Consider the following 72089-nt stretch of genomic DNA (forward strand, 5'->3'; position numbering starts at 1 on the left):
ACAACCTAGTTCCAAGCTAGTGCCAGGCGAATACGCCAAAGCTGCTAACAGAGGACCAGGCAGAGCCCTGCCTGCCTGAGGATGGACTTGCTTTTAAACCACCACCCCCCCCCCCTCCCCCGCATGCTTGTCTCCACCAGTAAGTACAAAGGAGAAGGAGGAAAATAGAGAGTGATGAGCGTACAGTATGGGCTCTGAGTAACACCAGATAAGCTGCTGTATGTTTTCACTGACAAAGCTTACTGTACATTTACTGTACAATTGTGAGTGGTTGTTCTGAAGAAATAGCAGAACTGAGGTATATACACTACTCCCTACACCCCCACCCCCCATGATTCATATTATAATGGATTTGGAGGGTTTCATAGAATAATCTCAGTTAGCTCAACAAGGCTTATCTTATAAACAATATGTAATTGTTGAAGGTATTACATCTAGCTTACGGCAGTCAGATAATGATTACTGAAGTATAAGAAGATGGCGAGACGGAAGGGGGGCAGGATATCAAAGGGATAACTAGAGATTTAACATACTTGTCATGGGATAAGGGCACACAGAATGTTCAAGTCATTCCAGAAATTATACTGTCAAACTGAAATCTTATAACTAATGGTAACGATTGTGACCTCACAATGTACAGCAACGTACATACAAGAGGATGTGTGTGTGTGTGTGTGTGTGTGTGTGTGTGTGTGTGTGTGTGTGTGTGTGTGTGTGAGAGGGGGGGTTGCACAGGAAAACATGTTATTATTATTTAATGAGGATATGAAAGGGATAAACAAGAAAAAGAAACAGGGAAGAGAGGAGAGAGAGTGTTTTGGGACAAAAGTCACAAATGCAGAAGCAATATTGACTGTCACTCTGGTAGTGTAGAGGGATTTGAGGGATGCGTGTCCCAGAAATTCAGTGACAGGCAGCATGTCAAGAAAGTTGGGGGAACCTCAGGAAGTCCACACACACCATTGGTGTGAAAACACCAGCAAAGTGACAAAATCCAGAGTGTGAAAACATGGCATCAAGGAGGAAATAGCAGCCAGCCAACTGGGTGAGAGAGAAAAGATGGCCTCCATCAGGGGTTCTCTAAAAGTGTGACTGCTGTTCTTTTAGTACATATGACATGGGACAGCTTATTCACACCACACTGCATACTTCATTTGCACACAGTATGGTGTTAAAGGGGTGTCTACAGTATACAACAGTTTACAGTATGTAGTATATACAGCCAGGAAACCCTATCACACATTTTCACAATCAATAAAAAGCTATATTAATGGTCAGTTGATTTACCTTGTCGGGTGGAAAGAGAATAGAGCATGCAAGGGGCTGACTTACAGACATTTTGTCAGAATTGCATTTCATGAAGGTAAAAGGTACTGTAGAATAAATGTAACAAAACAAAAAGGTTGACAAACTAATTCACTACGGTCAAGGGAAGGCTTGCACTCTGTTTCCAATCACACAGCCATCACAAGTACAAATCTAAAAGCTTATGAATGTGTTTTCAGTTGCATGCTAATAGGAAATATACCCAGGGTTCCTGAGCTTTGCCTCTGCTTAAAAACACATCATATAAAATCCATAAAATCCATCATATAAGACAAAGAGTCACATTGACTCTTGCAAATATATGTTAGTTAGAGCAGATTAATTGGTTAGTAACACTTCACACACATTTATTGTGTGGGCCACCTCAAAACTCGGAAAGAATGAACTACTTATCTTTTTTTCCCTATTAGCGATAATAATGCATATAGTTTACTAATAGGTTTCCAATGCCGTGCTTCTGCCTTCTGGAGATAAACCAAATAGTGTTAATAATGTGTTATCACCTCATGCAGGCCTGATATTCATTTAGTACAGCTGAGCTTATATTTACACATGCTCTCCTCTCCGCCAGGCCGAAGGCATGGCCGAGACTATGTTTGGCACCCTGTCCGTCCGTCCATGTGTCTGTGTCCGTGTGTGTGTGTCCGTCTGTCTGCGAGCAGCTAATCTCCAGCACCGTTGGCCCGATCACAGCAAAACTGTGCACTCACTCCCTGGATGCCAGAGCAGAACCTCTTCCCCGAATTCTTCAGATCGGCCTGTTATAGCGCCACCGGGAGGCCACAATAACCGACCTGACCTGGTGGAGACCTGTGCTCTGTCTAGTCTATGTATGGTCTGATCTCTGCTTTTGGCTATACTTGACCATTGACCTGTGTGTTTCATGTACTTCTCCCAGGAGCTTGTGTAATAAATGTCTATCTTGGAATTACTCAACTGTCTCTGACTCTGCTTGCCTCAACATCATGATTGATCCAGAATTCCATGACATCACTGAACCCCTCATTAAAAAACCCCAGGAGCCTGAACAGGTATTTCATCAGCTTAAACCAAGCACTACAGAGGTTTCATGATGTGTTAACTCATATAATCAATCCTATAATCAAATTTAATCAGTAGGGGCATTGTAACGAGGACAAACAGATGGGACTAAATGAGCGGGACATTTAAGACCTCAGACAATCGCCATCTCCATGGAAACCGTCATACTCTTTCGGGTTTCTAATGACCATGATTAGAGACGCAAGGAACAACAAACTGGGTTTGTTCAGAGAGATTACCAGATGTTCAGATAACATTTGAACTGTGGTAGAATGCTTGATACGCTCTCTAGATTAATCTCAATCAAACCGTTAAAAACCTTGATAGAGCGTGATGATTATGATGACAGGAGCAGTGATGGTGCTTTTGCTGGCAGAGAGGTCATAGAAGAGATTCTACCTACAAACAAAAACACGGAGAAAGTAAATATAGACAAAACAGCAGGGGCTGTTATATATATGTCAATGCATCACATTCACAACCTGTAAAACTGGGAGTGAACAAGTTTAACTCCTAGAATGGAGACTTCAGCTAAGATTTGAATCTATACAAAAGTCACATAGCAAGGTAGGGGGGATCTTTTTGATGGTACAGAAAGGAATGACATACTGCTCATATACAGTATATGGCAGCTGCTATGATCAGTCAAAGGATGGAACGATCTTTCAAGTAAAACAAAGGAAATTCACATTACAGTACGTGAGGTACATGCACTCTCTTGATCAGCACATATGCACAGCACATGCCTAAGCACAGTTTCTCATTCAAACGTGCACATTCTCTTTCTCTCTCATCACACTGTAATCCAAGCCTAGACCAAAGGCGGTGGTATGAAATGTTGCTGACTGACATTCTGTGCTGTACATAGACTCTGGCATAACTGGATGAGATGATAAGCACCTGTTTCAGGTGTCCAGCCACGGCTGCTGATCCGAAGGGGGCTGTAGGGGCGAACTGAAGGAGACGTTTCAGTACAAAAGTCATAACACATTACCCAGTGGCTATCCCGAGCCCACGCACACTCACCGGCTTTCAGTCATCTGGGAGGGAGTGAATTCTGCACACATGCTGAGTGACAAAGGTCTACTGGTGACTGAGTGTGACTCATCTGCCACCAAGGGCGCTGTGAGTGTCTCAATAGTGGGTGAGCATGCATTGGTCAGATTGTTTGGAAGTAAACTTACAATATATTCTGAGCATCCGTGTTGACCTTCTTAACAGTGTGTTTGTATGTGTGACTGTGTACCTGTGTGCTGACTAGCCTATATGAGTATATCCTTCAGCGTCACGGGGGTCACTTTGTATTGCTATAATAAGAGTAGACTTTCGAGTGGTCGTATATTCCATAGACAGGTAGCTAGCTCTCTTTGTGCTATGATTTATTATTCACAGGCATATTCGGCTGTGGAACTGTGATTGCACCATGAAGCAGCAGTGCTTGATGAAGCACAAATGAATAAATAAATCTGGACGGCAGAGCCATTTGAACGTTTGACATTTACTGATGAGGCAATTAAGAGAGCAACGCGCAAACACACAGTCCTCATTGCATTGACGGATCACTGTACAGCACAAAACCGCATGCTGGAGGCAGAGCAGAGGCTAAACATTTGTACATTAGTGAGCTTAGACAAATAGGGCCAACACAAACTATCTACCCCCCCCCCCCTCACTCACTCACTCACTCACTCACTCACTCACTCACAAGCATACTGTACAGTAGGCCTATATACCTTCACTGCAAACTATGCCACAGTATGACTTCCAAGCACACATATCCTAGTGGGATATGTCAGTCCAGTCGATGGATTTCACAGACTCAGAAATAAATGCTATTCTTACACAAACTAAATCTGCGTTACAGTGGTTATATGTCCTGTACCTCTGAGATACACATGACCAAACACTGCAATGTATTGAAGTGTTTTACCAAATCATGTTTATGCTCCTCTATCTATAAAATAAAAAATTTAACACATTTCAGTTTTACACCTGCAATAAATAGGAATAATTGCCAAACACACATACTGTACTGTGGCTTTCGAAAGTTGTGAAATGTAAACAAGAATTATTTTAGTCTTTGAAAATGCCCTGGGAAAGTATACTGCAGTGATTTAACACACCATATTTAAACCAAAGATGTCTCCATGGTCTTGAGGCATTCCTCAACAAGATAATGCCACCAATTTTTGGTGTTATTGTCATTATAACCCCCCCCCCCCCCCTCATGAGCCCCACACACACACACACACACACACACACACACACACAATTTGAATCCTTCAACCAATATAGCCTAACTAGCACATCAGCAATAGCTGTAGGTGGATTCAAATAAAATAAAGCATTCAAATTGTATTATGTGCCTGTGTGTGTGTGTGTGTGTGTGTGTGTGTGTGTGTGTGTGTGTGTGTGTGTGTGTGTGTGTGTGCGTGTGTGCGCGCGCGCGACACACACACACACACACACACACACACACACACACACACACACACACACACGCCTACCAAGTACAACCTGATCATATGACTTTAGCTAAAAAAAATATCCAGTCCATCATAAGCCAATCTGAATCAAACAAACTTGTGCTGATGTCGGTGAAAATTGTTATCCACCATTTTATTTGCAGAAGTTTTTACAAAGTGTAGTGTAGGATGGCTACTTGACTTTGACTGTCACCTCGGCCGGCTTCTCACGAGCAAGAAGAAAGCCCTCGTAGCTCCACCCCCTCATCTCAGATGTGGAGGCAAGAAGAAAAGGCTGGCAACAATGTGACAGACAGACGACACAGAGACGTGCTGCTGAATGGTGTGCGCTTTGAATTGCGAACGGAGGCGTGCATCTCGCACGCCGTTTCTACACCGAGGAGAATCATAATAAAGAGATGACCATGGACTACCGAATAGCGTGCGATCATGGAGACGGGAACATCTTTTAGGTAAGGCGTTGTTCGCCTTTTCTGCAGGATTTTCCCAAGCAGATCTCAGTGTTGCCATGTCCGCTTATTATAAGCGACTTTGGGCTTGTTTTCTGTGAAGTTGCTTGTTAAATATTGGTTGTGTTGCGGGTTGCGTTTTTTTGGGGCTTGTTTCTAAAGTGTTAGTTGCTTATTTGGGCTTGTTTCCTAATGTTGTTTAAACCATTGTTTCTCTAAACATTTTCAAGTCAAGGACCCCCAAAAAATGATGTATTTGTCTGCGGACCCCATCTGAAATTATGTTCTGCCAGGAACCCCCATACAAGATTTGTGTTGTTAAAATGTTTAAAAAATATTCAGAATTCTCCCAATTTTTGGAAAATAGCAGATCTACAAGCTCAGATTGGCTATTTTCAAAGGGATGTAGCCTAGACGCTTCTTTTGGGCTTGTTTTTAAAGACCTGGTTGCTTGGTTCTCTCTCAAAAGCTGGCAACACTGAACCTCACGCTTCAGTTGGGCGCTTTGCTTTGTGCGAACAGAACAGAACAGCGTCCAGGACATAATATAGGAGCAAATGAGATGATGCGTATATGGTAGCCTATATAGATTACCACTGCTGACGATGTATTTGTTCATATATAAATACGGGTTGAAATGAATTATAGGTTTCATACTATTAATACAAAAACATATATTAACCTTAATAATATTACTTCAAGATTACATGTAATGTATTGTGATTGTCGATGTCAATTTGAATTTCGATTGGCCATCTCGCTGCGGTAGAGCGAGGTTCAGAGCCATCAGTTATATTGGTGGAAATTGGAAAAGGCAGCCAGTAAATAAGTAATTTAATTGCTGTAAGTGAAACAGACGTGCAATTTAAAGCAGACAGTTTAACACATTTGAATTAGCCTAATCCTGCCTCCTCTATGGTCAAAGCTAGACCACGTTCAAGGCCGTTGTATGTAGCCTATCTTGGAAATCTGTGCTTTTTTAATAGGTTGCCTTTTAAATCAGTTCAACCAATAGCGCATGGTCACTGGGACAGGGGAGCTATATAGGCTACTACAGTTCTACAATTTAGGAAAGTATGTTCAGTCATCGTCATTTTTTCCATTTACATCTTATACCCAAATCCCACACTGCTGCCTCACACTGTGCCTGGCAATCACACACAGCCAGCAAGAGTGGAATGGAGTGTGGGTGAGATTAGACATAAATCCATAGAGCAGGCCAGGGGTCTTCAACAGGGGGTCCTCAGAGTAACTCCAGGGGGTCCACCAAATCTTTGTGTGATGGGGAACATTAGCCGAAAATCAGATCTATAAGCTCGGCTATTTTCGGAGAGTTGTGTAGAGGGGAAAAGAGCAGACCAAGTACAGCCAACGGTCTAAAGTTTAGTCAACTTGACCTCAGTATTTAATACTGAGGGTTTAAAGGGTTAACTGTCTGAAAATACACATTAACATTAAACAACATATTAATAGAAAAGATCATACGTCAAAGTTATATGAAATCTATGAAAAAGTTTAATCTGCAACACTATTTGAAACAATATGTAATAATAATAAACTTTATTTGTATAGCACCTTTCATGACATGAAATGCAGCTCAAAGTGCTTTACAGAGCAAGAATACAATTACAGAAAAAGTACTACTAATTTAACAATAAAGCAAAAGCATGAAACAACATTAAAATAAAAGCAAAAAAGGTTATGAATCAGGCGACACTGTGAGGACATGAATAACAACACAGAGATTTAAAAATCAACTAAAAGCAAGAGTGAAGAAATAGGTATTTAGCTGTGCTTTAAAGCCGAGAGAAAACAAAAGCGTGGATCAGGGTTTTTGCATCGTCCAACGACAGATAGGCTCTAATTTGTACAATACTTCTAAGATCAAAGCAGGCAATCTTGGTAACAAGATTAATGTGTGTAATACTGTGTATTAAAATTCAATACAGAATCAACAATAACCCCCAGGTTCTATACTGTAACTTCAAACTTTACTGTTACTTTCTACAGTCAGGTTACAGTCTACTTATTATTGATTCTCTCTGCTCACTAGAACCAATTATGAGAACTTCTGTCTTATCCTCATTTAGCTTAAGAAAGTTCTCACTTATCCAGTAGCCTATTTGATGCTGGACAGACAGGTCAACAACAGATCTAGAGCATAGGGGTCGTCTGGAGCTACAGAAAGATATAGCTGGGTATCATCAGCATAGAAATTGAAATTGATTCCGAGATCGGTAATACGTTCTCCCAGCGGCAGTATATGCAGGGAGAACAATAAAGCTTGATTGACAAAATGGCTTCTGCCTGTTAGGTAAGAGTAAAACGAAGACAGGGCCATGCCTGACAAACCTATCCAGTGCTCCAGACGTTGTATACAATATGTAGTGGGGGGTCCTCTCTCAGCTAGAGGGTCCTTGGGCTGAAAAATGTTGAAGACCCCTGCCATAGACTGTAGTGGTCAGTGGTGTGTTCTGTTGTTATCAAACGATGATTTGTGGCGACTCTTGCAACCAGAAAGCGTTTCTTTTTTTGTGAGTTTATTTGCAGGTAATGTGAGACTGCGTAAAACAAATTCACCCCACTACATTCATACGCTGTTACTTTTAGAACTGGAATCGACTCTATTTCTGGAGACATTAATTAGATACAATCAATCACCATAATAGGGAAGCAGGTGAATTAAACACTTGCGATCCCGATCTTCACCACGCATTTGAGGAAGACTGTTTTAAGAAAAGACAAGAATGTTTTTTTCTTTTCTTGGAGGAGTTAGAACCGAGTGTTCTTCAAGACAGCAGCACCAGTTATCACATGGAGCAGTTAACGCAACAACAAAGCAATAAAGACATGTTAAAATAATAACTTAAACCTTCAAGAGGAGTAGGTTAGGAGGATAGGAACTGACACTCACACTGTGTGTGTGTGTGTGTGTGTGTGTGTGTGTGTGTGTGTGTGTGTGTGTGTGTGTGTGTGTGTGCGTGTGCGCGCACGCGTACTAAAACAGGCCATTAGTACACAATGGTACCCTATTTTGCATTGTATGTGTCTTTCTTTATGTAGCCTATTTGTGAGGCCACGTGGAGACTGTTCCCTGTTTTTGGAAGAGGATTGTATTTGAATGTAGTTATTATGACACATATATGCAGATATGGTTATAGTATAATGTGTATGTGTACTATTTCCCTGCAGTGTTGCAAAATGTTTTTTCAACATAATATACAATGTTAATAACCAAAGCATGTAGGATTACTGATCATGGCATAGTGGCTACCATTAAAGTAACAACAAAAACGTTTAGCTTTAATTGTTAAATGTCTTCCAGTGTAGCTGAGTCATTGCCAGTATTGTCCACATGGATAGGTGTCAGGATGTGGTAGGCTAATCAATTCATGGGACTTATCCACGTGCAAGTTCACACACACACACACACACACACACACACACACACACACACACACACACACACACACACACACACACACACACACACACACACACACACACACACACACACACACACACACACACACTCTCCACACATCTAAATGATTGTTTTTGCACATTGTGTTTTTACCTAATCGCTGCCACACTCGGACTGGCACTTCTGTGTCTCTGCACCTGTGGTTTTATTGGAGTGAATCCAGCCTACTCTGGCTGTGTAGAATGGCTACAGGAGTGTGGTGGTTGTGGGGGCTGCATTGTTATATGTGCACAATCACATGCAATATTCCTTCACAATGACATCCCCTAGCCCTGCTGCAATGGCCACTTTCTCCCATGACCCCAGTTAGACTACTCTGCCCTACAAGTGCGGATACCGAGTTTGTGTTCTGTGAAGGACAGATGTGACATAACGGTTGCATTCCGTACTCCGTAGCAGCACTTCTAAAGCATTACCATCTCTGCCTCCTTGAGAGATTGTAGGGTTGGTTACCTATCATGTTCAGCTAAACTCATCATTGCCATTATGTCTTTCTTTTAATCATTTAAAAAAAGCTGACTTAAATTTTACTGTTGGTTAATGTTAGAGCTAGAATTTCATTTTTATCTGTTTGGGTATGGACAGATAGAAAGTAATGAAAGATCGCATGGGCAGGGCACTCTGGGAAGGTGAAGGTGTAATTTCAGATGCAGGCTAACAGAGCAGAGCAGCAGTTATATGAGCTCAGCCTTCAAGAGCAGCACTGGAGTCATCAAGACCAGCTGTGCTCCTCACTCCTGGCTGTGTCTGCGGGCACAGCAGAGGACGGGACGCTGCATGAGAAACACATGGAAGTCAGAGGTAATTAGCCTGCTACACCAGGTTTAGGTTATAAACTTCCTGAGAATGTCACTTAGACACTCCAGGGGGATGTCGTTTGGCTGACTTATTGTGCTGCGCTCCTTATGTTAGGTGTTTGACCGGCGTATGAGATGTTAAAGAGGTTCAGTGTGGTGTAGGTTGTGTAGTAGTCTGTCATGTTGGCAGATTTCAAGCTTAGGAGTAGGTGTCACTGTCCATAGATCAGACAGATCACAGGGAGGTTAAGCCATCTGAAAATGTCTCTAGAGCTTAAGTCTTGCTCTCTGGCCAGTCAAAGGCGGCTTTATCCCATTTAGATTATCATGTTTTGACCAGATGCATGAAACATAAAAAAAAAAAAAAAAAAAAAAGGTTTAGGTATTTTGGCACACATGTTAGCATGTATGAGTGTTTGTATTGACTGCATTTTCCTTTTTAAAGGTCGGTTGCCTTCAACCCCTTGCTTATTTGTCGCACCTTAAAGCTGCAATCCAGGACATTCTTTTAAATTAATAAATATGGTAGATGTAGAATAAAATCTGCACATCTGCAGTGTTTGAATTGAAGGTGGTCTTCCTTTTTAGAATTTAGACCCTGGGGTCAGGTAGCACACCAAATGTCAATGATGTAATTTGGTGTCCTTGTGTCTTCTTAAATCTTAATGGGGCAACTTACCCCCCCCCCCCCCCACCCCACACTTTACCAGGTAGCTCTAGCCACTACTGCTGAAACATGATATGTGAAGTACGTATTAAAGTACCAGATTGCAGCTTTAAGACTCTTCCCCATTTCTTGTGCTACACACAAATAATAACCATAGTGACATTTAAGCAGCATACATTTCTAAATTTGGCAAACATTTTTGTAGTTCGAAAACTACAGGACTGAGGTCACTGCAGTTGGGAGGGAGGGGCTAGTTGTCTTTGAAGTTTGTCTGTACATGCACTCATCCAATAACTGTCTCCAAAGAACCTCAAGGAAGGGAATGGATGACAAAGTGTCCTCTAAGTGGACTCCATTCACTTCCTCACGTCAAGTACTGCTCCACCGGGGGTGTCAGCACTTCCAGCTGTATTTATGGGCCATAATAGGAGATGTAATGCCGCATTTCCTTCACAGGACCTTGCTGTTGGCAGTCTGAATTCAAGCAAGCTGTGTGCTGCTAAAGGCTGCCATTAACAACTGCTGCCCTTTGTTATTTATCAGAATATAGGCAGTGCTTTGAAGGTCATGACAATTCCACTATGCCCAATTGAATTTGTTTCAACTTCGGTGTCTCCTGTCCTTTCCCAGGATGGTTAGATATTATTGGCATTCAATTTGGAGCATGGCAAAGGGTTTTAGTATGCTCTTTGATTAAGCATTCAATTCTCACTCCTGCTTTGTCCACTAGATTAGCCTTATTCTTGGTCTTAACAAATGGATATTGCAGACTTATGCACGTTTATTTTGAAAATGTTTATGTCCGCGTGGTGACCGGGACAGTAGCCTCTTTAAGTAAAGGCTGTCAGTCTTAAAGGTACTGTATGGTAAGTGATATTTCTTAGTTAAAACAAAAAGTTGTTTGTTAAAGGTTAAGGCACTTAGAAAATGCATTTTCTATTTACTAAAGAGCTGTAGAGAGGGACATGGAGACTCCTGTTACTGAACAAAATAATAATAAATACTCTATGGCAAGGGTTTTCAACTGATTGTGAACGAGGGACCACCAATGACTAAATCAACCTGGGGACCACTGTTGTGTTGGGTTAAGATTAGTGCTTTGGTAACACTTGTTATGCATCCATGGCCATACATCCCACTGTCTCTCAACCAATGGTGTTTAATATGTTTAAATAATAGGTGATCAAATGTAAGAAAATATTATTTTATAAATATTTTAATTAAATATTTGTGGAGTGGGAGAAAAAGCTTGAAATTAAATAATGACTGTTAATGGCTTGATTTAATTTGTTGCACAATACTACGTGCAACAAATTATATCAAGCCGAGGCATTATTTAATTGAAATATGCGAGTGGTACAGAGCTCAAAAAAAGATTGAGAACCACTGATCTATTCCTATCCCACTCCATTCTCTCTCTTACTTTATCCAACATTCCATTAAACTCATGTTAACTGATATACTGATTTGTATCTTATGTATGAGTGAGCAGACACATGCGATTATATGGGCACATTTCCTAATAATGATGACTCAATGAGGCAATCCGGTACATTTCCCCTTCTTGAGATTCAAACTCCCTTTTTTGTTGAATTTCTTGAGCTCTGACTTTCCAGTAACTGACAACATTGACGCATCATCATAGATTACCAGTTCATTTAGTCAGTCCACTGTTCTGTGGAAGAAAAACATTTTGCATTACTAAATGCATGGTCGGGGACCACATGCAACACCTTCACGGACTACCTGGGGTTGTCCCTGGCACAAAATATTTTCATATGGGGGTCCACGGCCATATATGTATATCATTTTGATGTGCTTTTTTTTAAAGTATAAATTTATTAAATGTGTCATACCTGCCCTGTGCAATTTGTGATTATGAAGCCTAAAAACCAAACAGAAATTCAAATTGTATTAATTCTTTCAAATTTTCAATGCCAAAAATGTAACATAAAGAATTAACACAACACAATTAAATCGTTTATTATCGTGCAATTATTTGTGTGACAATGAATCGTCAACTTAAATTTGTAATTGTGACAGCCCAACCTCTTAGGCTTTTTACAAATGTATACATACTATCATAGAGCACTGTTTCATAAACACTGGGGGTTACATTTTTATGGGTTGCGAGTAAATATCCCCTTTTTTCATTTCCTATCTTTTTTTTTAAAATCAAAAGTCACAACATTTCATCAATTAAAAACAATTCCAACATTTTTCAAAAGTATGACATAAAAAAAAGAAAATAATTTCCATTAAAAAAAAAGTTTTAAGAAGTAGTGAAAATAGTAGATCCACAAGCTCACAACACGGTGTGAAGCGACGCTTGTAGATCTGCTATTTTCACTAGTTTGGGTCCCGGGTTTATCAAATTTCTCTCTTGGGTCTCTTGAGCTAAAAAGTTTTGGAACCACTGTCATAGAGAATACATGAGTATGATAATAATCTAGCTCATAGAAAGACTCACTCTACAGTACCCCTTTGCCTGATTCTCCTCTCTCAGACTTTTGATCACCACCAGTGTTACACTGACGGAATGAAGTAAAAACAACCAACAACAATAATGTCCCTCTCTATCTTTTGTGTCTTAGATAATATATGGATTATTCTAGTTGTATTACCCGTATAGTCTTCTCTTACTTTCTCTTGTCTATTACTCTCTCTGGCTGTGTCTTGCTTTTTCACTCTAGGTCTGTCTTGGTTGTGCTGGCTTTAAATGAAACATGTCCACCGCAGTCATAATTACAGGGTATCTGAATACTTAACATGGTGCTCTGATGGGAGGAGTGGGGCTAAATTGGTCCGTTGGTCCAGGTGTGCGTGTCTCATGTGTGGTACCAGGTGACAACTCACTATTTTGGCTTGATGAGCGGGATTGTCATGGACAGTACAGGCAGAGGGACAATCCTTGTGTGTTTGTGTGAGAGAATGAGAGGGAGAGCCTGTGTGTACATTCCAGACCCTGTCGCTCTGTCGCCAGCCGTCTCTGCCCCACGCTATGGATCAGGTGTGAAGCACATAGAACAGATGGAAGGTGACAGGAGCACAGGTGTGTGTGTGTGTGTGTGTGTGTGTGTGTGTGTGTGTGTGTGTGTGTGTGTGTGTGTGTGTGTGTGTGTGTGTGTGTGTGTGTGTGTGTGTGTGTGTGTGTGTGTGTGTGTGTGTGTGTGTGTGTGTGTGTGTGTGTGTGTGTGTGTGTGTGAGAGATGTGTGTGTGTGTGTGTGTGTGTGTGTGAGAGAGAGAGAGAGAGTCTTCCGCTCCCCTACGACTTTTGGCTGTTATTGGCAATATTAGGCAGTCGTCATTGCCTTAGAGCAAAATTAATGAGCTTATAAGTACTGTGAAAACTAGGCCTTTTTTTGCTCTGCTGAGAGAATCATTCCGAGGTTGATGAAGGATAGCTGGGGACAGGGCAAACCTAATTTGCCTCAACAAGGACATTTAATCTTTAATGACGTTTTCTAGTCTGACCGTGTAGTACTTCGTCGCATGACCGCAAATTTTGCCTAATCCTACACCAAGAGAGCAAGGTGGTATCACAATGAAAGACTTATAAAATACATACTTTTTGCTATTTGATCATATTAACGTCTGCAAAGACTAGCCTACTAATTTAGATGACACTGCGCCCCCTCCCTTGATACCTTTGTGCATCTATGCTGTATGACTTAAGTTATGACCATATATAATAGAGAGTGGGTTACAGAGAAATTATTTCCCCAAGTAACTTATTCTATTTCTGTCCTCATGTACAGTACATACTGAGCTGCTGTATATTTTCTGCAAAGGAGGGGCTAAATTAGTACATCTCTAATTATACCAGTGTGTGGGTTTAAATGCTGAGCTATGTTCAGGCCCAGCTATGTTCTGCATGCATGCAGCACCCATGGCTCTGTGTGTGCAACGCTCTATAGTAGTGTTTGATTGGCAGGCGGTTGGATGGCTGAAATGAGTTGTGGATCTGTATGGCCTGCTTTATCCCCTCTGCTCCACGTGCTAGGTGCAAGTGGTAAGGACGGGAGGATGTAATATTTAAAGACTTTTATCGCGATAAAAAGTCATGTTAATTTTGTCGTGATAAATTCCCATTATCGGGGATAGCTATGAATATCCTCACGGGTGACTTGAAAATTCTGTCTAGCTCTTTAATGTACAATGGGTTCCTTCTGAGAGAGTGTTTGTGCATGTGGGCACATTTTCATTTATTATTTATTTATTCATTTAGTTAGTTACTTATTTATTCATCCTTTATTTATGCAGGGCCCCTTAAAATTCCTGTTTACCTTATTTATGTCTTCTGTCTGTGTGATCTGAAACCAAAACAAGTTATTCATTTACTGTGTATTTTTAGCACAACTATTTGAACCGTGTGAATGCTTGGTTGATGGTTCTTTTTATTGTATTTTTCTTTCTCTCATTGTGATTACTGCTGGTTGTGGACGACAGTCTGAATCTGCCCTTTTGTTTTTAACTAAATGTGAAGTGATTCCAGTATGTTTAATTGCCATTCTAATAGCATAATAATAATAATTTATTTTTAATATAACAAATAACAGCCTGGGTGGCTCTTGTACAGCCTCTGCATGTAGATGATGTACTGTACATGCATTGCCCATGCAGATGTTTTCAGCGCATGATCTGACTTTTAGACACACACACACACACACACACACACACACACACACACACACACACACACACACACACACACACACACACACACACACACACACACACACACACACACACACACACACACACACACTGTATGTGTAACCACCAGAGCATAGAATGTAGGTCACAGTCAGAGAAGGAGGAGGAGGAGGAGGAAGGTGAGTAGTGAAAGTGGGAGAGAGCTGAGGAAGGTTTGCATCATGACATAATGTTACGAGTGGAGCCATGGCAGGATTAGGTTTAGGCAGAGCAACGTGGGAAGGGTTTAACCCCTGAATGCTCAGCCCACAGGGGGAGAGAAGTAAGGAGGAGGGTTAATCCATCCATCCGTCACAGAGATGGGGCTTCTGCATCTTTCTTCAGCCCCCCACCCCATCCAATCATCAACCTTCTAACTTCATTTTCCTTTTCCTGCGCCATCTTCTCCCTGAGAAACAAAACCACAGGAGTAGCACTAGCAGGAGAACTACAACAACATTGCGTTCAAGCTCTGATACAGTCCCATGTTAATACGCTGTCATCAGAAACCCGTGACTTTGCACTTAGCTAGCCACCCATTCAGTCTACAAGCTATTCTTAACATCGGTGCCGTGTTTCCACGGCAAGGACTGTCTGTGATGTGAGGTCCAGTGGAAACCTTTAGTGAACTCATATGCCGACAGTATAATTACAGAGGTCTGTCTGAAATTCTAGACAGTAATAACCCTGGTGCCCCCTGAGGCCGAAGCAGCGTGAAGCTGTAGCAAGGGCTTCATTAAACGGGGAAGAGAGGAAGCTTCTGTGCATTTAAGGGGCTGAATGTCATATTTCCGTTTCATACTGTCAACTCGGCTTAGACTTTCCACTCTACTTGTGGTCTCGGTTATCTTTTGTAAATCAGCTCCTCTCTGTTTTTACTTCAAATTGATCATGTCTCTTATCTTCACAACCCGATAATTTCCTTTCCTTGCATGATATATGATGACAGCTGACTTCGTTCTACAGTGGACTTCGTTCTACAGTGAAATAATATGCTTAAGTGGCTGATTAACAGCTGGTAACGAGACGTTCTGAAATCAATTCCTCAGCCTAAATGACAGTTGTATTGAGATTCCATAAATTCTGCGGAGTTTGTTCATTTGTTAGGTGCACTTCAGAGGGGGCGGGGGGGGGGGGTTGTACAGGTAGGAACTGCTTGGAAGGTGGAGACGTATGGGGGGGGGGGCGGGCCTTCAAGTAGGAACTGTGTGGAAGATGGGGGTTAAGGGGGTGTGTGGCCGGGGTCGGTTGGGAGATGGGGGTATCGTTTGGGGGGTAGGCTCGGGGGGTATGGAAGATGGGGTGGGGGCCTAATAGCTTGGTATGTAAGATGGGTTTACACGTAGGAAGCGGAATTGCTTGGAAGGTTGGGGGGGAATGCTTTTTCACACTGCTAGATAATTTGATAATGTGTTTCACTTGTTCATGATTGTTCAGGATTGTTCATGCATGATTAATAGTGCCAGAATTGTTATCTACCGTTTTGCTTTTTCGATTTTGGCCTAATGGTGGTGCTGGAAAAAAGGCCATGGGATCACCAAAATCACTAGGGTTTATCCTGCATTCTGCCATTTATTATGAGATACTGTATATTGATACCTGAAGATTAGACATGGAGGCCAGCCAGGCCACGCTGTTATTGGACTCCTGTTTTGTCTCCTCAGTGATAGATCTGTAGTAACTTGTCCCACAAGCATGAAGTTCTGAAAGATGAATATTAAAGTAGAATAGCACCTCCACTCTTGATATCTAAATATTTTATGAGGAACAAACCAGTTGGCCTGTGCTTTATTTGAGAGGATGTGTGCAGTTTTCTCCCATTGTCATAGCAAGCAGAAATACAAAATACTCTCAGCAATCCTAGGCCACTATGGTCTTTGTTTTGTTATGTTTATTGCCGTGTCTTGTTTTTTGATAGCTGTATGTAACAACGTACCTTCATCTTCAATGGCCTTATACGTATAACTCACACTCTGTAAACCAATAAATTGTAACTTTTAGAACAAAAGGCAGCTAGCTTTTCAGGGTTAAAGAGGGCATCATCCTACATGTATTTGTTTACTAGTTCGCACTCAATACTGTATACTTTTTTAAGCGAAAGCCAGAGGTTCTCTCAGTTCTTACAGAAATCACTGTTGGTTTATTTAAGTCATTTTTCTGGCTGACTTTGAGGGATGCATTTATAACATGTCCTCACCACTCCAGTCCTTCAGCAGGGCTTATTTAAGTGAATTGAACAATTTCCAGCGAGAAGTGGCAGTGGCATATTCCCACAAGGGGCCTGCTAAGCACTTACCAGGGACTGGAATAGTGTCTGGAGTTGTTTCACCACTGGTGGTGCTTGTACTGTAGATACACAAAGAGATGTTGGGGAGGGCATGTTAGGACTCGGCAACGGTTATTTTTGCATAGCATTTAGTTGCCCCTTGATGAAATTTAATTAAAATGTGTCAGGTCATCATTTTAAAATGAGAATGATTAATGATATAATATGGTTAAGCAGTGTGTCAGGTGGTTAAAAGTTTAAAAGTTTCCCGGTTCGATACCTTTCTCCCTCTGGGTTAATGTCGAAGTGCCTTTGACTGAGTAAGACATTGACCTGCTCCCAATGAGCTGACTGGTGCCTTGCATGGTTTCCTCTGTCGTCATCTATCTATAAATTCACGAAATTCTCTGAGTGAGTGAGTGTTTCACCAGAGTTAGTATCTCGAGAACCACCCGACCGATCAAGTACAAACTTGGCTTGCGTATCGTGGAGGACCCCAGGGAGTGATGCGATTGGGAAGTTGGTTGGAGCAGTGGATCTTAACACAAATTCCCATTTAGGGACTACCCTGAAGTCATCATCAATATGACTTCATTTAGGAACTCCATATATGGGCATAAAAGGGACACAGACGGACACATACAGAAATCTCCATATACTGTATGGGTATAATAGGGACACAGACAGATAGATGGAGATATTCTGCCAATGGGTATTGCATAACCGGATGGGGAATGTATTCCCATGCATATTGTAAATCGCTTTGGATAAAGGCATGACAAAGTCATTTGGAAAATTAAGTAAACATTTGAAAATAATTATGGTTTAATGTAATTATGTCTGAGTGGAATACACTCCTCTCATTCTTTTAGCATTTGCTATATCTGTTGTAGACTCCTTGGCTCCTGAACATTTGCATTTCTTTTGTTACTATGCTAGTTTGTGGTTGGGTTGCAGGAGAAAAGGTGTTGGCTAGGTATGTCTGTAAACAGAAGGGGCTTCCTTTGATGAGTAGGGTATTTAAGCCTGAGTCAGTCAGTGTGTCCTTTGAGTTCAAACTGGCTGGTCATTCCGATTCTGTGCTGTGATGCTTTGATTGTAAGTTTTGTAACTCCATTTGATATCAAATTATAACACTCATTCTTCTTGAAACTTTGAATTGTCTTATTGGTCTCAAACTTTTGACTCAGTCCCCATCCAGATTTCTGCACCGACAGGCACTATATAAACCATTTACCATTTTAGCAAGGCAGATATCATTTTCAACCAAAGCATAATATTTCTAAGAATGCAATTTAACCTTGCCCTCTCATTTAGACTCTTGTTTTCTTGTTGAAGACGGTGATTATCTTTGGATCTATGGGAATGTCAAAGGCGCCAATGTGGATTTGGACCATGTGGCCACTGGGCAGCTGTGATATCAGTTGTCTATGATGTGTTCCAAATTTGGGCACGGTTTCAGACAGTCCAATTTCAACCCTATTCCATTATATATAGAATTAAAGATAAATATAAAAAAAAATATGTAACAAAATAGTGGAGGTAGCCTACTAAGTTAACTTACTGGCAGTGTGCACAAGAAACTTGGCACTGTTCTTCAAACTATTGGATTAGGTGTTGGCCAACAAATACTGCTTTTGTTTTTCTCTATGCATTTTACTGTGACCTTTTTAAGGTCTGACAAGAGCCCTTCTGTGCCATCATGGACCATTCTGTTCAAGCTGCTGTGTTGGAAATAACTACATTTTAAACATGCTCATGGCTGGTAAAGTCCAGATGGTAACATCGTGGAAGGCGAACAACTTGGAAAGAGAAACGGTTTAGTGGGATCATTAATGACGTAATGATGACAATGAGCTCAACTCTCCAATAGGCATCACATGGCCACGGTATTGCTGTAATGTGGTTATTGTCAGCCATAGTTACATTAAAGTTGAAGAAAGCGTGTCTGTTTCCGTGTCTGTGTGGAGGAGAGGAAGACCTGCTCTCTAAAGCCAATGAATTATAGAGTGACTACACTTTTATTACATAGTTTTGCACTAGACTCTTTCTGTTTGTTTCTCTGCCATGGAACACGCTGCCACTCTGTCCTACCATTTTGCCAGAAAGTGGGATCTCCAACACTCACAGACATGCAGAAATTCTCGCAACAGTTGCGTACCAGGTTTTTTTTCTGGAAACACAACTTGTGAAAAGAAAATAGCAGAAAATATAGACTATAGTTGGCCTCGCCTACTACCTGCGAGGATCCTTTTCAAGTTTCTTGGCATGCTTTCTTTCAGCACTGCGATCTCAATGTTGTTACCATTGTGCCCCAACAAGCTGTGGATATTTGGGAGAAACCTATTTCTCTGAAGATAAATCACCTTGGTGCTCTGAGGATGGAAACGGCTGATGTGCTGACAAGGCATGTCTCGCAGCTTAATATGGTTTTCTCCCACTCTCTATCTGCCTGTCTCTTTCCCCATATACTTTCTCCCCATGCACTTCCGCTCACACACTCACTCTCATTTTTCTCGGATGTAAAAGTTAGACCACATAATTATCTTCGTTGGGGCAAAGGGCCTGCTAACATTTAACCAATCCCCTCTTCCCCTTTCCTATTAAAAGATCACTCTTACATGCCCTCCGCCCATTTACCCTCAATCTCTCTTGAGCTCTTTAAGCCTAATTTATACCTCATTGCACGACCCTGGCGCTCACCCAAAAATAACAGATTATTAATTAAAATGTGTTTATTTTTGTTGAGCACATCGTACGTCAAAGTATAAATTATCCATTACATTTAATCTATTTGTTCCTTTCTACCTGTTCCCTTAACTCTTGTTACTTAACCTTGGCAGCAGTGGCCAACTGGCCATGTGTCTATTTGATTATTTTGTGTATTTCTTTGTTAATATGTCTTGTAATACCAGCTCTCGTCCCGCAATGCAGCCTCTCCGTCTGTGCCACACATTTATGTTGTTTTACCGCCATTGCCGAAGCACATCCTCTTGATTGCTACCAGGTGAAGCAAACCAACCACACATCCATATGCTCATGGCCCTCCACACACACACACACACACACACACACACACACACACACACACATGCGCGCAGGAGGGCGGGCTGGCTGTGTGCAAGCGGGGGGGGGGGGGGGGGGTTGTTCAGTGATGCAGTGGTGCATATAGATGCCAGTTGCTTGTTGGTTCCTTTCTGTGTTTGCCTGTTTGGTTTCATTGCTGCAACGGATTCTGCAGTCAGACCCATGGTTTCTACTTCCAGGGGTTAAATGGTGTATTTCCACTGCTTGACATTTGACCCCAATGATGTCCAAACATGTCCAAATTGCTACACAGAGGATTATAGCCTAACACTCAGCTCTCCAGCCTCAGGGCTTTTAAGACTGAAAGCACAAAACACACTGAACCATCGGGGAAATTCTTCTATCAGCTCGCTCTGTGTGTGTGTGTGTGTGTGTGTGTGTGTGTGTGTGTGTGTGTGTGTGTGTGTGTGTGTGTGTGTGTGTGTGTGTTTGTGTGTTTGTGTGTCTGTATGCTTGCTTGCTTGTTTGATTGTATCTATCTGTCGTTCTTGGGCAATCTCTGTACGTTTGTTCTCCCTCAGGTCCAATTACTGTGTTCCTCAGGCTTGCCCAGGGTCACTGGGTGAGCCGTGGCTCCTTGTGTGGCCCAGGAGGACAGGGGGTCCTGTTTCTGGATGTATGGAGGATCATAGGCGCCCCAGAGATCACTCCCACTACTAGACGTGGTACATTGCTGGGCTATGTAGCCACAAACACAGGCCAAGAGACAAGAGAACCATAATTAGGAAATAGGAATAGAGGGCGATTGCCTCTACTGGCCTGCTGTGTCAACCTCTAGAGAAATGTATCCACATTTAAAAGCCAAAATAAAAGAACACATAATTATTAGATGATGTAGAAATTGTTCTCCTTTATTACTCTCATTCATCTCTCTTTTTGTGGTTTACCAGCACAGTAAGGCCTGTTATACAGTTATAGCCATTGTAAATTTTCATTCTGAAAATAGCCGATCTACCGTCTCAAAACTTTTCAGATAGCAACGTGTTCCTGAGGAGACGTACAATTTCTCCATTGGTAAATGGCTTGTGAACGAGTGATCTCTAGACTCTCTCAGTCTATTCCGACTCTCTCAGTCTATTCTCTCTCTCTCTCTCTCTCTCTCAGTGTGTTCATTTTAATTTTTGATGGCTGCTCAGATGATTATGATGCATCATGGAGGGAGCAGTTAAGTGGGGTTAAGTGTCTTGCTAGGATTTTTCTTTTTTCTTTTATTTCGTTTGTACAGACAGTAGGTCTTTTATCAATTCGGCTATTTTCTGATTTTTGATTTGGGTTGGGATGCTTGTGGTTGCCTGTCTGACGTCTCAGAGCCATATCAAAGAGCTTTGATTTATATGACTGGGACTGTTAAATCGGTACTTGCTCTGCCATGCAGGTTATTGTAGAGCATAGTGAGTGTGTGAGTCAGTGCATGCATACAGTACTATGCATGCATGCTCACAATTCCACCCATGTTCATTATGTGCATGCTGACTCTACAATAATTTATACCAGCACTTCTGATCCTGTTATATTCTAGAAGGCACATGGACACCAACAAATAAAATAATGATTTCAGGTCAATCTTTTGTAAGACGCAGACATATTTATTTTAAATTTCTGCTTATTTGTTACACATATGTTCGTTTGATCTCTGATCACTATGCTTTAACTTGAGTTCCATACTGTATCTGCCCTTTCCATTTTCCAGGCCTTCCGGCTGACCTCTGGGCTAAGTCTTGGCTGCAGGGCTGCGAGCGGAGGCAGGGCCAGTTGAAAAGGAGTACATGTGACTGAGAGGTGATGAAGTCCAGTATGAGGCAGTGGCGGAGGTTTATCCTGGTGGGAATGCTGGCCTGGGCTCTCCTCTTCCTGGCCCTCCTCTCGTACTTCTTGGATGCTCGTGTGGATGAGCCCCTGTCCTCTGCTGGCTCCACCCTCTCCCAGCACCCGGACACACGACGGCTGGCCTCCATACAGGCCTCCCATCAGCAGCGCGCCATCATGGGTTCCCGACCCGAATTGCCCTCCGCCTTGACCACTGCCTCTGCTGTTGTAGACCAGGAGCCCTCCGCCAGCCCCGTCACCCAGGAGTCCAGCCTGGAGGGGAGTCAGAGCCCCTATGGCCTGTATGCCAGCCAGGAGGCCAGCCGCCCAGATTACCTAGACCCCCAGAGCTTGGCTGCCTGGTCCTCCTTCGGCACGGAGAATGTGGGCTCTCATTCGGACCCCGTGACACAGAGCCGCGAGAGAGCCGCCCACGCCATGGAGCACCGGAACAGAGCCGCGAGTCATCACGGTGGAGAGGAAGAGGAGGACGAGGAGGAAGGGGAAGTGGTGGGGAATGGCAGGAGGACCGCGGTAGGTGGCAGGGCAGGAGGAGGAGACTCCTCCGACCTGGAGGAGTACTACTTCTCCAAGTCTGCATCGGTGGTACAGCGGTTGTGGCGGGGCCGCGTGTCTGCCGGTATGCTGAGCCCTCGTCTGCAGCGTGCCATGAAGGACTACCTTACTGCCAACAAGCACCATGTAGCCTACAAGGGACGCCGCAGGACTGCACAAAGTGCAAAGGAGCTGCTGTGTCAACTGAAGGCTCAGGCAAGGCTTAGGACAGTGGACGGATCAGAGCAGCCCTTCTCCACACTGGGCTGGGCCCATCTGGTGCCCCCCCTTCCTCTGGAGCGGCTCCACAGATGGCAGGACCACAGCGGCTTCAAGACCTGCGCTGTGGTCACCTCAGCAGGGGCTATCCTGCATTCAGGACTAGGCAAGGAGATTGGTAAGTCCAAAGTACTGGGGTATTGTTACACCCTTTCAGTGCTGAGTGCTATATAGGTTAGGTGATGTGGCAACTACACAGCCATTTATCTACATGAATTATATACAATTTCTTGCATTGTAATAAATCTTTGGGTCGCCAAGGGAGGGTTTGACAGTGTCGTGGCCAGAAAATGGAACTATAGCATTGATCCACAATAATCATTGCAATATATCCTGCTCTCAAATGGTGTGTGCAGGGGGAAATTGTTTTTCATGCTATGACGTGCAGCATTGATCTAAAATTCTGTGTATGAGCAGCAGACATTGTGCTTTCCACAAATAAGCAAATTCTTTGGATTGTTTTTCTCTTCAGATGATTATTGTAATTTCACACTTTCCCATCCTTTTTCTTGCCATAACATTTTGTAATCACCAGTAATAAGCAGACGCTTTTATCCACAGTAACGTAGGCCTACAAAGTGCAAAATCAGAGTTGCACGAACCCTAGTCACCAAAGACAAGTAAACGATCAAGTAAATAGAGTGCAAAGAAAAACAATAAAGAGCTCCAAAGTAATTGGGATACCAGGAACACCTACAGTAGCATTTGTCTAAACAGCAAGCATGCTCAACTAAATAACTTTCTTACTTAGCATTTGTGGACAAGCAAACAGTATATGTCTATCTAAATAACATATATACACATATGTGAACAAGTAACCAACATACTGTACATCTGCATGGTATAACTAGCGTCTATTATCAATAAGCAACAAGAAATTATACAAGGAATGAGGAGTGCTAGGGGTGAGTTTAATAAGGCGAGTTTTCAGACATAAAATGGACAGTGAGTCTGCAGTCCTGACTGAGGAGAGGGGGTCCTTCTAGGAGGGAGAGTATAGGATTCTTGGAGTGATGGCCAGGGTGTCCTGTGTTAGCTGATCTAGGTGTGCAGGAAGGGGTGGATCAGGTCCTGAAGGTAATGGGGAGATTGGATTGCAGATTATTGGGTAGGCGTGGACATTTAATGAGGTAATTTAGTGAGGTTGAAGACCAGGCATGCCGCAACTTTCTGGATCGGTTTTAGGGGTATGAGTGAGCATGATGGTAGACCAGCAAGGAGGGCATGCTGCAATTTGCTCTTTGAACCTGTGTGGCAGAGGGAGGGACAGAGAAAAACAGTTGAGAGTATCATCTGTGTAGCAGTGATAGGAAACATTTTATGAACAGAGATGACAGAACAAAGATTAACTAGACTGTGTGTGTGTGTGTGTGTGTGTGTGTGTGTGTGTGTGTGTGTGTGTGTGTGTGTGTGTGTGTGTGTGTGTGTGTGTGTGTGTGTGTGTGTGTGTGTGTGTGTGTGTGTGTTGTTGTTTGACTGGGTTGTGCATTATTCTGAGTTCTATTGCGTGCCTCAGTGTGTCCCTGTAATATTCCGTACTTAAAATGTGCGTGCTTCGTTCAGAGTCTTTGGCATCTCTATGAGGAGTGGGTAGTGTGTGAACTAAGGGACAGATGGCTTCACTAGAGAAACAAAGAACCCCCCTCTGGTAATCAAGCTATAATATAGTTCCATCTCAAATACATTGCGATTCTCAAGCTCAGCTGCCTGGGGCTAACTTTAACCTTAAAAGGGGTATTAGGACTCCCTGTCTACCAATACCATGTGTGCTGTTGTCTGTAGTAGGTCTCTTCTTTTTGTCCTGTTTATCCTGGTTATTATTTTCACAGATTATCACTAGACACATGCAAGTAACCTACATCTGCCCTATGCCCTTGTGCTCACAATTGTTGAGTAATTCTGCATCAATCAGTCGGAGACACTTTGTATTTCTAAGATATACGTTTATTACATGAGCTCATGGGAGAAGTACATGATACACACAGGTTGGTGGTAGGTTTTGATAGAGAGACCAGATCTTCCATACAGTGCCTTTCGAAAGTATTCACCCCCCTTCTCTTTTTCCACATTTTGTCATGTTACAGCCTTTTTAAGAAATTGATTCAATTCATTTTTTTACTCAAGATTCTCCACACGATTCCCCATAATAAAATAAAATAAACGTTTTTTTAGATTTTTTTGCAAATGTATTAAAAATCCCCCGTGCTTAAGTATTCCTTTGCTATGACACTCACAATTGATCTGAGGTGCATCCTGTTTCCACAGATCATCCGTGAGATCTTTCTATAACTTGATTGGAGTCTGCCTATGGTAAAATAAATGTATTTGATGTATTTTTAGAGAGCCAAACACATCTCTATCAGGTCCCACAGTTAACAGTGCATGTCGGAGCACAAACCAAGCCATGAAGTCAAAGGAATTGTCTGTAGACCTCTGAGACAGGATTGTATCGACGCACAGATCTGGAGAAGCTTACCAAAAAAAACTTTCTGCAGCATTGAAGGTCCCAACCAACACAGTGGCCTCCATCACTCGTAAATGCAAGAAGTTTGGAACCACCAGGACTCTTCCTAGAGCTGTCCAACTGGCCAAACTGAGCAATTGGGGAGATGGGGCTTGGTCCGGGAGGTGACCAAGAACTCAATGGTCACTCGGAGAGCTCCTCTGTGGAGATGGGAGAACCTTCCAGAAGGACACCATATCGCAGCACTCCACCAATCAGGCCTTAATGGTAGAGTGGACAGATGGAAGCCAATCCACAGTAAAAGGCAAATGACAGTTGAGTGGCCCACCCGGAGGCCAGACTTGAAACATCTCTGGAGAAATCTGAAAATGTCTGGCTGTGCACCGAAGCAACCTGATGCAGCTTGAGAAGATATGAAAAGAAGAATTAGGGAAACTGACCCAAAATAGGTGTGCCCGGTTGTAGCATCATACTCGAGAAGAATTTAGGCTTAGGGGGTGAATACTTTCGCAAGGCACTGTACGTGTTGATACAGGGAGCTTCATAGTTACAAACTGTACTGTGCATAATAAGGCCACGGGTGAATAACACCCTCATGTCAATGTGTGTCACAAGACAGCCCATTACACAACCCTGTACACATGATAATAAAGACAGTAAGGCCTAACAGAGAAAATAAGAATTTATTCCATGTCATGTCAGCAGTATTTGTATTCTTTCTACTTAACTTCCACTGTGTGTGTAACAGTGTTGCCTGCCTACTGCTGGAAAGTATTCTAGAAAAAAACTGAACAATGTTAACAACAGTTAATCACACTAATTGATTTAATCAATTATACAAAAATCTATTATTGATAATTACTTGACAAAATCAATCGATAATGAAACAATATTTTGGGCATTTCATTATAGGCGAAAAGTAAAAAACTGAAATAGCCAATTTGCGAGCTCAAAACGTGGTGAGTTTATAGATCATCTATATATTGTCACTATTTTTACATGACACCACTGTGCGACAAAGTATACAATAATGCTTACAGGAGTAGTAAGTTCACTCCCTATGAATATTCACCATCTAGTGTCATCATCCTTTTAGTTAATAACGAAATATTGACCTGGCCTTGTTTGTTGTTTCTACTAAAGAAATTAATGGAATGTTGGCAGCCAGATTACCCCCTCAGAACATGTAGTTTGATAACTGCTAATGAGTCTAAACACTCGTTCTGTGTCTGTGGCTAATGACTGGTAGATTCACAAGTGGGCCCCCAAATAAAAGACTATATTGATAACATAACATTGCTATAAAAAAAATAATCATAGTACTTTTTTCTTTAAAACCTTGAATAATTTGTTTTCATTGTGATACCGAAACACAAGAACTTAAAGTCTACTATTACTATGTTAGTTCCATTGATACAAGCCGGAACACAATCGATTGATTGAACATTAAAATCAACATGCTCCCTCTGCCCCTCCCTTCCTGCGTCATTTTTTTGTCCTTTTATGTCCGTACTCATATTCTATTTTTCTTTTTTATATTTCATGTGTCTGTTTATGTGATTTTGTTCTGTGGTTGATGTCCCTGGACTGGGGGATGTGTAGGGGGAGGGGGGGGGGGGTTAAACAACGAAAATGTTTTATATGTAATGACTAAAACCTAGTTAACCTAAAAAAAGAATAAAACAAAGTGGAAGTAAAATCAACATGCTCCATCTGATAGGGTCCGGGATCGCTTTCGAAATTTTCAAGTGGGCCCTGATCCAGAAAACTGCTGTAGATGAATATAGGGAAGAGCAGCCTGGAATGCAGCTGGATAAGAAAGAACTCATACATGAACAACGTCCTGGGGTTATTGTGCACAACCAGCAGCAGAACTAGCTCATAGTCTCATCATCATAGTGTCAAATTCTGAGAAAAGATAATTTTGCATGACAGGGGACTTGGTGACTATAGATGAATGGTGTAAATGTAATAAGCTCATTAATTATTGAACTGACAATGTCAGGCAGGCGTATCTTTGCTACATTAATTCTTGAGATTAGCTTCAGCAGGAATTCAAACTGCATTAATCCCCCTCACCCCTTTTGCTTTTACCCTTCCCAGAAGGCTCCACTACATCAAAACATAGTATTGTTGTGAAGGACGCAGGAATGACCGATTACTGGAAGTAGCTACGTGATTACCATGACCCTTTTCAACATGGCTTGCAGTCATGTTTTATAATGATAGTGTGACTGATGACTGCAGTGCTGTCTTCAAATAGTTTAGTTTCAGTCTGTAATGTTTTGCTGCCATCATGTGGTGGATAGTATGAACAGCAGGGTAATAGGAATCTAGCATCCCATAATTTGTCAGTGATGATGATGATTATTTTAACATTGCTATACGCCAGTTGTCATGGCAATAGAGAGGCGTGAATACAGAATATTTAAATGTACTAATTTACTAGATCTAATAGTAGATCCCAACTGTAAGGTAACTATTTTGGATTAACACAATTCCTGATCTCCAGGTACTGTATTATAATGGGTAACCTTGTGATCTTTGCTGTATCTTTGTTGCTATATCTTCAAATTCAATTCATATTAAAATATATGCTTATGAAACGGCAGTACTGCTCAACTGTGTTATCAGTAGAGGGCACTGCTATTCCACTTGTAAGGTAGCTATTATGGTACCTTTCAGAATACACCTGTAGAATGGATTAAAACAGTGGTTTGTCGCAGACCCATTTTTATGGGTTGCAAGTAAATATTCCCTTTTCTGTTTCTTACAATTTTGTTTTACATTATTTCAAAAGATTAAAAGAATTAGAATCAAAACAATAAAACAATCTCAGAATATTTATTTTTAAGAAGTAGTGAAAATAGCAGATCTATAACCTCACAACACGTCGTGTCGAGAGCTTGTAGATTGGCTATTTTCACTAGTTTGGGTCCCGGGGAGACATCAGGTTTCTCTTTTGGGTCTCGAGCTAAAACGTTTGGGAACCACTGGATTAAAACACTATGCACTATCCGTAAAATAATTAGGACCTATTTGAATGAACGTAAAAATGTTTCTGCATACTATATTAAAAACATTAATCATTAAGTAGTAAGTGCATTACTGCATCCACCTTTCCTTGTTCACATACACATCTGCTTATACTTTGTTCCCTGCACATGTTGTAACTTGCACCTCCTGCAGAGTACCAGAACCAATATTTCCCGTATTTTAAGGGACGTACTGTATCTGGGGTTTCCCTCCAAAAAAGAAACTCATTTAGACCATGCATCAGCAATTTTGAGTAAGCTTATATCCATCCTATTTAATATTTAATCACATTTCTCTGAGAAAAGCCTGCCAGAACACTGGTGACTTTGCAAAAATAGCTCTTATGCCGGATGACGTACCAAACATCAGGGGGTTCTCTTTTCTCCGCCACAAAAGAGGACAGAGGCCATTGCATTTTGGCTTCATCAGCAATTGACCATATTCACACGGTGACCATTTGAAGATGGGGGTGGGGACGTGGGGTTCTAACCCCTGCATTTTGTTTGATCTAATCATCCTGTCAGCAGTATGCTGTCTTCTTCTCCTCAACCTAATCATGGTGTGGAGATTTAGATAAGCCCCTGCTTTAAAAAGTAACGCTGAGAAGGCACTCACCCTGAGCGGAATGGACATGGCACTCTGTATGTGTGGGGAGGTACAGCCTCAATGTCACGGCATGTGAACATGTACTCCTGGAGTTCGAGGAGTGGGGTTTATATACTGTATACAAAATTATGTTTCAACAGTTGACTGGTGGCAGTGATGAAGGAGGCTCGGGACTAAAGCTGGGAGCTCATCCATTTTAGTGTCAGATCAACCCTTAAGTATCATTCATCCATGCCCTATACCACTGAAGTGAAATGCACAGATCGATCATTGGATGCACAGATAATACACCTTTCTAATTATAACTGTAACCATCTATCATATTGAGGTTTTCATGGTTGTTTGTGAAGGGCGTTATAAGGTGAATATGTCTGTTGCTTTGTATGGAGGTGAGTTTTATTGCCCGCCAGGATTCTACAGTAGTTTAAATAAGGCTCCATGCACAGCTTTTTGTGGTGTTTTTTTTTTTCAGTTATCCAAGTTAACCACCAGAGAGCACTCTGCCTTCTCATATGAGTCTGGCGGAAAAACTGATTTTCAATGAATCGATTAACTTACTTGAGCAAGATTAATTCTGTTATTGGTTCTTGGTTCTAAATATATATACATTATTTTACGTTATAATTTTAAGTAAAGCCTGCTCTCTGATGTTTCCCTCAGATGCCCATGATGCAGTTTTGCGGTTCAACGCTGCACCAACAGAGGGTTACGAAAAGGATGTGGGAAGCAGAACAACCATTCGCATCATTAATTCACAGGTGAGTGTCTATGGCTTTACAGGATGAATGGTAAGATAAAGACTAAATAACTGATACTTCCCTAGATGGTCAATGACTCACTAAAACACACAGGAATGTGGCCTGTGCTTTGCATGTGAATGCGAACCATGACTCACACAGAACGGACATATGCACATATGCACTTACACACGCTTGTGTAATGTGTTTCACAAAGACACACACACACACATGGATACAGACACACACACACACTTGAAACAAGTTGTATTTTTGTGACTACAAAGCGAATGTTGTTGTTACCTCTCAGTGTTGCAGTTCTCCTCCAGCATTGAGGTTCTGTACGAAAATGTCCTTTTAAGAACATATAATGAGCGAGGAGACAAACGTGCTCACAGGGATGATGGGATGAACATTTTTCCACCCTTGTTGGGTGCAGGATAAAGTCAACCACATGCCTCCTGTGATAAACATAGAGATGCCAGTCACTGTTTTTCACTTGGCAGCAAGGGATTTCACAGGGAGGTTCCCCTCCCTGCCGAACAGGCTCCTCAGCCAACCAACAGGGGTGGCTAGTGCAGCAACAAGAATATCGTCGCTGTGGGACAGAAACCTTGTATGTCCGTATTTAAAACGTAAATGAATGCCCTACTTCGTTCTACAAGAGTGTTGCACGAAAGTAGAACAAGAGCTTGTTGCTAAATAAAAACTACATTGGATCTATTGAAACACAGTTTTTTTTTCAATTTTCTGAAAAGTAACAGTTTTGGACATAGGAGCTTTACAACCGACAGTGACGATATGATCCCTCGCTGGCTTCACACCCGCAGTGACCTGCTGCCAATAACAGCCAGAGGCACCGCTACAGGGGATTGAACCTGAGTCTCTGCTGTGATTTGTGAACATTTTACATCTTTACTTCCCAGACGACATGAATACAGATTTAAGACAAAAAAATAGGACAAATGCCGGATGTTTACCATCCATTTAGGGGGAAAAAACTACAAAACACTTTCTTTGGTAGCGGCCCAATTTGTATAAATCACACACCGATTCCTGATGCTAGTACTAGTCATTTCAATAAGATTTAAAGGGACTGCTCCCACATATTATTTGATCAGAAAACACCAGTGTACATTGACTTCCATTATGAATCACCCGCTGCAGATTCTGGCCAATCCTAAACATCGATTCAACACCAGCTCTCTCTACAAGAATGTGACCCTGGTGGCCTGGGACCCTGCCCCTTATGCCCTCAACCTGCACAAGGTATGTCTTATCAAATAGAACTGTGACACACACACACACACACACACACACACACACACACACACACACACACACACACACACACACACACACACACACACCTCTCTGTTGCCACCACCCTAGCTGACTTTGAAAGACAATAGCAGCCTTCGCATGGTACCATGTGAAGATGTTTTGTATGAGGACTGGATGTAGACAGCAAGGTCATATTGAATTGGGTCATAAGTGTACCAAGGTTACGCTTGCAATCCTGAGGGGTCGTAAGTAGCAAAGGCCATGCATGGAAAGGTTACATTAGTTTGTCACCATGCCATAGCCACATAGGGGTGTGTTTGTGTGTGTGTGGGGGGGGGGGGGGGACCATGCACAAATGTAACATTGCTGCTTATCACACATCGACCTTTTACTTCCCCGCCTCCTTCTTCAACCCACCCGCCCCTTCCCCCCCACCGCCATCAACCATCTAATGTTGTGATTCCCTTTCCCAATGCTTGATGTCTACTCGCCTCTGTCTCTGCCCTCTGCCCCCTCGTCTCTGCCTATCAGTGGAATACCGATCCAGTTCCACCTTTCATCTGTACCACGATCATGCGCTGTGCACGTTTCCCTTGGGCGTTTTCACTCGGTGTACTATGTGTTCAGGGTTATCGGTTGTGACGCTGCTGCTATTTTTATCCTGCACCTGTACCCCCTCGCTCAAATAGCTCCCACTTCCCCCATCCCCCACCCACCGTTCCAGCCCACAACCTGTCATTTTATGGCTTTTGCGTCATCTGATGGCTGGCCAAATCAGCTCCCCGTCTCTCTGCCACTTGCCATCGCTGCCGTGCTCCCTCTTCTCCCTCTCTCTCTCCTTACATTGCTCCCTGATTATTCAGGAGAATGCCTCTTTTGCACCACGAATGAGGGAAAAGACTTCCAAGCCTTCTGAAGGCTTAATATACCAGGATTTGCACTGCAAAATTGAAATTGGATCACACCCCCCCTACCCTGATCCACCCGTAACCATCTGAATTGTTAAGTTCTCCTTCAGTCATTGTCTCACAATGTGAATTAATAGTATTGTGACCTTGAAATGGAGTGGCCTCAATTTAAGAATTGTCTTTTGTCCTGTTTTGAGTGTTAAGTAGCCAATAACCAATTATTTATATATATTATTTCTGAAGGATGGACTATCGTTAGTTGTGCAGTCTGAGTGCTCCCAACCTTTTATTCTTTGCAGATGGGGTCATTTGTTTATAGCCCCAATGAACCTTGACATTTTCCAGGCCTAGTCCATGCTAGATTCTTGCCAGACAGACTCAAAAGCATTTGACAAGCTCATTATAAAAACAGCTAATTCACCATGCTTATCAGAGAAAGGTTTTTCTGATAAGCAAAAACTTATTTTTCAGTTAGTTTAAATTATCTTTGCAAGGAAACTGTCAGTGTCGCGCTGCCCATGTGTGTGTTCAACCTGCGTACTTCTTGTTAATTAGAAACCCATTTATCGTAGCTGTTACCTACATATAGAACTCCACTGAACCACAGAATAGCCTACTTGAGGGCAACTGTTGTGTGTCCTTTCAGCCAATGCCAGTAATGCATCTTTGCACGGTGCTCTGTGTATTCTAACCTACTGTATATCATAGTACAAAAATCTTTATTTGAAAATATCATCGGGCAGAATTAAATCGGACACCGACATCAGCAGATTATACGTGTGGTCTTAGTCTTGTCCTTATAAGGTAGGCGCATGCATCATCAGGTACTCTAACAATGGCTTGTGTGATATTAATTGGTATGTCGTTACGCCAGAGCCAGCAAGCAGAATATCACGAAAGTTATATCTGTCATTGTGTGAGCAAGTAGGCACTGTACATCTTAGATCGTTACCTTCTGCCTTATGAATCTACCTGTGAAGAGAGATGTGACAAAGGCATATATATGAATAAAATAAAAAGGTATACATATTATTATTATTATTATTATTGATTTGCCACCCTTCCTACAGTACGTCAGAAGGGGAATAACATTTTATAATCCTCCCCATCTCCACCCACCAGGTAGAGAATATTTTTTCCCTCATCCGCCATGTTTTTCTCAGATCTTATCTGTAAAACCAGGAATCACCCTCCCATGAAATTCTCATTGTAGATGATGAAAAAATATAATTTCCATTTTTCAGTTACAGTACACCAACATTGTTATTGTGAAGCAGTTTATTTGTACTACATTATAAAGTTTGCTATGGGACATTGTGATCCCTCTAATTGAGCCATTTGTTGCATTGCCTCAAAGGCAAGTGCCTCAAAGGTTTAATATATCCCCTGAAAATGACACACTCTGTGTCCTGGGAAATCCCAGGCAATTGACACATTGGTCATACTTCCGGAAAAACTTAACAAGGAGAAATATGCAATGCATAAATCTATTGATTCCCGACGTGGCTGCTTTATTGTATTATTTGGTGGTATTAATATTTAAGCAAAAGAACAGCATTTATAACAATCAACATGAGATGAAACATAATAAAACTGTGCATGTAACTTGAATTCTGCTATAGCTGAGCCTTTTCTGTCATGAGAATCGAATCCAGAAAATACTAACATCTAATTGCAAATTATGACACACCTGTTGGTGGCTGTGTCATCATTTAGAGCGAATTGTATTAACAGGGTTACATACACAGGGATGTTCGGTATGGTACAGATAAACTTTACCCACAGATCTCTAAATAAATACTTGTAGGTTGTGGATATCTTTATTTTTGATATCTACAGTACATTATCATTATTTCCCTCTCTTTCATAAAACATTCATGGCATTTGTCATTGTAAAGATGATAAAGATCACTAAATACAATTCACTGAAATGACACCTTGTCTCAAGAAAACTTTTCCATAGGCTTGTTAGCCAGTGCTTAGAATGCAGTGCTTCATCGTAACTATATGGTTTCAAAGATGCAGCTAAAGTGAAGACCTTCATCGTAACTATATGGTTTCAAAGATGCAGCTAAAGTGAAGACCACAACTACTTCTAGAAAGGCGCGGAGAGGAGCAGCAAACTCCCTCAACAGCTTTCCCTGCAGATCAGAACAGCTTGCTGGATATTGCACTCAAAAAGTGCTCATAAGGGAACAATTGGAAATTACTTGATCTAAGTGGTATTTTAAGCCTATTATGACATGTCCAGAATAGGGATGCTATGGTTCAAGTGTATAAGGACCTTAACATTTTTAAATGTTGTGTCTACAAATGAAACTAAATGTACTCTTGCAGGTCCATTTGGTTGCATTTGTACACTCTCAGAGTTAAATTAACATCTGAGGTGATGAGGAGTGAGTGCAGAGGACAGAGGACAGACATTTGTATATTTGAGGTCAGAAAGCTCCCGGCATGTCCAGTACTCCCTGTGTTGCAGACTGTAACGTGCCTTCTTCCTCTCTTCCTCAGTGGTATGCCAGCCCAGACTACAACCTGTTCAGCCCATATGTAGAGCGCCGCAGGCTGGACCCTGATCAGCCCTTTTACGTGCTTCACCCCAGCTACGTCTGGAAACTCTGGGATGTGATTCAGGGAAACACGCAGGAAAACATCCAGCCCAATCCGCCTTCCTCTGGGTTTATAGGTGAACACACACACACATACACACACACACACTCACACTCACACTCACACTCACACACAAGCATATGCAAATACCACACTCCTGCTGCCATAATCCACTCTCCTCTGCATTCTGTCCTATATATTCCTTGCTTGTGCATTAGTGTGTGTCTGTGCGCTCACAGACTCGCACCTTTGTACTCAGGGATTTGATGAAATGTTTCTAAATCTTTATCTGATGCTATCCACGAGGCGTACAGACTGACTCTGAATTACTCTTCAAAGCAGTGAGACCGTGGATATCATAGAGGACTTATACTAGTGGTGGCCCCATCTCTCACACTCTCCTGCACCTCTCCATCTGCTTCCCTTCCACCTTCAAATCACTGTGTGATATTATTCCAATGAGCTGTAGTACACAGACAGACGCATGCACGCTCAGACACACACACACACACACACACACACATAGATGCATTCACGCACACACGCACGTGCACGCACGCACACAGCCACGCACGCAGCCACACACACACACACACACACACACACACACACACACACACACCTCTATCTATCTTACACAACACTTCAGGCAGGCACATACTGTATATCATATATTATAATAATTGTATTATGTTATTGTTAAATTATAACAAACATGCATAAGCCTTTTATCCAATATATTGTGCTAAATTGGCAGTTATGGTCTTGTGTTTGACTCAAGTCGTAATGAGAAAGCCAACATGTGTGAATTCTAAGATGGCTTACTGTTACAGCACATCTCCCTTGCATATATGACAAAAGACTATAACTGGACCTATAGCCAAACCAATTTATTTTATGTCTGTGTGCGTTCTCTTTACGATCCAAATGCTGTCATTACATCTTGTTTATTTACATCCGTCGACAGTTGCCATGGCTCCATGGTAATTGGTGCTGGAGGACCCTAGCACATGCTGTGCAATTTTCTGTCCTTTTGAATAAATATAGTCATTATGACCACGAGAGCAAAGGAAGGCGGGCTGTACATTAATCATGGAGACCAGTGTTTCTCAACTATAGATTTGCAACACATTTTGGGTTGCGGACCTGTTTTTATGTGTAGAATTAAAAAAAAATGTTGACCAATGAATCATGATTGGCTAAATGTACATGCTGTATTTATAATAATAATAATGTATTATTATTATTATTATTATTATTATTACCCTTATCATTAAAAGCCATGTCATATTTTATGATGTTTGGGTAATGCTGTGCAGGTTGCTGACATAACATAGATAAATGATGAGGAGGTTGTAGAGTACGGCATTTTAACAACTAACAGCTTTATCTCAAATGTCAACATTTAAATGAAAAAATATTGCATTTTCAAATGGCTGAAACAGACATGTAATGTAGCTTCATTGCACTTTTCTTGTCGTGGGTGTTACACGGGAGAGGTTTTCAAACATCACATGAATTCATACATACAAGGTGAAATGGCCAAATACAGGCCCATCGTTTTTCTTTTCTTTTCTTTTCTTTTTTCAGTGCTATCAAGAGCAAGGCAAGCAGTGTTCATGCAGTTTGACATTAGAGGATGACCTCAGTTTAAAGTCATTACTGTGGCACAGCATCAGCACTTGCCATCTTTAGAAAACATCCTGTGTTCTCAGAGTCACTCAGTCTCAGTCTTCACTGTGCTGTCAGTAGTTTATTCGTGCACACCAATGTGCAGTGCACAGTTAGACCAGGACAGAGGCTGGGGTCAGCGAGGGAGCGTTGGTGAAAATTTGATGACAAAAATGTTTTGATGACAAATACCATAATGCACGTCACATCAGTGGTGAAAAGTTGGAGATTGTGAGTGCTGTATACAATACACCTGCTCAATGGCAAGCAGAGTCCAGGCACTAGAGTAACAGCGGTAGAACCAACACACACACACACACACACACACACACACACACACACACACACACACACACACACACACACACACACACACACACACACACACACACACACACACACACAGGCTCTAGTTGTGCAGAAAATGTCTATGAAAAAAAAATCTTTGTTTATTCACTAAGAATTACAGTACATAGAATTGTATAGTACACGCCATGGTTAAATAATAAACTATTCAATGTTTGACATGTCAAATCATGCATCCATCTCTTTGAAAGCTGAGTGTTGCTCTTGTGACAGAATTGCTTTCCTCTTAGATTCAGGTAATAAGACAAACCTCAACCTGTCCTCATATTTCATACATAAAATCATTTTTAAAGGACCATACAGGTGTCAATACATGCCATTGTCTATACAGGTTTTCATTCAGGGTACTCTTTCACGGTATGTGGGGAAAAAACAATTGGGCGTTGAAGACACACATTTCTGAACATACAAGGAGTATCGGCAACCAAGAGCCTAGTTGCAATGCACTTCATTTCTGCCAAACACAATGTGGCCTCTTTAAGATATCAGGGAATTTAATGTGTTAAATGCCCGAGACGAGGATAAGATCTGAACACACTGCTGCTACAGTTAGAATCTTTGTGCATTTACACATTGTGCACTATATCTCCTGAACTTTAGGACCTAAAGGCATATTTAGATTTAATTATTTTTTGAAGGTGATAAATGGATACGCTACCGATTAAATTGGCAACCCACTTAGTTGAAAATATACTTTATATTTATTAAAGAGCTGGAGAGATGGGTAGATCTGTTATTGAACACTCTGTAGCAATGATTACTATCAGAATATAGAGCTTTAACTTTGTTTTAACCAAGGAATATCACAAACTCTACCTTTAATCAGTCAAGGATATTTGAATCTCATTGGTAAATCTATATTTTATCCAGAGGTGATTTTCAGCTAAATCTTTCTCAAGTCGATCTGCACTTTAAAATGCACCAAAACACAACAATGAGGTGTCTGGTGGCTTGGCCTGTTAGTGCCCAGACCATTATGCTCCTTCTGAGTGCTAGGACCCGTACTCAAATCTGACCCCCATCTTGTCTGGCATGTCTCCTCTCTCACTGCCTTTGGTTTCCTGTCTCTTCTCTACACTGATCCATCTTAAATAATGCTCACAAATGCGAAAAATACATCTTACAACACACACACACACACCCACAAAAAAACAATGCAAAGACAATTTAACTCGACAAGAAATAACTGCACAATAAATTTCACTGTATGATTCCCATCTCAAGCAAGTTTCAAGTCCCTGCATGGGGACTTTTTTTTCTTTAAATTATTTTTGCACTGGTGCTCCCCAATTCCAAAATGTGTGCATGTGATTATTATTACTATTTTTTATCAGAAAAAATGGTGAAAGTAGCCTTATGCATGGTACACCACAGTATGCAATATCCTGGGGCGGCGGTTCCAGGAATTTTTAAATGTAGTCTCCTGACTTTCTGTCCTCAAGTTCTATCCATCTCTTCACTGAGAATGAGGTATCAAATTTCTCCATAGGAGGACCCTCTACACGGATTCCAATTACTTATTTTTGTTCAATTTGATAGCCCATTTGTTTAATATTATTTGAATTTTTAAGTTGTAACTGAATTGCAATGTAAATATAGTAACCAAAATAACATTGCTGTATGTTTATGCCCACAACACAATGTAGGCAATGGTAGAATAAAGGGTGTGCTTCTGTGGAAAGTTTATAATAAACAGTGTGCATTTGTAGAAATGTTCTGAGAAAAGAGGATGAAGGGAGAATAATGGTCAGGCAGCAACTAGTGGTGTAGTGGAGGTTATATGCGTCATTACATTGACCGCTGCGTATACCCACGTCTAATGTGGGCATCAGGCAGGTTGAGTGAATAAATATCCTGTACATCTTTCAGTAGGCTACATATTGATTCTGATTCTGAATATTTGAAAATGTTTCAATACTAATGTGTTGCACTCGATAGCAACCATGCGTTCTCCTACAGTATGACTATTCTGTATTCTCTCATCTCTACCTAGAGGAAAAACTCCAACAGTGACTTAAAAGGCTAGACTAGGGTGACGTACACAATGATTCTCCCATGCAGTAAGCAGCCCTGCTTCTCATCACAATGTTTGTCTCAGGATCGTGCAGAAAGCACTGGACTGTTGACGAAGCAGCCATCATCGACGTCTCCACTCCGTTGTGCCAATGAGCAAACTAACTCCATGGTACAGAGCCCCTGCTGTCAGTCAGCTCACAAGGCATGTTTGTTTTCCTATATGTCAAGGGAAGTGGAGTGCTGGTAGTGCACTTGACGTCCTGTTATAGTCGCACCAGACAAATGCATTTGTGCATGTGCACAAATGTTCCCAATTATTTCAGGGTCGCACAGGTAAAACTTCAGGAGCATATGTAACCAAAACGGTCAGTTTCTGTCCTGCAATGTTTTTTTCATACCATAATGAAATTTATGGATTCCTTTCTCTTCCTTGGAAATCGAACAAACCACAGTATGTTTTGGAAAATGTTTGGGAGTACCGTCAAATATACCATGAGCCGTAGTCAGTGGGCTAAATATCCCAGTCCACCAGTATGGTCCTTTAAGTTATTCTAATTGTTTTATACCAATGTGGTTATTATGGGAGAATTGACACGTTCTTTTTGATTTTGGACTTTTACTTAAAGTTGAACGTTTTTACATTAAAGGCAAGTTTATATTAAACAAACTAAATTAGCAGTTGACACAATATTAAGTCTCACAATTACAATAAATATCCGATTAAACAATAAATCTTGAAAAATAAGCATGTTATACAATCTCTAGCATAGACATAATTAAAATGGAATCAGGGAGAAAACAGTAAAACGTAAGAGCCCCCCACACACACACACACACACACACACACACGTAAATGAAGAGAACACTGTTTTCTTCACGCACAACATTCGCTCCGACATAGAGCATTCAACCTGTTGCTCTGTAGATGTATCCGGCTTCAATTCACATATTTCTGCAGTATTGTTCACAGACTGAGGCAGATAATGGGCACCAGCTTTCCAACACTGCACAAGGCAATGTGCAGCATAAGTGAGTGACCAGCTTGAAGATAACAACCTTTTCTCAACTTAATCTCCATATCAGTCCTCACTAATACTCACTATAGGACGGTACCATTTCTGTCTACTCACTCTGTGTCAGAGGTGGACTTTGGATAGCTTGAAAATGTACCTGCTGGTGACATCATCTGCAGTGATTTCAGATTAGAATTCAAACTTTGCGACGAGTGCTTTATTCTGGCCAGGGTCCTGCTTTCCCTCATGGCCTTGTTGATGGTACTTCTGTTCTGGAGGTGACTACGGTACGGTTGGTGTGCTCAGTTGCTGGAGTGCTGCAGCCTTGGTGGATTATACTGGGCACATGGGCATCACAAGCTACCGTGTTGCTGTAGACTCTGCGGGTAAGCTGGACGACCGTGGTCTTGGAGGGCATAGAGGAGTGGCCGTTGTCCATTGACCGATTCTTGCAGTGGAACAGAATTAGGAAACACCTGTAAAACTGAAGAGGGAGAGAGAACGTTTGATAGTCATAGTATGACTACACGCGCGCGCACACACACACACACACACACACACACACACACACACACACACACACACACACACACACACACACACACACACACACACACACACACACACACACACACACACACACACACACACACACACACACACACACACACGTGAGACACACACACACACACACACACACACACACACACACACACACACACACACACACACACACACACACACATAAACAACACACATGCATGCGCACACAGCTATGCCAGCAGTTCATAGAGCGGTCATCCCGTACCAGGGGTGGGATGACCTTGGTCTGCCTCTCTCAAGAGGCTGGTCACATGGACCTCTTCAGAACTCGGCCAGGCAGAAATCCTGCTGCCTTAGTGTGCTTTGATGTGCTCCAAGTCGACGGGTATGGCTGTCTGGAAAGTGGAAATGTTTCACTAATGGCGTGCTGCATCAGTGAAGTAGCATTTTTTTAAAGTGTTAGTGTGGGTCTACTAGGTCATTAAACACGTTACATAGATGGCCTCGACAGCTGCCCGCTGAGATACATGCAGAGGCTACCCCTCTCTCCTGCTCCCGTTCTCATCTTCTGCCCGTCTTGAATACGGTGAAGTGATTTACCTGGTTAATAATGAACCAAGGTAAAGAGTGTGGATTAATGTCTGCACACTGCAGGATATCTGTTAGTTACGTGGGAAGTTCATGTAGCTTATATTCAATCCACAAAGCATCGAAATGAGTCAATACAAGGATGACCAGCTTACAAGCATACCACATCAGAGATAAAGCATGCTGCTAAATAACGCATGAACAGGTGAAATATTTTCATCATGGGGGGGTCTAACCCCTGAGATAGGAGTTGTCTTGTGACATAGAGAAACATAATGCAGAAGTGGCACAGGGAACATTGCAGAGAGAGCAGTCAAAGTTAGCAGGGACTGGACTCAAAGCTAATGTACAGTATGTAGTGAGCATTTAACAGCATCATTCATTTCTTTCACTTGGAACACTGTTATGGAGCCATTTCCTGTTCCTGATGTTGTTTTATTCTCATCACGAAATTAATGGCAAAACATGATAAAGCAAGACTAATATGAGAAATCGAAAGGCTGCGCCATGGTGATATTAGAATTAGAATATTAGAATATTAAGAAGAAAAAAATATATGTCATCATCTATGTCTCACCCTAGCACCACAAGGGGTGATACAGAAAACGTTAACTTTTTCGAGACACAGAAAAGAATGGCAAACCAAAAGACATGTACAATGTTTTTCGTGTTGTTGCTTCTCATGCTGATCACTGTATTGGGCAAAGAGCTTCTGCCCAATCACATGGCAGGAAAACTTGAAAAATGTCCAGACATCATACACACATATATAGACACTAGAGACAGTCAGAAAATGTAATCCCCTGGCACGGTGGCACAGTCGGTGGTGCTGTCGCCTCACAGCTAGAAGGTCTTGGGTTCGATTCCCGCTGGGGACGCTGTGGGCGCTGGGGGCGTGTCTTCTCCTCCGCGTCATCAACGCCCATACCCTAGGTGGGGTTGGCGAAAGGGCCTACTCTGTGTGGAGTTTGTTCATGACAGCTGGGGCGCCTGATGGAGGGGAAGGGAACTGGTTGGAATAACGTGTTCCTTCCACGCGCTACGTCCTACTGGAGAAACCCCCCCCTGTCAGGTGACAAGAAGTTCAGTTGGCTCTCATGCATTGAAGGAGGCATGAGCTCGGCCCTGGGCTCCCTAGGCTGGTGGGGGGAGTGTAGCGCCCAGGATCACTTAGAAAATTGCCACCGGGTGAAAAAAGGGTTACAAAATCGTGGGATAAAAAAAAAGTAGTAAAAAAAAGACACACTTGTCAGATTTGGTCAAAATGTGTTAATTTGCTTGTTCGTGATGCAAACACAGGAATATTCACCCTTCTCTTCCGGAAAATACCAAGCCTTTTGTTCTCGCCATCAACTTCTGCATCAACTACGTCATATACTGTATCACCACTACTGTTAAATTGTACCGATTATAGAAGTACCACACTCGGTACAAAGCTTAACACTGTTGTATTTGGGTTCACAACACCATTCGGAATATGATGCTAACTATTGTCCAGTTTGATGAGCCGTTGGACAGGGGTTAGGGCCTCCGGACACCAGAACAACATCAACGGTGATTGGCTGTCGAGACCCGAAGGGTAAAGCGAACGTTGCCTGCGTTAGGATATTTCAGCTGGAGCAAAGACTTCAAAGCGAAGAAACATTTAATTCGGTTTGCCTGCTTGCTGCAACATTGCGGCAAGTCACGTGCTTTGCATTGACTTTGTATGTAATCGTACTGCACCCAAAACATATTCTAGTTTATTTTACTGAATGGAAACTGGGAAAACACATTGCATTATCCAAGCAGACAAGCGTTTCCTCCTGCAGAGCAGAAGTGGTGTGTCTTCAACTATCTGAAACTAACTGTATTTGTGTCATCATTGTAGGCATCCTTCTGATGATGGCGCTGTGCGAAGAAGTGCACGTGTACGAGTACATTCCCTCCCTGAGGCAGACTGACCTGTGCCACTACCACGAGCGTTACTACGACGCCGCCTGCACCCTGGGCGCATACCACCCCCTCCTCTTTGAGAAAAGCCTGATCCAGAGAATCAATACAGGCCCTGAGAGTGACCTCAGGAGAAAGGGCCGGGTCACACTTCCTGGATTCAGCACCGTCAACTGTGACATCTGAGATATGAAATCTTTACCCTGTGAGCCAAGACACACACACACACACACACACACACACACACACACACACACACACACACACACACACACACACACACACACACACACACACACACACACACACACACACACACACACACACACACACAGGCCTCTTTGTGGACTGAGGGAGGGGTGCTATAAAGCCACAGGGCATAGGGGGTACTGAAACAAGTTAGACCTGTGAAGAACAGAAGCCATAGCCCATTCAGGCTGGGATGGACCTGGAATGTTCTTCAGGATATTTTACTTTCCCCAAGGCTCCCAGCAAACCGGTCTGACGGGAATTCTTCTCTGCTTTCGCTGAGCCACGTTAGCGTTGGAGCTGACCAGGTAGCAATAGATCAGTGTTTTTAGGTAGACTAGTCAGTTTTCAATATCTGGATATGTTTTAATATTGTGAACTCTGTGCTAATGAAGAGCTTAGTGGTGGGTCTGGTCTCTGCCTAAAGGAAGCTCCACTTTTTTTTAATGATGAATATTTGTTTTTACTGGTCTAATGGGTTGTGAAATATCTGACAAAGCAAGCAGTTCCCTGCACTGAATGTCACACACAAGCATGCACACAGTCACACACACAGTCACGCACGCACGCACGCACGCACGCACACACACACACACACACACACTCAAAGTGAAGAAGACACATGGAGAAAAACTTGGCATGATCACCCAACACTCAAGACTATCAGTATTATCTGTCAGGATGGATGTACATTTCATTAACTTATAGCAGGTATTGCTGTTTGACTTTTGTCAGATCGCCTCTTGTTAAGTCAGAAGTCTTCTTTGGTGTTGTCATCAGGGGTTTATTTCGCACTATTTATGCCGCAACACTCAGTACTGAATCCCTCTCCCATAAATGACTGCACACAAACTGCATGCCAACTCACAAGCAGATTGTCACTCCTACTTAGCACTTTAAGAACGACTTCTGATTCAACGCCAAGACGCCTTTTTGTCTTTCAGATCAAAAGCCCTTATTGGATTCATCCTACTCAGTGAGTCCCAATTGTTCTTATTTTGACAAGGGTGTTATATCCACAAAAATCGGGGCCAAAATGGATCTTCAATCCATATACTGTAGGTGCATAGAACAGCTTTGATGCTGTGCTTAGTGAACCAACTAAACACTTTCCTATGGTTTGCCTTTTGGACTGTTCAGTGTATTGTGTATACTATTGTCATGACTGCAGGATCATTGTGTTAAATTGTTGATTAACCTGTTTAGCAACTGGACTTAGAAGCATTGTTAGCTAAATTGCTGAGAATAAGAGTTCTGCTGGCTATAGCCTGTATTTATACGGCTGTGAAAAATAGTCAGTGATGAGTTGTCAGACGTCTTGCCAAGACCTTGTGTAATCATTAGCCGCTATGTGAAAGCCAATTAGTTTTTTAATGAATGTAATTAAATCACCCCTTGCAATGGCCAAATCAGCCCACTGACATTTGACCTGTGTATGCAGTAGTCTTTGTTGAAATTTCTCTTGTCCCTTCAAAGCAGCATGCAGTACTGCACCCACGTATAGCTTCCATCACTTGCTATCGACATCGACAATTTTCTAATTTTCTCATTCTCAACCCTCTGATATTGGACTTGAGACCTGGTAGACCTGCTGCGGTGGATAGCGGAGACCTTGTCAGAAAAAAATATTTTTAAGCTGTAATTTGTACAGGCCTGTTCACCCTGTTCTCTGCTTTGATGGTTTTCATGTTTACACTTGAGTCTGTGCCAGGCATGTAGTGAGAGCTACAGAGGTATTGGGTTGGCAGACTGTGGATCAGGTTTGTATCCACCTAAACTAACTTTGACTTTCTTGCATTAATTGAAAGGGAATTTACCTCTTTATTTTATTGTTTTATATTTTGATCGATAATTGTGAATATGTGTTTGGCTATTCATCGCCAAATCCTCACATCATAACATGAGGCAGACATGTTGTATAGCCAGAGTGTGATTTATACTGCGACCTTGCAGCCAGACGTATAAAGGAGGTTTGTAGCAGTGTTTTACTATACTAAGAAATGTTGCTGTGCCCATTGTGTGTGGTTTAGTACATGATGTTGAAATGTCTCTAAAAAGTGTTATTTGGGTATAAGATGTGTGTGCTGAAGAAAGACTGCACTGTCCATGCAGTAGATGAAAAGAAGAGTCAGAGCTGTTATGTTCGTGTATGTATATAGTATTATCCTGGCGCTCGTTTTAAGTGGATTCAAAGTGGTTGTCTCATTTGCAGACACGAGAAGGCAGACAAATCTAGTTGTGCTACTGCAGCTCCAGGGTGAACGTCGTGGTTACAGATCAAAGGAAGACATACCGTAAAGAGTTTCTCTGAAGGTTAGTTTGAGACTGTATTCTTTAGCAGTCATGCAGATTTACAGCTTTCTTTATTATCTTGTTTTGTTCTTGAGGTAAATCATATATCTAATTGCTTGCGAACACACTGAAGGTCCAGAAAAGAAAGAAAGCCCTGAAAAGCATGCAAAAGTGGAGCAGGGCAAAGAGTCTTAAACTGTCCATGTTTACTGTACCTACAGTACAGACTGCATTGTCTTTAGTATTCAGAGAAGTAGGTGGGTGTGCTATAAAAATATCTTATTTGTTTATTTTCACTGGTGGTGTGCAGATTTCAGTATACTATTGTGTGGATACAGAAATTACATACAGCTGCGGTGCAGCTGTTATTAGTTCCCTAGAGAAGCATTTGATCAAGTGCAATGCGTTTTGGCAACTGCAGTGGAATCTTGATATTGTGCCAATTATAAGTTTGAAAGGTTTTTCTTGCTAGGTGGATTTAAAGGCAGAATGAATCCTTTTTTTTAAGAGTACCAACCAATATTATGTTTCTAGTGTCAGTTCTATTCCTTCTCATTTAGATGTTTGGAGTGAGTTTGATTGAGTTTAGAGTGCTTAAAGTAGTAGTTCACCCAAAGAATTACTTATTTTCTATAAATTACACACCCCATAAAGCATTGAATTCATGGAGATTTTTTAGTTTTTGTCGCATTCCTGAGCCAATGATTTGATGATCGGCGGTGTCTCCGGTTGTCTCCTACCGGACACATTAGCACCTTTCCGCCGGTGATCAAATTATTGGCTATCAATGCTTCATAGGGTGTGTAATTGATAGAAAATAGGTATTTTTTGGGTGAACTACTCCTTTAACATAAAGCCCCATTGTGCAATGAGAGGCATCTTTTAACATCTGCTCAGTGCCCTCACACGCGTTTGTCAAAATGCAGCAGGTAAAACCAGACTTGGCTACTACTGGTCATTTTGCGCGGGATAATCCAGAGCTGGGTGATATATTGACATGATATTGATGTCTTGATATGAGACTAGATATTGTTTGGGATTTTTATTATTGCAGAATCTTGATATAGCTTAAATGTTGTCTTCATCTGGTCTTAAAGGCTGTGTTAAAGTAAAGTGATACAATTGCAATACTTATTAGACTGTTCTTGCTGAGTGTAATGAACAACGAATGCCCCTACTTGTTTGGCCATCATCACCCCCAAAATATTGTCACATTATCAATATCAAGATATTAGGTAAAATTATATAATTGATTTTGTCTGTCACCCAAACCTATTAATCCACCATAGTGGAAAGCATGGGTAAGCATGGGTATAGGAGGGGGTGAGTTGGGAGGGGAGCCCGAAGGCTTAGGAGGAGCTTAGAATTGGGTGGGCTTTTGCCATAGGTTTAGAAAGGAGGAGGGCAATAAACAATGTGGACCTCTGGAGCGTGCACATACAGTACTGTACTGACAGTTGTGTGAAGTCTCAATGAAATCTTCACACAGCGTCTATTATTTTCAGGCCTTGTGACTATCACAAAATGTGGTTATAAGAAGTACATTTTCATGTGCAGTATTCAATAGGGTGGTCAATGCTATTGACCATATTCCCACAGCGCCATTTTGCTCTTATGTCGCTCTTACACTCACAACAAGCGTGATGTAAGAGCAAAATGTCTGATGGTGCTCCCTTTTCATTCATTCTCCTCTTTTCCTCTAATTCCAGAGGCCTATCTCCTTGTACATTTTCTCTTTCTCTTCTGTATTGTGGGGAATTGCTGCACCACACTGCCTTTTAAAATATGAGCATTGTTGTCCAATTTTTTAGTTTCACTTTGTACATTTCCATGAGTCACTGAGGATCCCTGGTTAACCAGGGGGAGGGGAGAAAAGGGATAAAGAAGAGGCATTGGTGACTGACCACAATGAGGAGCGAATGTCGTATTTCACTCCCATAAGCCTTAGGGAGTTCTTTTAAAGAGGTTTTCCTTTTGATTTTGTCATCGAAGGCCCTTTTTATTAGACTTGAATGGATGTTTAAATAGACTATTTGTATGAATTCAGCTGTTGTTAATTCATTGTTTTCTACTATGTAAATAAAGATGTTGTAAATGTAATGCATGATTGTTTACCTGTTATTGAAAACACACACACACACACACACACACACACACACACACACACACACACACACACACACACACACACACACACACACACACACACACACTGTTCTCACTAACCTGTTTGTTCATGAGTATATAGATTAGAGGGTTGATGACAGTGCTGCTCTTGGCCAGCAGTGACGGCACCACGCTTGCCACAGGGCTAATGATGTCTGTCGGGCCGAAGGTTGCCATCATGGCTACCACACCGTAGGGCATCCAGCATAGCAGGTAGCAGGCCACTGTGGTCAGTACCATAAAGAGGATGTGGTATTCCCTCCGTCGGGCAGCTGTCTTGCGGATCTTACCCACCTGTGCAGGAGAAGCAGAAACAGATGCGGACGGGAAGCTGAGCACAAACACAAAAAAAGGGCATAAGGATTCATGGTACAGCTAATTGGTCATAGTAAGGTATATGATGGTGACACAACTAAGCAGACCTGTAATGGGCCTGACAAGATGTGTGTGTGTGTGTGTGTGTGTGTGTGTGTGTGTGTGTGTGTGTGTGTGTGTGTGTGTGATGACTGCCGTCATGGATGAGAGCTTTTTAATTATTTTCTTTGCAGTAAAACCTGTGATGCATTGAACCAATAAACGTAAAATGTAGCACATGCTAGATTAAAACTTGTTTTATCTACTGCCTACTAGCAAATTTGATGTAAGAGTGGCTGATATAAATATCCCCGACTAACACACTTGCGTTTTATTGGGTAGAGAAAGTTTTTACCCATGTATGTGAGTGAAGGGGAGATTAAAATGGAAGAAGTGCCTTTATACTGTACATGTCTGCATCCCTGGGGTACAAGCCTAATTCTGCTCCCTGGAATCTATGTTTTTGCAATATTGAGAGCTGTGTCTCTCTCTGTCTGGGGGGTGGGGGGGGTGGTAGAGATTATATTTTGTAAGAAATTTGGGGCATTAAAGAAACAACAATTTTTGGGGAAAGTAATGTAGTTTACAGCAGATGGCACTGGCTAACAGTAATGATTGACTGTCTGAGGTCAGAGGCAGCTTGTGTGCTAAATAATGCAAAGGACACTGGCACAGACAGAAGTTTATTACTTAGGAGAAATAACTGCACCTTCATGCACCTTAAAGGTAGGGTAAGTGTTAAGTGATATTGCTTTGTTAAAATAAATGTGCCATAGCTCAATATTCAGATAGTAATCATTGCCATAGAGTGTTTCTTCAGTAACTGGGGTCTCCCTGTCTCTCCAGCTCTTTAGTAAACAGAAAATGCATTTTCAGGTCGGGATACAATGATCCTCCATCCTCCTGTTGACTAATCCACTTTATCAAGAGGAAACCCCCACTGATGGACAGAATGCTTAGATACTGTATGATGACATGTAGACTTATCAGAAACTAATATTAATACAATTTAGCAGGGCTCACCATTTATTGTGCGATTTATGGCTTAGGTGTATGGCAAAACCCCCCACTCAACACTGCAACACTTGCTGAGAAGATTTACACTCCCAGCTAAGAATCTTACTGGGTGTGAGCCAAGTATGACTCACTGATGACCGCTGAATGGATACCACAGGTAGCAAACCTTTAATCACGACTGGCAATAGGAGTTGCTAGGGTTCAGTGGTTGTTCAATGAAAATAAGGAATGAGTGCTATAAATGACAGTGTACTGAGAACACAGTTTTTGGTGACATATTGGTGCTTGTTAAGTTATACCATTGTTTTCTTGCACCACATTAAGCCTGGCATCCCTATTTTGTGCATATCATTACATGAAAAACATAAAAAAAAATAGCATATACAGAAGTGATGTGATGCATTGTGAGCTTGTTTGTATTCAAATTGGTATCCTGACCTGAAATTAGATTTTCTGCTTTCTAATGAGGAGAACCCCGTTACTGAACAAATACTCTATATACCAAAAAAAAGACATGTATAAAAAAAAATACAGTATCACCTACACCCCCTTTAATTGGCTAAAGGTGTCGCTGGTTTGTCTAACAAGAGTTCAACTCAATTTGGCCAATGTGACCCAGAAAAGGGTAATTGTGAGTGAAGTACACTTAGTGAAAGCTCCTTATTGCCTACAGGGATTCCATTCTAATCAGCAGAAAACACTATGGAAAGGGCAACCAACAGTGCGTGAACAGTAGCTCTTCACAGTAGACTAGACCAATGTGTGTGTGTGTGTGTGTGTGTGTGTGTGTGTGTGTGTGTGTGTGTGTGCGGCTGTGATGGAGAGTTTGCAAAAGGTGTACTGTACACAGTGTACAGTATGTGTGCTATTGTGTTTCATTGTGCTCCCTTTGAGTGACTTTGTCAAAGCAGCTAAGCATTCTAAGGAGATACGTGTGATTGATTGATTGATGTACTTTATTTAGTAAGACATGAGAAACAGTACATGGAAGTACAATTCACAATACAAGGTCTACTAAATTGGATAACTCGTAAAGCACTAAGCTTGTTTAAAATGAGTTCCCACGCACACAAATCATGATGACATATAAGAGACAGACGGATATATACTATCTATCTGTATGTTTCAGTAATCCCCTGCTCCGCTATATGCTCAGCAGAAAATAATTCAAATCACGGCTCAGGGCACATGGGATTTAATTTACTTCAAATGGCCGAGACAAAAGAGTAGTCTCTCCAACTCCATGCACCAAGTAGATAACTGTGTGTGTGTGTGTGTGTGTGTGTGTGTGTGTGTGTGTGTGTGTGTGTGTGTGTGTGTGTGTGTGTGTGTGTGTGTGTGTCAACTTCAGGAATTTCCCAATACTTTTTCAGTATGTTGAAAACTCAACTTCTCTATAACAAAGTAATTAAAATGTTTAAATTCATAAAGATTTTACTTTGCATTTCCTCATAATAACTTATAGTAATATTTTGGTTTATTTATGTGCAATTTGCAAATTTGTATGGTTAAATATCACTGTCCCTCATACAGTACATCTGTCATTGCCTGATGCCTACAGGTAAGTAATTTAAATGTTTATACGTCCTGATCTGAGATTATGTTTATAAGGAGTCATTACCAAACCGAGTTACAATTTGAGTATTTTACTTGAGAAATAATTTCAATGCATTTACATAATATTAAATGTACTGTATGCTAGCCAACAACTTAGCTTAGCCAGGCTAAGACCTAGCCATCTTTTTCATCCAAAAACTGAAAATTGTCTTTACCATCACGTGTCCACCACCATCACACAACTGGCAGTGATGGTAATGACAACTTCTCTGTTTATCATCTTATAACTATAAAATATTAGCATAAATTACTATTGAACATAATTGAAGCATGTCCAACAGTAATTCACATTTGTTGAAGTTTTCAACAAGGCCCCAACTAGACCATTGAAAATGCAAAAGTGGTAGCACAGTTGTCAGGACTGAGCTAAATAAACAAATTGATCCAAACTATGTTTTATTGTTGATTAGCAACAAAACCTTGCATCCCCAGGAGGTTAAGAACGAAGGAATATTGATGTGTTCATGAAGCCTATTGTTGTATAACATTGTGTTTTGTAAAGAAGAGATTGGTCCTGACTTGCAGTGTGTAAATAAGAGGGTGGTTTATTATTAGCCTACGCAACATGGTTGGCCACAGAGCCATACTGTGTGTCATACCGTACGTGCATGTGCACACAACATGTCCCCGTCTCAAGATCCCGCAAACATGCATAATTCTAAAGAGATTTCTGTCATTCAAATTACTCTGTAATCTGCAAAGTCTGAACGCTAATTCCTTGTGTCAATTATGTTTTATCATCAGTCAATTAAAAATATTGTCGGTTTTCGCTGCCTACACACTAGTGACTAGAGTTTCCATTCAATTGCTTTCCAGACAGAGAGCGAGAGAGAGAGAGAGACAGAGAGAATTTTCAATAAATTGAGGCAAAAAGCAGTCTGCAAGTGTGTGTCTCTCTCTCACACACAGACACATACGCACACACACAGGACCGGAGTGCACAGACACGTGCATGTTCAGCACCTGGTAATAGAGGTTCAGTTGCGCTCAGCAACTGAAATTGACCTTTTTCCTACTTATCCTTTGAAATTGTGTACATGAGAGAATCTGAACCACACACACTTTCACTGTTGTGACCTCCCTGTACGATTGGTGAATGTTTCAGCACCACGTCGACGGCAGGCCAGTACACTGTGAACCAGCACTTCTGGGTCACAGCGAAAATCTTGCAAAATACACATTTCTATACAAAGGTATACTATGTAACTTTACTAGCTTTCCAGAGGATTCAAACTCCCCTCTCACTGTCCGAAAGAGAGTGGGGGGAGGGGCAGGTGCTTGCTTGCATTTCCATTAACAAACATTCACACAGGAGTTTGAAATAGAAACCCCTAAGACACCCGTGCGCTGTTATTGGCTAGAAGCTCTCAAAAAGTAACGCCCAAATACATCTCTGTCTACCACAAATACAGTGAAAACACCAAAATACAGCAACAGTTGCTGATATAGTAGTATTCTCAGTCAAGACACTGGTTAACTTCCGTCAACATCCTCCCTACACTGTTGGTAAATCCCAATGGGTCTACCTTTTTGTTCGCCAGTACAGTTTTCCACGTAGAATGATGAATGATGTTTGAAATCTTGTCAAGTTACACAGTGGATTATAACAGAATGTCAGCCCAACTTGGCAGAACCGGGGACCAGCAATGAGAAGCTAGTATTGGTTCTAGTAATGAGGACTAATGTTAAACTACTGTACATTGATTCATGTTCTAATTATACTGTTCATTAAAGGGTCAGGACACCCAAAGCCAATTTTTAGCCGCCAGCTGAAAGCGCGGCTCTGTATTCACTCTGACTCTGACCCGACAGATTTCCGACATGTATTCAACACTTTTTTTTGCGTGATTGGCTGTCGTTTAAGCCAATGGGCGCTCTCGTCCTCCCAAGCTATGGGACTAGACACGCCTCTCTCAGTGGATTCGTCTGAGCGCTAGCCGAATTTGGCTAATAGTTAGCTTGTATGCTTGTATGATGTTACTAACTGTTTTTAGCCAAACGCGGTAATGTCCACTCTCCATTAGTTCTCGACGCAAGTAGGGATGGAGCTCGAAAACCGGGTACATTATATACCCGGGCATGAATTTACCGAGACCCGGGTATCGATAAGCTTTAGCCTTGTCGAGCCTGTTATCGAGTGCAGCGACCCCTGACGTCATGTCTCTACTATCAAAACAAGAGGCGATCAAGAAATAAATCTAATCACTCACGCTGGCACAAACATGTTGGTCTAAAAGTGTATTGATAGCTGCAAGTTGTGCCAAACAGCGCTGCCCGGGTTAACAAGGAAGAGGAATTTTATTGGCTCACTACATCACTATTTTAAGGGGGCTGTAAGCGTCCATTTGGTTCCATTTGTACACTCGGGTGGTTGCGTCGTTGTTGTGTTTACATGTCCGGTGCAGCGGTGAAACTGCACCGAACGAGTGAAACGCTCAAAAGTTTCACTCGTCCTCTTCTACCCAAGGTAGCAAGTCTCCGTTGACAATTTTAATTATCCAATTGATAATAATCCGTTTGGGATCTCCCTGTGAATGAATAACTAGTGTTGCTGAGCGTGTCCGTCCCTCAGTCTATCGTTGCCGAAAATGGCAGATCTACAAGCTCACAACGTGGTGCGAACAGACGCAGTGTGAGCTTGGAGATCGGCTATGTTTGGTGCGTGACACCGTCGTACGATGAAGTATAAATTGCGCTTTTAAAGTGACAGTACACAAATTAACCGTTTCTTCAATATTATTTTCCAAAAGTAAAAAGGTCACTTGCCTTCTGTCTGTTACTCTGTAAAGTACTGTATTTGAAGGCCCTAGTAAAATGTAGTGCGAGTGATATATTTTGGTTAAAACAAAGAAAAAATAAATATGCATTTTTTGTTATAAAGAGTTGAAGAGACATGGAGATTTTATAGTAATTATTACAGTACTATTCATAATATAAAGCCATTTAACACTTATTGCACATTATATGAATGGTTGTTTTAATGATAGGCAACAATATTTTTAACTTTTGTCATTTTAATTTCAGATAGTTGTCAGCCACAAACACACACACACACACACACACACACACACACACACACACACACACACACACACACACACACACACACACACACACACACACACACATCCTTTATATTGGTAGCCAACCGATGAACCTCTCTGTTGAGTTATTTTGGTTGCATTGGAATGGCTGAGATTTCATTTTAAAGACCACTTTTACATTTTGTGCTGCAGATTGGGGCAAAAAAAGCCTGCCGCTGGCGGCTATATTATGACTTTAGTCATTTCTTGTTTAGATAACGGATATAAATGAGTTGCTTGTGACAGGGTACAATAATATTAGACAATTTCTTCATAGTTTTGTGCATTGGTAGCTTGCAGCTAAATCTGCTGTTTTACTGTTCCTGGGCTGAAAAGAAGAACATTTTGCACAAGTCATTACATATTTGCTCACTCGGTACGTTTGCTCCACCGAGATGTAGACATATTTAAGAAATATATTCATATTATATATATCTAATATATTTACACAAACAAATCATCAAATCAGGAGAGAGAACCCATCCATCAGTTTAAATGTTATAGTGTTCCATTTCCAACTCCTTTCAGAGTTCTCTCTCCTGATTGGATGGTTGGTATCCCAACCTGAAGATGTATTATCTGTTTACTAAAGAGCTGGAAAGACGGGGAGACCCCTGTTACTGAACAAACCCTCTACAGGCACCGCTTATTGTCAGCATATAGAGTTATATCATACTATAATTCTAGTAACCGTCTTGAGTAGGTGAGTAGGTGAAGCGTAGGTGAGTAGGTGAAGCTAGGCGGTTCTCCTCAGTGGCTGGACCAATTGCTCTGATATTGCACACAGCCATTGACCATTACCATCTGAACTTAACTGTGAAGCCCGTTTTTCAATTTCATCAAATCTCAGCTTCTTATTAGCGCTTTTGTGTCAAAGAATGTCGCCATGGTTACGGGGCTGCCCAGCTATGGGACGAACTTCCTCCCGGGTTGCCAGATCATGTGCGCATATCCCCCCACGGATGCGTCGACCGGGTATGGTCTAGTATACATAACTATAGTTTATACTGTATATGACTTACACCACCTTTATTTAATTCAGAGATCCAGTGCATACAGTATGTTTAGTGCCAGAATCTAATTTGAATCTAAGTCTATTTAATGTTATCTTTATTGTCCTCTTTGTTTTGGAACTTGCATTTTACTCCTACTCTTACCTGTCCAATGTTCCACTCTTACTGCTGTTGCTGATTATACCTGAATTTCCCTCTAGGGATCAATAAAGGTTTATCTTATCTTATGTGCATCAAATTGTCACACGTGCATTCGTCTTGCCCAATATCAGCCTGAGCCACAGGATTAGAGAGTAAATCTCTGTAGAATACTAGAGTATGTAGCTGAATCCAGAAAGACACTTAACGTCTCGCTGTCTAAATAGTAAGCCTGACACGTACACCATTTGCATGGCCATACATGCACTCACGCATGTGTGCGCATGCACGCACACGCACGCACGCACACACACATATTTTCCCTGATGTAGTACCTGTTTAACTGTCCAAAGCACACGCACGCAAACATATTTTCCCTGATGTAGTACCTGTTTAACTGTCCAAAGCAGCCTGCTATAGCAGTAGACCATGACCATAACAGGCAGGCCCAGGCAGAAGATGAACAGGCAGATGATATAGGCGTGCGATTCAGCCGACCGAACCTTCCATGACACAGAGCAGCTTGTCCCGGCCCCCTCGATATCATAGCTACTCCAGCCCAACAAGGGGGGCACTGTCCACAGCAACGAGTACAGCCAGGACCCCCCCACAGCCAGCAGGGGCTTGCGGTAGTCTGGGCCCCGCTTGTTGCATACAGTCAGGGTGCTATAGCGGTCATAGGACAGGATCATCAGAGAGATGAGAGACACAATACCTGACAAAAAGAAAGGAGAGAGAAGACAAATTAGCCTTACAATTAGATGTGTGTTTTACACGCCATTTGATGAAGAAATCATAAATAATAGCACATTTCATAAAAAATACAAGTTATTTCACCATTGATAACATGGTATTCATCATGATTAGCAGTTTATACTGGGATTTGAAACAGGTATTTGATTCTTTTCAAACTCCAATTTCACTTAATGGATTCTGGTTTCTATAGCATGAGCAGTGGATTTCTCTTCAAAAGGTCACCTTAGCATGCACACTACCCTGTCAGCATGCAATCTTTGATCTCAGACTCGGTTTGATTTGGTTTAAGTTGAGAGCAGTTCATCAATTCTACCATAATGTAATTGAATATACATAATATCATGTCTGATGTTCATATTTATGTGCAAGGATTTTGCTCCTGGTTTAGTAACGGTATGGTAAGCGTGAGAGGATATATTACTTAACTTGCAGTTCTCACACAACCAGTGAGAAGTCAAAATAGGGTTGCTGCAAAAGGGAACACTTATTGTATTGGTGTAATTGGGTTGTAAGCTTTAACTTCCAATCCTTACCCTAGGAAATATTGCTCTTGGAATCCATTTTCTTTTTTAAATATTAAACTTGCTAATTAGGAATTATAATATGCACACCGTTCAATTTTATTTTATTTACATTGTTTGGGTGATTGTGAATAACTAGAGGTTCGGGCCATCAAATCTAGAGTTCAGGCCGCTACGTGGGCGGGCAGAGGTCCACCCGCCTGCCTCCCTTAAACCAGATCCAGAATTGGTTTCCCCTCTCCATTTCTTGAGTGGCAGATGGTAATATCCTTGCATGCTGGTCCATATTGAGGGATAATGATTATCTTCCTATGCAGTATGAAGTGGGCTTTACCCATCATCCTACCTGAAGGCCCCTAGATCAGTTCGCTGTTCCAGCCTGAGGATGACGAATGCTGGTAATATCCTGACTGTTGCTAATAAAGCTGAATCCATGCCAACTCAAAATATTTACAAATCATGTTGATCCCAGGATCTACAACATGGCTCCAATATGGAACTCGGACTCATGTGGCCAGCCTTCAGCCGTTAGTCATCTATAAAGGTAGTCACCTACTGTATGATATATCTGTGACATATATGACTCCTAATTTAGGCCACGTCCACAGGAGATGTTTTTAGGTGTATCCGCATAAGTTTTTAATCGTTTAGACGTTTCGTCCACACAGAGCCGGCGTTTTGGGTGCGTGAATACGCTCATTTTTTAAACCGGTCCCAGAGTGAATAACTCTGAAGACGCCACCCTTGCGTCTCCGTGTGTACACCTAAAGACGCATCTTTCCTGAACCGATGACGCCATAGCTCCACCTCTCGCTTAACCCGAACTTAACCCTAACCGAACATAGTTTGGATGTTCTGACTACGTATGCCCCTTAAGATCGGCGGGTAAAACGATGTTACGCTGTGAAACCAGCAGTTTATTTTACTCATGGTGTGGTGGTTTAGTATACTGGGATCAGTTTGGTTTGCAAGTTGCTGATCCGGTTATCAAATGGCTGCACTCAACCATGTCTGGGTAAATGTACGTGCATTGATCTTTCTGACACATGCTTTGAGTAGCCATAACCGTGTGTGTGTAGCCGTGTGTGTGTGTGCGTGCGTGCGTGCGTGCGTGTGTGTGTGTGTGTGTGTGTCAGAGAGATATGGAAAGAGGGAGAGATACGGAGAGTGTACACAAGTGAGAGAGAGAAAGAGAGAGAATATTCAAGCATAATTATAAACAACAATAACGGTAGACATGTATAGCTGGTCTGCAAAGAACCTGGTCATGATCAAATGTTTTACCCCCTCTCTACTGGCCCCCAGATAAACTATTTGTTCCGGCACCCGTGTCAGGTACACACACAAAACAACATGTTTGTGTAAGAAGTAAAACTTAAAACTTAAAACTTACTACTGCCAATTAATTAACTTATCCAACTGCTTTGAGCACTGTTTTTCAGAGATATGTAGCAATTTTCATTTCAATCTTATACATAATGTAATAATCTAATTTAATTTAACTATTGTATCAGACCGCTGTCCAGTGTCATCAGATGTGAGGGGGGGTCCTCTCAGTAAACTCTGTATTTTGGGCCATTCATCAATCAAATAAACATGTTTACAATATTGAAATACGAGGCACATTTCAACCTGCAGGAGTGTCGATCCCACAGACTGTCGGCATTTAGGTGAATGTGTTGTTGTTTGTCATGTACATTAATAAAGTTATGTATTTATTTACTTATTAGAGTGTCGAATATTGTAATTACCACAGTAATTCTCTATGCATTTCAGCACAGTGACATCAGACAAACTCCTGTAGTGCGTTGTTCTGACTCAAGCTCTTCCAACAGAGCTGACGGGGACTTGGGGAATTGTGCTATTTTTGGACTTCCTTTTTCAAAAAGCTCTTAAAATGGTAACTTTAAGTGTATACTTGCATTGGGGAATCTTTTCGCTATTTTCAGCGAAAGCTTTCCCCACAATAACAGAAAACAGAAAAGACACTAGTATTGAGCCCTGAGGGACTCCAGTTACCCATATGGGGTTTAACTGGTATGACGATGCTGACATGAACTCATGAACAATGACTAAAATGAAATGCATAAATATTCACTAGACGAGATTTTGTATGCCAGCCATGCCTGCAGTTGCCCTGAACCACACCCTGAGGAGAGCATGTACAGGAGCAGATCGTCAGAATGGAGAGCCTCATCCCCAGGCCTCTTCTTGTATTCTCGAGTCTAGTTCAGTGGTTTTCCACCCTTTTCATATCAAGGTCCATTATTTATTCGGCATTTGAGCCACGGACCACCATTTGATGACATTTCGACTCTCAGGCCCAAGACTTAGAATATTTTGTTGTCGTTTGATACGATTTTGTCCACAATTCCATGCTGTATTGATGTTGGTACCATAGGAGAGATAACAGGCAAACGTTGATCAAAATAACAATTCTTCTACGTTCTCTAATTGTGTAGACTTTCTCATGAATTAAGTAATGCAGATGTTTAACAATAATTGAACTCTTGAGAGCATAAAATGAAACCAAATGGACCTGTAAGGGCAATTTTACACTCTCAAGAGTTAACGATCTATAAGGGTCCATTTGCTTACCAACTCTCGTTCATTTAGCTGGGTACCACCTGGAACCCCCTCAAGGACCACTGGTGGTTCCCGGACCACTGGTTGAGAACCACTGCTCTAGCTCTACTCTCTGGGGTTCGCCATGGGTTATCTTATCTGTGCTCTGGGTTAGAATGAGCCATGCTGTAGCTTCAACTCCCACAATCCCATAAGATTTTTCCAGAAAGTACCATTTTTAGGACGGGGTTGAAAAAAACGTTGAAATCGCTTATTTAGTCAGCCTGTGCCATGTCGGGAGAAAAAAAAGCTTTTTTGAACCCTGTCCTAAAAATGTTACTTTCCAGAAAAAGCTTAAACATCTACCTTTATACTTTTATACGATGTTGCGAAAAAGGTGATCTTTTTACGTGTGGACAGATCTACCTCTGCTGGGAGCCGGTACAGCGGAACCTCAACTCGGAGCTATCGTGGAGAGTGAGGTTCCAAACGGGGCTAAGCGGTGAGCAGAGATAGAGCAAGAGAAAGGGATACAAAAAATATGCATGTATTTCCATAAGTTGCCTGCCTATTTTATTTCTGATATAAAATGTGCTCAAATATCTCTCATCATTTAAGAATATCATGAATCCATTGCCTCCTGGCATTCTTTATCTGTTTCTGTAGCTACAGTAATTAAGGTCATCATCAATATCCAAATGGGAATCCCAGGGCGCACAGAGCACAGAGCTGCTGCGTCTTTGCAATTTCAAAAAATAACCAGAGAATGAGAATATTATCTCTAAATATCACAGATGTCTCTTGGACACAAGGAGACATATTCTGACCACCACTGCATTTGGGAGCCTTCTATTAGTGGGATTTACCACCCCTCTTCCAAAGTGGCCTAAATGTTAGACATTTCATAACTTTTGACCAACTTGTTGCAAATAGTTGTGCATGGTTGTGCGCAGTAGTGTGTTCTACCGTATTACACTGTATACGCCGTATACAGTGCAGATTGTTTTGGAAGAAAGCTGTGAGAAATGCACATTATATTATTATATTTATCTGCTTTACCTTTGGATGTTATTGTATCTGATTGATATGTAACATCTGCTCGACCTATGCATGTTATTGTATCTGAGTGATATGAAACTTGTTTGAAACTATGAAGTGACTTTAAGTCAGTATGAACATTTCCAATTCACATGAGGGGTAATGGGTCTGATTTCTGTGAGTGATTGAGGCCACACTCTACTTTACAAATAGAGGGTGTTGTACGGGGGGAGGGGGAACAAACAAACCTGTGTCTCAGAAGCAACAGGGGGAAGTGAGAGGTGATCTCCTTGGCGCCAGCATTACACCGTGTTTAAGTCATAAAGTTTAAAGGGACTACACCATGCAGCCTACAATCAAGAACTATTGAGCCCAGTTGAAAAGGAACGTGCAATTGCTGCTGCGGGAATTCGAGCGCTAGATTTATGAATGGGAGACACCGGTCGGTGTGGAACCGGACAGAGCCACGGCGGGTGAGATAAATCCATGTGTGTTGTTCGTTTTGGATTACAAACTTAAGGGGTACCCCGAACTTTAATCATTCTTTGGACCGTTAGTGCGGAAGACCGTTTACGTTTCGTTTTGGATCTAAGGACATTATAGACACTCATGGGACCGCAGTAAGGAGAAGCCGTTTGGACCGTAACGTGGGACTGTTTATTAGTGTTATGTGAAGCGAGTAAGCGACTGTCCGCGGTGGCGTTCTATATGAAAACGGGTTGACCAGAAAAAGCAGCATTGCAAAGGAACCAGTAGTGAAAGGTCTTTTATGTCAGCTTGCACACTGAGTCTACTTGTTGTTCCACATCCATTTCAGGGCTAAAATGATCACATGCTGAAAATGAATTAATGAACACCTATTGACTAATTAATAATAATGATTATATGATTTAACATTCATGGTGCCACTTCAGTATATTTGTGCTATCTAGATATTTCAAGGGCATAGGCTAGGAGTGTCAAACATGTCTCACATGCTTTACCAGCCTGAGTTGAATTACTATCACAGTGAAACAAAAACGTTGCGTGAATCACAATCATTCCATGGCAATATTAAGCAAGCAATGATTGTATATAATTTCCAAATAGCTCCAATACATTTTGACTGTTATGGCATTATTTTGCCATCATTATGAAGATTACACTTTTATAAACTCCAAGTCCAAGAAAAAATATTTCTAAAACAACTTGCAGTTGATAGGTTTGTAAATTCTCAGTTCTAGCCACTACAGATACTACAGTACATGTTCTATGGGTTAAGCCAAGGAATGTGCATGAAATAAATGAATCAATTTGTTAAATCAATTGTTGTCCATCAATGGAATACTTGTTGTTATCAGTAGTTGTCAATCCTGACATTCAATAAAATATAGTTCATATTTCAAATGTAACTGCCAATAACTGCTGATATTTCAACTGTAACTGAAGCGATTGATAGTAATCATCCCAGCAGTGATGTGCAGGACCCATAGGTTGTCCTGCGGGTCAGCAGGTTTGGGTAAGCTTACTGGAAAATATCATGGGTTTGGGTAGGCAGACGCACACACGCACTTGCAAGCAAAAAACGAGCGCTCGCACACACACGCACGCACGCACGCACGCACGCACGCACACACACACACACACACACACACACACATAGATGTGTACAGTATGTATGTTATGTGTAACACATGCATACACAAACATGGGTTGCAGAGTGTTGAGTGTTAAGGTGTGAGAGAGATTCGGGCAGGTTCTCCTGCCTGATGATATCATTACAGACTTTTTTTATCTGTTGTTATTTTTTATAAGTTGTGAGGCATTGTACAAATATATACAATGCCTAGGCCGTTACATCTAGTAGCCTAGGCTATATATTGTTATTCCTCAAATACAAACCCCTCAGGTACAAGGGTGCTCTGCGTTGGCCTGGTTGGGCATCATTGGGTTTTTACTATGCTGGTGGGTTATAATACGATATGGTATAATGTTCCTTTGGGTAAAAACCTATTGTGCATGCTAGTGATGCTGTTGTGCAGCCTCGCTGTTCTCAGGGTTCTGAAACAGCCCATGACAGGGGAGTGGAGGGAGAGGGACAACAGCATGAAGAGGAGAGCGTTCATTCTCATCTGTACGATCATGGTGTAATTTGTGGGAACTGTCTTTATTTGGTGCTTTATGGAAATATTAGTTGCTCAAGACCTGTTATTAGATTACATGGATTTAGTTGGAGCTACAGTATATGTATACACTCACACAGCTACACACACACAAAGAGCAAGATGTGCATGGGAGGTTTCACACTGTCTCTCTCTCCCTCTCTCTCTCTCTCACACACACACACACACACACACACACACACACACACACACACACACACACACACACACACACACACACACACACACACACACACACACACACACACACACACACACACACACACACACACAAACAAACACACACAATGAAGTAACCCACCAGCACGCACACACACACACACACACAGGGCACACACACACACACACACACACACACACACACACACACACACACACACACACACACACACACACACACACACACACAGCCCTCCGCTGCCCTACAGCCTAGCAAGCCCACTCAACAAGCTCCATCAAATAAGCCCTCGTGACAGCATTCATGAAGAACAAGGTGCCACTTATAGATTAGGGCTGTCACGATCATGACATTTTACTTTAACTGTGTTTTTGGCATTGAACATTGGAACATATGAATAAAAGTGACATTAATATTTGCCTTTTAGGCTTTGTAAACAAACTTGCACAGGGCAGATATGACAAATAACTTATATATACAGTATATATAGAAATGACTGACGTATATTTAATAATTGTAAGTCTGTTTTTTCAATCATATTTAATAATCTAATAATCATATGCCATTATACACTACTAAGATTTACTTGGAGAGCGAGTATCTTCTGTGGCAGTAACGTGACATTTCTAAACGAGAGTGATGATATTTCTAACAGCGTCAGAGCCTTCCAATGAGGCGCCAAAACGTCATCACTTTATCACGTTCGTTCAGAAACATCATGTTACCAGTCCAATTTTTTTTTGTATGTATTTATTTACGTCTCATCGGATCTTCACCTATTTCTGTATATAGCCGTGCGACAGAATATAATAGCTTTGCAAGTAAATCTTAGTGGTTTATAATAGCATATGCTTTATATTCTGTTTCACAAGAAATAGGACTTGTACACAATATTTAACTGAATTGGCTGAAAACGCTCTAGAACAAGTCGTACGTTTGTCTTCAAGCCACACTGTTTCTGCTGGAGGTAAAATCCCCATTCTAGATTGCAAGGGTGGCGCAAAGACATTTTCTGTACATCGCTCATCACATGACCCAAAAAAAATCTATTCTCCGTTTCGAGGCAGCATAGAAAGAGGGGGGGGGTGGGGGTGCTAAATGGCGATAAGTACTAAATATGTGCGTAAACGAGCTTAGTGAATGAGGCCCATAGTTCAGATGCAGTTTGTGGGAAACTAGAAGTTCGGGCCGCTACGCGGCCCGAACGTCTAGCGTGACGCGTCGTTCACTTTGCAGTGCCACCTTACAGGCACCTCACAGTGTGAGAGAGAGTTTTGTGCTCTCCTAAATCCACGGCAGGCTTTGAAAGTACCCACTTCAGAAAGAGGTGACGTGCATCACCTCTCCAATGACCAAAACCCACTTTGTGATTACTCAGACCTGGTATGGCAGACCTGTGGGGAGTGTGCAGTGGTGTACAATGTGAAAAGATAGTTGAAATCGCAGGAGATGAAGTTAGCAGTTTATTTGTGTAAAGGGTCGTCGGCGTGGGTTGTGTTGAGGATGGAAGCCGTCGAACTGGTGCATCCTACCTATTTATAGGTAGGATGTGATGTCATGCTGTCGTGAGATTACGTCACACTGGCGTGTCTCATCGTGATGTCACGACCGTGATGTCATATGACGTCACACTGGCTACATACATACTGACAACCGACATGGCGCAGGATTCAAATTGTATATATAGATAGATGTGCACCTCGTGTATCTGAGATGAGTTTGTTCTTACAGAAAACTTTGATTCAAGATACTTCTTAAGTGCAACTATTTGAACACATTAGACATACTGGCACTGTTAGTTGAGATAGGTATCACATTGTTAAGAGAGAAGAAAGTGATGGGGAAAGAAAGGAGAGGTGTTTCTCTCTCTCAGTATCGCTCTGTCATCTTTCACATGTCAGATCGGTGGATACAAGATCCATCTCTCTCTTATCCGCAGCTCCAACCAAGCTCTGTCAGCATATCGAATATTGATCTGCCATTAGGCAAGAATAAATCTTACACTCTGCGTTTATTAAAGATTCAGCTATACATACGCTCATTTCCTGTGCTTTTTTTCTCTGTCCACCATCAACCTCCAGAAAATGACACACAGTCTACGCGGTAGACTCTACGGTAACTTACTGTACATTCAAATATGCGTGGCGTATAAAAAGAAATGTCAATGTTCATGCAGGAACATGCGTTCACCATCAAAATGCTGAAACAAATGCTCACTGACTGTTAAATTGTAATTGCTTGCTGCATGTTAATATTAATTATGGTAGTTACATTGAAAGACAGTTGTGAAATTAAAATGAACAGCAGCTACAGTATGAGTCATCTTGTACATCGGCAGTCTGTAAAATCCTGTTCTTTTCCAACAATTTTTCAAGATATCATTCAGCATTCAATATGCTACCTAACGACAGCTACTAACAGATCAACTGGAAAAGGACAGATCTATTGGACCAAATAAGAAATTATTAATCTCTCAAGAACAGATTCAGAGCTACGCTACTGAATCTGTCGGGAGCCCCGCTCAGAACGTGTGAGCGTTGGCCTACAAGTGGGCATGCCTTCAGATCAGGAAGCAGGCCGCGCTTTACCCAATCAAATGTAGTGGGGGGGATTTACATCTGTGCGTTTGCTTCCCACTGGAAACAAACAAACTTAACAATAGCGTCCTCGGAGCCGACAAAATCACAGAACGTACGAACATCATAGAAACAAGTGGGACCAAAACGCAGGTTTCCAGTCATCGTTGGTCTATTTAATCACTACCCCAGAGCCAAATGCAAAAGTGAAAAACGCTGGGGCCGCTGTTTTTCCTTTTTATTTGACGATGGGTTCCCAGATTGGTTAGGAGCAGACACGAGAGGAGTCATTTAGAGGAAAACAAGATGATTGATCATAGCACAAGATGTCAGGATATTTAAAAGTTACAGGTCCTGTATGTCCTCTGTGGCTGAGGGCTCAGTCTGTTCTCTGTGTTCTCTGTGTCCTCTGCACTAGTAGTTACTTTTAGTCCTTATTTAAGGCCAGCCGTGGGTAGCCCAGGAATGACTGGTAATCAATCATGGCCGTGCACCAGATGTGCGTGTGCCTGGACACATAGACACATGCGGTCACATGCCATGCTACTACTACTGTATGTGCTCTCCTAGGGAGGCAACCCCTGTGCTATGATATACCTTATCTGAAGGGAGGGGAGATTTATGGAGAAAATGTATCATCTCTAAGGCAGAGACTGAAATGACTGTTTGCTGCTGTTGTGGCGGTTGGCTGTTTAACACACGCACTCAGCTATATTCACCCAAAGGGTGGCCATGCATCACTAGAAAACTGACGCAGTAATGTTCTTTTAATGAGGCCACTCCAGGGGAGTGCAAGGTGTGCAAGGTGTGCCCTGTGTGTGTGTGTGTGTGTGTGTGTGTGTGTGTGTGTGTGTGTGTGTGTGTGTGTGTGTGTGTGTGTGTGTGTGTGTGTGTGTGTGTGTGTGTGTGTGTGTGTGTGTGTGTGCGTGTGCGCGCGTGTGCGCACACACAGACACAACACGATACTCTGACAAGTAGGTCATGCATTTTGAATTGCCTTTGAGTATGAAACGTGCTATAAAAATACTCTTCTCAGTGGTGGTTCTTGCTCAGTACCCCCAACAATGTCAACCAAGAGTCAAGACTAAGCAAATTCACCTTGGTGGTGTACAGAATGGTTTTATATTATTCTTAATGATTTCACGCAAACCAGAAAGAAAATGCAACAACATGTCTGACTGTGAAACCATATATTCTAAGTATTACGAATTAATTGGGGTTTGACTGTTTGACTGTGTAACTGTTGACTGTTTTTACTTATCAGCTTGCCTGGCGTTTCTGGGGTTATTGCGCTCACAGCACGCTGCACGCTGCACGCAACCTCCCTCCCTCTCTATGTCTCCCTCACCGTATCACTCTCCCTCTCCCTCTCCCCCTCTCTCCCAAGCCGATTGAGCTCTGATGTCACGCACAACCTCCCTCCCTCTCTCTTTATGTCCCTCTCTCCCTCTCACCCTCCCTTTCAACCTCTCCCTCTCCCCCTCTCTCCCAAGCTGATTGATCTCTGGTCACACACAACAGAATCTGTTGCCAAACAAGGCGATTTGCACTGACATCAAACGTTGCCTACTAAGCATGTGGATCTCCATCACTGAGGGCGATTCGAAGCGCATCTCGATACGCTGCCAGCGATACGATACATTAGAAATACATTGAAGCCCTTGACGATATGATGCGATACGAATCACCCCTGTTGACGATTCGATGCGATTTGATACCGATTTGATGGCGACTCAATTCTGCACAATGCGATACGATGCGATACGATGTGATTCGGTGCGATTCAACACAATTGAAGGATTTATTTTTAAGCCCACGTTAATTTCCCTAAACATGTACTATAATTGTACTAACATTGCATTACAATTAAATTCAAAGCAATGTATTGTTTTACTGTAGGTTAGTACTAGGCTCTGCATCTCTGTCTAACAACCCAACTCATAGACTTCTGAGAGAAAACTAATTTGGGGTCTGCTGGTTATTGTAGAATTGTTTGATTACTAATAATATAGTATATCATTATTATATATCATTAAATGGGTCTTCAACAGGGATCCAGTGTTATTCTGGGGCTGGCAAATAAAAGTTTAATCTGCAACACCGTTTTATACAAGCCTATGTACTGGGGGTCCCTGCTTGATCTCGCTCTCTCTCAGCTAAGGGGTCCTTGACCTGAAAAACGTTGAAGACCCTGGCCTGTATATTATATGAATATAATCCAGGATTATAAATTATAAATGATAAATTAGGCTCTAGCCTCAATAGAACAGCAGCAGCAGAGAGAGAAAGCTGTCTCCTGTCAATTACGCTGCAAGAAGAACAAACAGCTGTGGATCATTATCATTCAGCGTGCTGCAGTGACACAACAACTGATAAACGGACAAGGATTTTATAAAGCTTAGTGGTGCTCTCTTGCATTTTTAACCCGTGGGGCTATCTGTAGTTGCGGCAAAGTTAGTCTGTAGTCTGCAACAGGTTCACTCACTGTGCTGCAGAAGATGAATGTCAGAGACCGGGTTTTTTTGTTGGCTGATGGTGCATTCAAGGCGCCTCGGAAACACAAGATAGGATGCAGACACGCAGCGAACAATGCATCGCGATTTCAGCCGTAAATTGTATCCGATGCACACTGTATGAACCGGTGCAGTCACATCGCGCATGTTTACATCGATTCACCGATTCGTATCAAAGAATCTCTGCATGCTTATTGCCTACCAACCGATTTGCGCTAAGGCATGTCCATTATATCGATCGACATGCCTTGAGACAAAAATTGTTGAGACACACTTACAGACAGACAACTTGAACTTCATAGAACGAGACACTTAGGGGTGGAGGTACTGTCGCAAAGAAAAACACCACTTCAAAGTTTAGTTTACGGTAAATTAAACGTCGGCTTTTAATCTCTGCAAAAGGATTTTAAGGATGTAAATAACTTATGAGCTCCTACTACAATGAGTGGAGAGGACAACAACGCCGCGTAGGCTAATCAATATGCTAATTTAATAAATCTGATAGTGTTGCCCGCCGAATATAGACATACAAAAAAAAAAAGAGCACTCCTGTTTCAATATGATTGGTTTTCCAGTCATACTGTAACATATAATATGTATGTATGTATGTAATGCCCGGGATTCTAAAGCCAACGTTTTAACTCCCTCTTGGCTGGGGGAGATATTAGGTTTTTGGTAATCATATACGGTATATAAACATAGATTTATCACAGTATATAGTTCAATACATTAGTACGGCATACGTGCATTGACATAAAAAAGAAGTATGACTTCTATAGAATATAGACGTATGCAAAGATGAGAAAACACACACAGACACACACCCAAATCACGACACTGATAGTTCTTATGATATCAAGAAAGGACATCTTTTAGAAGAAGCAGGCTCGTGACAGTCGAAATGGATAAAGGAAGAGAGAAGAATGTAACGTAATGCCATCTTAAATATTTATCATCTGACCACTCCAGGAGGACCTTCTGAAAAAAAAGAGAGAATTCCTCCTTGGGTGTTTGTCTGAGATAAAACTTGAGAGATGGATTTTCATTGTGTTCCGTGACGTGTGTGAATCTACAATTTGCAAGACATTTCCACCTGTATGTATGTACAGTATTTGGTATTGCTATTCCAGAGATGACTGATTTGTGTGTGTGTGTGTGTGTGTGTGTGTGTGTGTGTGTGTGTGTGTGAGTGTGTGTGTGTGTGTGTGTGTGTGTGTGTGTGTGTGTGTGTGTGTGTGTGTGTGTGTGTGTGTGTGTGTGTGTGTGTGTGTGTGTGTGTGTGTGTGTGTGTGTGTGTGGAAGAGATTTGAATCCATTTCTTTGCAACATTCCACATTCCCTGAAATCCTGATAAACAAACTGGCTAATTCAAAGACAAAGACACACAAACATACACACTGATAAATGCACGCATTAACACGCATGTTCATAATGCTGGTGTAATTCAAATACATCAATTAGTTAATAGTTATTGCAAATAGTGTGTTTTTGTTTTTAGAAAATCAAACTTGTGGACAGGAGAAAAAAAAGAAAAGTAATATTGATGAGGTGGTACAAGAACATTGATTCATTATTCTCTGTTCAATAGGATTGATACGTTTAATTGTCAAAATCCTAAATTTGACTGTTGTTACGAACAAATGTGTCAATTATTTAGATTTGACACAGAGACGAAAGTTGGCTGTGAGAGAAGCCAATACTAAAGGAGCTTTCTGCCTCCTTGCCTGTTTTCCGCCCTCCAGCATGACCCCGAAATCGTTTACGCCCCAAATATTAAGCTAAATATCAAGCAAGGACAGAGGAGGCTCCCAATGCTACTTAAAGGATCATCAAGTAAACATCAAGTGTCCTTCATGTCTCCTTTGCATACGGTTTGGCGCATGAATGTGTGACGTGTACATTCTCCTCCTCCATGTGACAACCCTCCAGGCTCCGGGGTTGTCCAGCGATGAGCGATCTAGCTGTGCGACAAATCATAAGTAATTGCAGTCACTTCAAAATTAGGCTGACTGAACGAGGAGCGTTCCCATTCTTTAAAGAAGTTTGAGAGTATTGGGATCTGGCTAGAGAGACACTCAGGAGCACGGCAGCTCAACAAAACAGTACAGTCGATGAAAAGTGTTTGTGATGTGATGGAAGATTTCCTGGGAATACTTACGCACTTACGAGACAATGTTAAGAAGCCTTTAGATTTCTCCAATTGTTTATTGTTTAATATCATGTCATAATCATATTTCTAAACCTTCACGCTCTGAGAGGAGCCAACATGGACTGGAGCTGTCCGTGTCAGAGAGATGCCAGCAGACAACAGAGAATTGCCACCACAAACCAAGCTGTTCAAGCAAGCACACGACTTGCTGTGCATCGTATCACCAACATGTTGAGCCAGTAAAGTCGTGAGAATCTTGTACGGTATTATATCTAAATGATTTCTATACCCGGGAATGTCAAAGCTCTTGTGTTTGTATAAACCGGATGCAAAATAGGGATGCAAGGATATGAGTTAGTAAATCAGATTGCATTGTCATTCCATAATCCTAGTAGACCCTAGACATGAGAATGAGAACATAAATAATATTATAGAACCTTTATGGATACTATGCAACACTGTGAATGTGTAATTTAAAAAAGGGGTTACAAGGGAAAACATCAGCCTTCATCCTAGATGTTATGTTGTTTTCGAAGGTGGAACACTGACTGCATAGGCCTGACCAATTCTCTCACTTGTTTGGCATGCCTCTCAAAATGCTAATAATGAAACGGTGGATCCATCTGACACTACGGGCTCTGCACTAGTGCTCGGTTTGGAAGCCAATTGTTTGGCTCTCGTGTTGCTGCTTGCAACATTGTCAGGGATCGCGCCATTCAGAGCAGCCGATTGGTTTGCGCCACAGAAGTGCTACTTGTAGCATTGTAGAGAACTGCTCATCCGATCAACACTGCATTCCCTTGGGTACTCAGCAATACACCAGCTATTTGTGCGGTTCCAAGACATGCAAAGGACGGTCAGACAGACAGACAGACAGACAGACAGACAGACAAGACTGACAGAGTCCTTGAATGTAGATAGACTGGTAGTGCAGTGTCCATTCATGGCATAGCTGTTTAGGAGTGCATGCCCATTTGGAACACATACACATTTGGAATGGGCCGATTGCTTGGCTCCCAGAATTGCTGCATGCAGTGAGGTCAGTGGCCCATTCGGAGCAGGTGGCCATACGGAGCAGGCCGATTACTTTGCCACTGGAAGCGTGGCTGTCAGTATTGTCAAGAACCACGGTATGGCTGCTTGCAGTATTCTGTAGAACAGCTCATCCAATCTACTTCACACTCATACTGCACTCCCTTGGGTCCTCAGTAATACACCTGCTGTGTGAAGTCGATCGGATGAATGGTTCTGGAGATATGCGAAGGACAGTCAGACATGTGCCTGTTTAAACGGGCTGCCCTTCAGAGCGCGTGGCCATTCAGAGCAGGAGGGCCGAAGTTTGTAGTCCTAAAACCCAGAAACAAGTGAACATTTTTGCACTTCCTGTTCCCATAGACTAAAGATCCCTTTGGGCTTTTGCCTAATAAAGCTTGGACCGCAAAAGTGCTGCTTGCAGAATTGTTGAGAACCACTGTGTTATGGCTACTTGCAGCATTATCGAGAACTGCTCATCTTCTCTACTATTATAATTGAAGCTAAGCCCCAGCCTGCCTGTATGTGTGCAGACTACAAACTCATAGCAGTGACACAGTAAAAATATACCCTCCCCCTCATTATCAACACAACAGGTGTGGGCATGAGGAGGAGGAGGGACTAGGACAGGTGGGTGGTGCTAAGGTGAGAACCAGGTATGCTTAATGAACTGCAGGCGTGTCCACAGAAAAACATAATTTTAACACTTTCTGTACACTTTTTTGAAAAGATATCTTCCTCCTAGTATAACCATAATACCTGATGATTATGTTTTGGGAGGAAAAATCACTGAAAACCACGGCACCCCATCTTTAAAAATTGCATATGCATTAATTAACAAGGTCATGTTTTGTGCAATGCCCCCGCCCTCACTAACCTTAACCTCAGTAAAACAACGCCTAAATCTAACCTCAAGAAACACTGGCCCTCATTTATCAACGCAGCGTATAAACCGGCGTATATTTTCCCATATATTCGGCCGTACACCAACGTCGAAGTCACATTTATCAACGCATCCTACACAGCTGATCCGAGCTTACACTTGGTCCCAGCATTGATAAATGTCACGGCTGAAACGAGCGTCATTTAAATAACACGCCCTTAAAATATTCTCAAAACGCCCCGATTTTACGACATGAAGACGAACCAGAATACGACCAAAGACATGAAAAGCCAATAAGAAACAGTCCCCCCCCCGCTGGCCTCGCCGGACACGCACACGCACACGCCTCTCTCTCTTGCTCTCTCGCTCTCTCTCTCTCTCTCTCTCACACACACACACACACACACACACACACACACACACACACACACACACACACACACACACACACACACGCCCGCCCAACTTTGTCTTTCATGTCCGTGTCCGTAGCGTAGCGGTACATGAGACTCGGGCGGAATGCAGTGATTCCGTGCCGCCACGTTAATATTGGAGCGTCGGGTTTATATCCTTAACCCAGCCAGGTTGTCTAGCCTACATAACTCTCTATGACATAACTCCATAACATAGGACAAGCTACTGTAAGTTTGTAGACCTCACTGTCCATGAAAACGTGGCCGGGACTCCCGGCGCAAAAGCGCGTATATTTTTGAAAATAGCAGATCTACAAGCTCACAACGCGTCGCGATGCAACGCTGGCTTGTGAGCTTGTAGATCTGCTATTTTCAATACAGACAGATCTACAATCTTATCTGAATGACTGTTAAAGCAGTTTGTTTAAATTACTTTATAAAATGATATATTTTCACAGCCATTATTTATTAGTGTAGATATACACATTTAGGAGTGGATTATGTGTCCAGATGCTTGTCAGACAGTCAGACAATGGTGCTCCGCAGGTCTAGAATGGAATAAACGGGTGCAGCCAACGTCAACAACTGGTCTCGACCAGACGTGAGATCTCAGCGTACCGTAGGATAAAGCCCACGTCAGGATATATTGATAAATGCCGAA

The 72089-nt window shown here is 41.9% G+C and overlaps 1 protein-coding gene across 3 annotated transcripts; it reads left to right on the top strand.

The window, feature by feature from the left end:
* Positions 1 to 5153: 5153 nt before the first annotated feature.
* On the top strand, positions 5154 to 46008 carry st6gal2a (ST6 beta-galactosamide alpha-2,6-sialyltranferase 2a). 3 transcript variants are annotated; one of them, XM_084085316.1, is made up of 7 exons: positions 5154 to 5305; positions 20821 to 20964; positions 21990 to 23057; positions 29706 to 29803; positions 30950 to 31051; positions 34486 to 34660; positions 42652 to 46008. In XM_084085316.1, exons 3-7 carry the CDS (start codon positions 22082 to 22084, stop codon positions 42897 to 42899), a joined length of 1599 nt encoding a protein of 532 aa, XP_083941442.1. In that variant the 5' UTR covers positions 5154 to 5305; positions 20821 to 20964; positions 21990 to 22081; the 3' UTR covers positions 42900 to 46008. The 3 variants fall into 3 exon arrangements, with proteins under 3 accessions (XP_083941442.1, XP_083941441.1, XP_083941443.1); XM_084085317.1 differs by lacking the exon at positions 5154 to 5305 and adding an exon at positions 13193 to 13302; XM_084085315.1 differs by lacking the exon at positions 20821 to 20964.
* Positions 46009 to 72089: the final 26081 nt, after the last annotated feature.

The sequence above is a fragment of the Gymnoscopelus microlampas genome, assembly GCF_963454915.1.
Source record: "Gymnoscopelus microlampas genome assembly, chromosome: 17".
NCBI lineage: Eukaryota > Metazoa > Chordata > Actinopteri > Myctophiformes > Myctophidae > Gymnoscopelus > Gymnoscopelus microlampas.

Excerpts from the sequence above, each read along its gene's own strand:
- st6gal2a (XM_084085316.1), top strand. The coding sequence starts at position 22,082 with ATGAAGTCCAGTATGAGGCAGTGGCGGAGGTTTATCCTGGTGGGAATG. Across the intron at positions 23,058-29,705 it reads AGGACTAGGCAAGGAGATTG|ATGCCCATGATGCAGTTTTG; the intron begins GTAAGTCCAAAG and ends TGTTTCCCTCAG. Across the intron at positions 34,661-42,651 it reads GCCTTCCTCTGGGTTTATAG|GCATCCTTCTGATGATGGCG; the intron begins GTGAACACACAC and ends TCATCATTGTAG.